Source organism: Mercenaria mercenaria, chromosome 10 (genome assembly GCF_021730395.1).
Source record: "Mercenaria mercenaria strain notata chromosome 10, MADL_Memer_1, whole genome shotgun sequence".
In the NCBI taxonomy this organism is placed as follows: Eukaryota; Metazoa; Mollusca; class Bivalvia; order Venerida; family Veneridae; genus Mercenaria; species Mercenaria mercenaria.
This window is the reverse complement of record NC_069370.1, coordinates 48,795,868-48,852,607: the sequence shown is the minus strand read 5'-3', so window position 1 is coordinate 48,852,607 and position 56,740 is coordinate 48,795,868. Positions and strand designations below refer to the sequence as shown.

The 56,740-nt window shown below is 36.2% G+C and overlaps 3 protein-coding genes across 3 annotated transcripts in view; 1 reads left to right on the top strand and 2 right to left on the bottom strand.

Annotated features, from left to right (window-relative positions):
- Window positions 1–7,390: 7,390 nt before the first annotated feature.
- On the bottom strand, window positions 7,391–19,073 carry LOC123561639 (uncharacterized). Its single transcript, XM_045354142.2, has 4 exons — window positions 18,977–19,073; window positions 17,041–17,112; window positions 13,942–14,072; window positions 7,391–8,679 (listed from the first exon to the last, which is right to left on the bottom strand). Exons 2-4 carry the CDS (start codon window positions 17,100–17,102, stop codon window positions 8,552–8,554), a joined length of 321 nt encoding a protein of 106 aa, XP_045210077.1. The 5' UTR covers window positions 17,103–17,112; window positions 18,977–19,073; the 3' UTR covers window positions 7,391–8,551.
- Window positions 19,074–19,236: 163 nt separating this feature from the next.
- LOC123561640 (uncharacterized) lies at window positions 19,237–45,782 on the top strand. The gene is made up of 14 exons (XM_045354143.2): window positions 19,237–19,312; window positions 24,440–24,564; window positions 25,709–25,751; window positions 29,827–29,863; window positions 33,657–33,723; window positions 34,143–34,238; window positions 34,926–34,988; window positions 35,463–35,941; window positions 40,714–40,747; window positions 41,847–41,958; window positions 42,566–42,623; window positions 43,237–43,308; window positions 43,692–43,811; window positions 44,186–45,782. The coding sequence occupies exons 2-14, from the start codon at window positions 24,473–24,475 to the stop codon at window positions 44,233–44,235; spliced, it is 1,323 nt and encodes a 440-aa protein (XP_045210078.2). The 5' UTR covers window positions 19,237–19,312; window positions 24,440–24,472; the 3' UTR covers window positions 44,236–45,782.
- Window positions 45,783–54,269: 8,487 nt separating this feature from the next.
- LOC123561642 (heme transporter hrg1-A-like) overlaps window positions 54,270–56,740 on the bottom strand; it is an 11,463-nt gene continuing 8,992 nt past the window's right edge. The window contains exon 3 of the mRNA XM_045354147.2: window positions 54,270–56,740. This exon is cut by the window's right edge and continues 1,945 nt beyond it. The gene's annotated coding sequence lies outside the window, so the exon portion shown is untranslated.

Below are 56,740 nucleotides of genomic sequence, written 5' to 3'. Positions count from 1 at the left end.
ATATTTTGTTGGAACTTTACTTAAAACTCTGGTTTGACACAGCAAGCTCACATGAAATTTCCACAAATGCATTTTCTTGTTCGTACAAAATGTTCTCCCTTTCTGATCAATTGTACTGAAGGTATTGAACCTATAATGACAGTCTGTAATTTCTGTGTGACTAGGTATTCTCATTAGGCAGTTTGTCTTTCTTCAGACATAAATGTATTTCAGTGGGCAAATGACTTTCTGTAAAAAAAAAAAAAAACCAACTTGAGAATGCTGAAATCACATAGGGAGAACATGTAATTTACCAGTCGTCATTATGGGTTCACAGCTTTAGTGGGAGTATTAATCATCTGTAGTGATAGCTCCAGTCTTTTCTTATTGTAAATTTTTGTGACCGAAAGGATCGTTAAGAATTATGAGATAAAGTTTAAAATGATATTGTAGTTTTGAAAGTTGTAATCATGTTGCATAGTTATCATGTTTCTATTTAATCATGTTTCATAATAGACATTATCATAATTTGTAAATGTGTTTTGAAAATTGTTCAGACAAATTGCATGTAAAGTTCTGTGGTTTTTTTTTTTCGAAGTTATTTGTAAAGTTTTAACATAGTTATTTGTGAAATTTTAATTGTATCATAATTGTCTGTGATAAGTATACTATATCCATGATGTTTAAATTTTCATCATATCTATTTAAACCATCAGCCAATTGTAAGAAATTCAGGATATTGCTCAAGTCCAAGAATTCTCCAAATAGGCAACTCATTTCAAGACATAAATTGATACTCAATCTGCCTGGCCTCCTACAATGTGTTATTTCTTTAAGGCATAGTTCTCAATGAGCCATACCCTCTTAAAAGAAATATTCAGAAATGTAACATTTCATGGGTTTCAAAATTTAATTAAAGCTTTATATTCTAGAATATAACAAGTTTAACCATTCTTGTTGTTTATGTTAAATATTTTGATCCCTTGCTTTCCAGTAATATGTTACCATAACTAAAGTATTGGGACTTCTGTATGGGGAAATGGAGCTACAGACATATCACTACCAGAAATTTACCAAAAAGACAGTGAGTATTTGGTTAAAATGGGCATAAAACCTCCCCTATACATTTGGTATTTAAGTGTGATAAAAATCAGCTGAGGGAATTTTTGTTGTATCTTTTACTCAATATTGTAAAAGCCTTGCCAATATCATTATCATTTAATCATGTTTTTAGTGTGCAGCTATTATTAAATTAAGTATTGTGATTATTCAGTAATATGTAATTGTTCACCAAAATTACTTAATATATTTGTCATGTAATATGAATGTGTACAACATGGATCATAGTTCTCTGAAAGATTGACACAAGGACAACATTACAAAAGTTCTGAGGCGGTGGCTGTCAGCTTTTAGGTTTGAATAAATACAACTGAATGATTGGCTAAGAGATTTTGGCCAGTCCTAAATGTTTTAATTGTTATAGGATGAGCATGGACGCAAAATGGCCACCTTATTCCAGTTTTATTAAACTTTATCAATGACGACGCTAAAAAATGTTAAGTTAATCACAAGAGTACTTTTGTTGGGAAATGGCCACTATTTGGTTAAAATCAAGCTTTGGCAGTCAAACCAATACAATTAACTTACTGGTAATTGGAAATACGGCAAAGGAAAACTTCTAACAATAGTTATGTTAGTTACATGGTTGATGTTTTCAGTATGAAATTATTCTGCTATTTCAAAATACAGATCTGTTTATACATAGACAATAAATGAATTCAACATAAATATTTATGATTGTTTGCAGAAAGAGAAACATATATTAGTTGTTTAAATTAGATGTTTAGTCAAATGTTTAGTGTAAAAGAAAGCCCCAGTGCAATAGGCATTCATAATAAAATAAATCTTTGAGAGACAATCTGCCTTGTTTGTGTTTTTTTTAGCAGTTTTTCTTTTGCTGTTTGGCATAACAGATAGATCCTCAACGTCTTTTACATGGCAAAGTTTTCAGTTACAGAGAACTAGTCAGAACTAGTACTGAATCCAGAAATGCTATATAGATTGACTTGCCAACATAACTGAAACACTGATGAAAAATGGTGTTAAAGCCCAAACCGTACAAGAAGCCTTTGATGGTGATACAACTTTGGTAGAGAATCATCCAAGACAGATTTATGCCAAATTATTTCAAAGACCGCCAAGATTTTTGGTGTTGGAGATGTTGTCTGAAGAGTTCTATGCCCTACCAATCACCCCTTTCAAGAGGTGGTAAATTGTTTTGCTCATTGTCAGTCTGTTGTTGATCAGTAAGAACCAAATGCTTAAAATTTCATAGGGTGATTGCATGTGGTCAGTAGGTGACCTATTAAGGGTCACTAGGTCAAGGTTACAGTGACTAAAAATGGTTTTGGCTCAATAACTAAAGAACATTTTGGCCCAATGTCCTCAAATTTCTAAGATGATTGCCTGCTGTGGCCATTTGATGACCTCTCTTGTTTTGAAAGTCAAATGTCAAACAATAAAAAAGTTACTAAAAACAAGCTATTTATAGTAACGTTAAAGGGAAGTAATTAAAAAAAAAATGATTGTAAGTTAACAAAAGGATCTGCCAAATAAATCTGTTGACATAAATGAAATTTCAGATCAGTATCTTCATTAGTTATGGAGATATACTCATTTTAATTTGAAATAAAGGGAGGTAATTTGACATAAAATCAGTCCATAGTTATCTACCCTCATTGGCTCAGTCCAACTAATGACAATAATGAAATTTCAAATAAGTCCTGTAAGTACTTACTGATATAAATCCATTTTGATTACAATCAGGGGAGTTAATCAGATTTAAAATAACTCTGGAACCTACGAATGGATCTGATTTGTCATGGAATCCAAGATTTATTGTTGTTGAAGATATTTTGGAAGTTTGTATCAAATAAAACCATAAATGAAGTCTCTATATGGCTGCAAAAGCCAAAATAGCCAATTTTGGACCTTTAAGGGGCCATAACTCTGGAACCCATGAAAGAATCTGGCCAGTTCAAGAAAGGAACCAAGATCTTGTGGTGATACAAGTTATGTGCAAGTTTGGTTAAATTCAAATCATAAATGAAGCTGCTATTGTGCAGACAAGGTCAAAATAGCTAATTCTGGCCCTTTCAGGGGCCATAACTCTGGAATCCAATATGGGATCTGGCCGGTTCGACAAAAGAACCAAGATCTTATGGTGACGCAAGTTTGATTAAATTCAAATCATAAATGAAGCTGCTATTTTGCAGACAAGGTCAAAATAGCTAATTCTGGCCCTTTCAGGGGCCATCACTCTGGAACCCATAACGGAATCTGGCCAGTTCAAGAAAGGAACCAAGATCATATGGTGATACAAGTTGTGTGCAAGTTTGGTTAAAATAAAATCATAAATGAAGCTGCTATTGTGCAGACAAGGTCAAAATAGCCAATTCTGGCCCTTTCAGGGGCCATAACTCTGGAACCCATAATGGAATCTGACCAGTTCAAGAAAGGAACCGAGATCTTATGGTGATACAAGTTGTGTGCAAGTTTGGTAAAAGTCAAATTATAAATAAAGCTGCTATTGTGCAGACAAGGTCAAAATAGCTAATTTTGGCCTTTTCAGGGGCCATAACTCTAGAACCTGTAATGGGATCTGGCCAGTTCAAGAAAGGAACCGAGATCTTATGGTGATACAAGTTGTGTGCAAGTTTGGTTAAAATAAAATCATAAATGAAACCACTATCGTGCAGACAAGAAATTGTTGACGCACGCACCCATGAGACGGACTGACGACGGTGATCACAAAAGCTCACCTTGTCACTATGTGACAGGTGAGCTAACAAAAGAATGCTGTAAAGCTTCTACATTCAACAGATGACTACTACTGATTCTGGGATCAGTTTGTCAATGGTTGAGGTCACAGTGACCTAGAGACTGAAAACGTTTCTGCTCAATGACCCATGACCCTTTGGCCTACTGCCTTCCAACTCCACACGACAGCAGATGACTCCTGAAGAGTGAAAATAGTTCCAATATAATAACTAGAGAATAAGAACACTTGTACCTACTGCATTTTAGTTTCTTAGAATTACTGTATGTTGTTAACGGATGACCCCTAATGTTTTTTATATTTAGAGGGGGTCTTTTTACTCAAACTTGATTATTGATAGAATTTCAGGTTCCTGTGGTCTATTTTAGCTCTGTCAGCCCTCATTTTCAGCCATTTGGAACTGTTCAAACTCCTTTAGACAAGGACCATCCATGCAAAGTTTCATCAACACCAAATAGCTTTAGAGATGTACAGTGGTGAGAATGAGCTTCACTGAAAAAACAAAAGCTCCACAGCGCCCCTGCAGCGCCTTGACCTTTGACCTGGTGACCTTGACCTTTGATCTGGTGACCACAAAGTCAATAGGGGCCGTATCCTCAATAAGTACTATCACCATGTGAAGTTTGAAGGTCCTGGGTGCAGTGGTTCGCGAGTAAAGTGCCTTCATGCAAAAAATTAACATTGGTCCCTGTGACCTTGACCTTTGACCTGGTGACCCCAAAGTCAGTAGGGGTTGTGTACTCAATAAGTACTATCAGCATGTGAAGTTTGAAGGTCCTGGGTGCAATGGTTCACGAGAAAGAGCCTTCATGCAAAAAGTTAACATTGGCCCCTGTGACCTTGACCTTTGACCTAGTGACCCCAAAGTCAGTAGGGGTTGTGTACTCAATAAGTACTACTAGCGTGTGAAGTTTGAAGGTCCTGGGTGCAGTGGTTCGCGAATAAAGTGCCTTCATGCAAAAAGTTAACATTGGCCCCTGTGACCTTGACCTTTGACCCCAGTCAGTAGGGACCGTGTACTCAATAAGTACTACCAGCATGTGAAGTTTGAAGGTCCTTGGTGCAGTGGTTCGCAAGTAAAGTGCCTTCATGCAAAAGGTTAACATTGGCCCCTGTGGCCTTGACTTTGACCTGGTGACCCCTAAGTCAGTAAGGGTCGTGTACTCAATAAGTACTATCAGCATGTGAAGTTTGAAGGTCCTGGGTGCAGTGGTTCGCGAGTAAAGTGCCTTCATGCAAAAAGTTAACATTGGTGTGACGAACGGATGGAAAGTTGAAAACTATGCCTCCCTTCGGGGGCATAAAAAGGGTAAATTGGCCTGAGGGGCCACCAATGCACCTTGTGGGTTTAGGGTAAAGCCCTCATGAAAGGTGTGAAGGGCATTTGCTATGTTTTTTTTTCTATTTTTCTTCTTTTTTACCTCAACCTGCAACCACTCAGCCATACACCAATCTCAACAAGAGGACCATGATGGTCCTGAATCGCTCACCTATCTCCACATGACCCAGTGTTCAACTGAGTATGACATCGTTATTTCTATTATTTGACATAGTGACCTAGTTTTTGAGCACATGTGACCTAGATATCATCAAGATAAAAAATTCTGACCAATTTTCATGAAGATCCATTGAAAAATATGGCCTCTAGAGAGGTCACAAGGTTTTTCTATTATTTGACCTAATGACCTAGTTTTTGAAGGCACGTGACCCACTTTTAAACTTGACCTAGATATCATCAAGGTGCACATTCTGACCAATTTTCATGAAGATCTCGTGAAAAATATGGCCTCTAGAGAGGTCACAAGGTTTTTCTATTTTTCGACCTACTGACCTAGTATTTGACCGCACATGACCCAGTTACGAACCTGACCTAGATATCATCAAGCTGAACATTCTCACCAATCTTCATGAAGATTCATTGAGAAAGATGGCCTCTAGAGAGGTCACAAGGTTTTTTCTATTTTTAGACCTACTGACCTAGTTTTTGACCCCACGTGACCCAGTTTCGGATCTGACTTAGATATCATCAAGATGAACATTCTGACCAATATTCATGAAGATCTCATGAAAAATATGGCCTCTAGAGAGGTCACAGGGTTTTTCTATTTTTAGATCTACTGACCTAGTTTTTAACCCCACGTGACCCAGTTTCGAACTTGACCTAGATATCTTCAAGGTAAACATTCTGACCAATTTTCATGAAGATCCATTGAAAAATATCGCCTCTAGAGAGGTCACAAGGTTTTCCTATTTTTAGACCTACTGACCTAGTTTTTGACCGCACATGACCCAGTTTCGAACTTGACCTAGATATCATCAAGATGAACATTCTGACCAATTTTCATGAAGATCCATTGAGAAATATGGCCACTAGAGAGGTCACAAGGTTTTTCTATTTTTAGATCTACTGACCTAGTTTTTGACCCCACATGACCCAGTTTCGAACTTGACCTAGATATCATCAAGGTGAACATTCTGACCAATATTCATGAAGATCTCAGGAAAAATATGGCCTCTACAGAGGTCACAAGGATTTTCTATTTTTAGATCTACTGACCTAGTTTTTAACCCCACGTGACCCAGTTTCGAACTTGACCTAGATATCATCAAGATGAACATTCTGACCAATTTTCATGAAGATGCATTGAGAAATATGGCCTCTAGAGAGGTCACAAGGTTTTTCTATTTTTAGACCTAATGACCTAGTTTTTGACCCTACGTGACCCAGTTTCGAACTTGACCTAGATATCATCAAGGTAAACATTCTGACCAATATTCATGAAGATCTCATGAAAAATATGGCCTCTAGAGAGGTCACAAGGTTTTTCTATTTTTAGACCTACTGACCTAGTTTTTGACCCCACGTGACCCAGTTTCGAACTTGACCTAGATATCATCAAGGTGAACATTCTGACCAATTTTCATGAAGATCTTGTGAAATATATGGCCTCTAGAGAGGTCACAAGGTTTTTCTATTTTTAGACCTACTGACCTAGTTTTTGACCGTGCGTGACCCAGTTTCGAACTTGACCTAGATATCATCAAGATGAACATTCTGACCAACTTTCATAAAGATCCCATGAAAAATGTGACCTCTAGAGTGGTCACAAGCAAAAGTTTACGGACGGACGCACGGACGGACGACGGACGACGGACACCGTGCGATCACAAAAGCTCACCTTGTCACTTTGTGACAGGTGAGCTAAAAATAGCTCAGGTAGTTCAAAATCTTCATAATTCGGTGGAAAATCTCTTCCCTGGATGTATTTTGAAGAAAATGATGGACAACGGACGGTGTCTCAGTTATTACAAGAGCTTACATTGAGCATCTTGTACTTTAGTTAGCAGAAAATTAATAGGTCCTGAAAAAATTAGTCCTCAAATATCTAGTGGTAACAGTTAACGCTTCATGTATTCAACCCATTGGGCAATACAGCATTGAGAACAATACAAACTTGAATATTAAATTTAAGCAAGTGTACTTGAGCTGTAAGATGTTATAATATAGTTCATCTGAAAAGATGGGAACTATTACAGATCTACAAAGTTCATTGAAATTAAAACTACAATGAATTGCGGTAACAAACATTTTAATGTGTTCTTGGTATTATCTTTTTAATGAATAACATACTCTTCCAGAATTTCAGTATAAATATTTCAGCATTAGAGGACTTAAAATAAATTTATCAAAAAAACATTTTTAGATACAATACAGATGAAAACACTCGACAAAAACATGACAACGTACTGTAAAATCATTTAATAAGTGCAGGCAAGAAATGTTGTGGTTTTAGCCAGAATGGTTGTTTTGCGAATATATGAATTTGTGGGTTTTAATTTTAGAACATGAATCAAATGGGAAGTTAACTTGTTTGTTGGCGCTGATTCAACCACAAAAATTAGTCCCCCCATGAATATCAATGATTTGACAGTATTCTGATTTTTTTCCAAAAGCTTTAGTATATGTATATTATTGAGGCCATAGTAGAAATGCACACCTTAGAAAATGCACTTCTGATAAAAATTGAAATTAAAACTGAACTTTTTATTTTATTTTTAAAAATTTTATGAACCTGATTGATGTCCCCAAGAAAAAGCTGTTTTGGCAAAAACACAGAATTTTTTACTAACAAAATTTATATGTTTTACAGTCTTTGATGATAATGATCAGACACTCCTTGTACTCCTTATACCAGTACATAAACCAGTTCTCAAGGTATAAGATATAATTCATATCCAGCTAATCATTTCCTTACTTGGTGTTCTCAACTGAAAACTGTGTATCAAACGAATTATGAAAACCTGTTCAACCTTTCACTGCTGAGTAAATAATGTGTCAAATGGTAAGTTTTTTCCTTCTTCATTTGTCGAATGGAAGTAAGGCTTTCCTACTTTTTAAAACGGTTCACAAAAATGTTTACTGTGATAAAAAACAACAACGAAACAGTTGAAACTGAAAGGCATAAAATATCACTTTTATTTTATACCTTAAAAGCTCTTTTGTTTTAAGTAATAGTTATTTCATTTCTATTTATCTATGGTCACTGGTAATTGGTCAGGTGCAACATCAAGTCCCCTGTTGTATCCCAGAAACAATTTTCCTTTGAGGACACTTTTCTTTGGGGATCACATTTTAATGTGTCTTTATCACAGTATTGATGAAAACATGATTTCCATATGCACCCATTTTCCTGGAACTGTATCTACACTTGTCTATTACACACATGTCTTATATCAAACTTTATCAGCCTCTTCCTGTAGTTTTTGTTGAAGATTTAATGACTTCTCCCTTTCTGCTTGCATCCTTTCCATTTCTGCCTCTTTGTCTATTCTTGCTATTTCATATATTATTGGTTTTCTCACTGAAAAACATGAAAAAGATGTTCACCTTTACCTGAAATATGAAGAATTGTCAGTACAGTCATTTCTACAAACAAGAGATCTGCCATGGTCCTCAGTCTCAGAGACTACCTTTATGTTAAGTAAAACAAGTGTTAGAAAACCCAATATAATATCGTAACAATTTTACCTTCACTTGCCCCTACAAATCAGCAAGAGCAACGCTGTGTACAGCAATACATGTCTGAAGCTGATAGTACAGAATAAATCCCTTTAGGGATTCAGCAGAAATGGAGTTACCTATTGTGTATCTGTCCACTTAGAATGTCAGGGACTATGACAGTCTATCTGTCCACTTAGCATGACAGGGACTATGACCTTCGAGTCACAAGCAGTCCATATTAAATATGCTTTTTAGCTTGATTGATTTTATGAGGTATGTAGTCACTTGACCCTTGGTGTCAGGCTCGGTTAATATTTTTGTTTTGGTCCAGTTTTTCTTAACAAAAACAACAACAAACTAGAAAATGCTTTTGTAAAAAAGCGCATGTCTCCCCCAATGCAAAGTCCTATAGGCAAGAAGTCAATAGGGGTCAGGAGCGAAAGTCAAAGAGACACTGATGGTTGGCTGCAATAGGGATCATCTACTTGGCATGTCAAGTCATCCCGCTAAATTTCGACACTCTTGGCCTAGTGGTTCTCAAGTCACTGTTCAGGCTCCTGTGACCTTGACCTTTGATCAAGTGACCTCAAAATAAATAGGGGTCATCTACTCTGCATGTCCAATCATCCTAATAAGTTTCAACATTGTAGGTCAAGTGGTTCTCAAGTTATTTCCAAAAAAATGATTTTACATGAATAGGCCACTGTGACCTTGACTTTTAATAGAATGACCCCAAAATCAATAGGGGTCATCTACTCTGCATGTTCAATCATCCTATGAAGTTACAACATTCTGGGTCAAGTGGTTCTCAAGTTATTGATCTGAACTGGTTATCAATGTTCAGGCCCCTGTGACCTTGACCTTTAACGGAGTGACCCCAAAAACAATAGGGGTCATTTACTCTGCATGAACAATCATCCTATGAAGTTTCAACATTCTGGATCGAGAGGTTCTCAAGTTATTGATTGGAAATGGTTTTCCATGTTCAGGCCCCTGTGGCCTTGACCGTTAACAGAGTGACCCTAAAATCGTTAGGGGTCATCTACCCTGCATGGCCAATCATCCTATGAAGTTTCATCATTCTGGGTCAAGTGGTTCTCAAGTAACTGACCGGAAATGGTTTTCAATGTTCAGGCCCCTGTGACCTTGGCCTTTCACAGAGTGAACCCAAAATCGTTAGGGGTCATCTACTCTGCATGACCAATCATCCTATTAAGTTTCAACATTCTGGGTCAAGTGGTTCTCAAGTTACTGACCGGAAAAGGTTTTCAATGTTCAGGCCCCTGTGACCTTGACCTTTAATGGAGTGACCTCAAAATCGATAGGGGTCATCTACTTTGCATGTACAATCATCCTATGGAGTTTCAACATTCTGGGTCAAGTGGTTCTCTAGTTATTGATCGGAAATGGTTTTCCATGTTCAGGCCCCTATGACCTTGACCTTTGATTGAGTGACCCCAAAATCAAGAAGGGTCATCTACTCTTTATGACCAATCATCCTATGAAGTTTCAACATTCTGGATCAAGTGGTTCTCTAGTTATTGATCGGAAATGTTTTTCAATGTTCAGGCCCCTGTGACCTTGACCTTTGACTGAGTGACCCCAAAATCGATAGGGGTCATCTACTCTTCATGACCAATCATACTATGAAGTTTCAACATTCTGGGTCAAGTGGTTCTCTAGTTATTGATCGGAAATGGTTTTCAATGTTTAGGCCCCTGTGACCTCGACCTTTGACGGAGTGACCCCAAAATCAATAGGGGTCATCTACTCTTCATGACCAATCATCCTATGAAGTTTCAACATTCTGGGTCAAGTGGTTCTCTAGTTATTGATCGGAAATGGTTTTCAATGTTCAGGCCCCTGTGACCTTGACCTTTAACGGAGTGACCCCAAAATCAATAGGGGTCATCTACTCTTCATGACCAATCATCCTATGAAGTTTCAACATTCTGGGTCAAGTGGTTCTCTAGTTATTGATCGGAAATGGTTTTCAATGTTCAGGCCCCTGTGACCTTGACCTTTAACGGAGTGACCCCAAAATCAATAGGGGTCATCTACTCTTCATGACCAATCATCCTATGAAGTTTCAACATTCTGGGTCAAGTGGTTCTCTAGTTATTGATCGGAAATGGTTTTCAATGTTTAGGCCCCTGTGACCTTGACCTTTGACGGAGTGACACCAAAAACAATAGGGGTCGTCTACTCCAGCAGCCCTACAACCCTATGAAGTTTGAAGGTTCTAGGTCAAATGGTTCTCCAGTTATTGCTCGGAAATGAAGTGTGACGTACGGACGGACAGGGCAAAAACAATATGTCTCCTGGAGGAGACATAATAAATAAAATAAGAGCTATATAGCTTAGAAACTTGCACACTTGTATATCATCATAAGCCGAGTAAGAAGACCAAGAACCATAACTCTTTCCTTGCATATTGCCTTATGTTAAGTATTTACAGATGAGGGTTGGTACCCACAGATGGTACACTGTGACCAAGACTGACCTCAAAATCAATAGGGTCATTCACTGCCTTTAGGCAACGTGCCTGCCAAGTTTGAATACAATAGGTGACAGTGTTCACAAGAAAATGTTTCACAGTTTGGGTGTTGTTGTTTTTTTTTGTGCCAACAGTCACTAGTGACCTAATTACCCTTGGCCTAGTACTGATCTCAAAATCAATACAAGTCAATGTTCATGAGTAATAGGCCCATCAAGTTTAAGGAGCCGAGGTCAAAGGAAATTTAAGTTATTGCAGGAAAACAAGCAGACAAACATTTAACCAGCCCCATCACAAAATACACCAATCTGGTCATTTAGCGAGGCAGTGACCATGAGCCTTGATTAAGAAACCTCAGTATCAAACTAGAAGATGCTTTTGAAGAAAAGTGCATATCTCCCCCAATGCATAGTAGTAATAGGCAAGAAGTCAATAGGGGACAGGAGCAAAAGTCCAAGAGACACCGATGGTAGGCTGCAATAGGATCATCTACTCAGCATGTCCAATCATCCCAAAAGGTTTAAACATTCTGGGCCTAGTGGTTCTCATGTTATGGAATGGAAATGGTCTTCCATGTTCTGGCTCCTGTGACCTTGACCTTTGATCGAGTGACTCCAAAATCAATAGGGGTCATCTACTTTGCATGTGTAATCATCTTATGAAGTTTCAACACTCTGGGCCAAGTGGTTCTTAAGTTATTGATCGGAAATGGTTTTCCATGTTCAGGCCCGTGACCTTGACCTTTGCTCAAGTGACCCAAAATCAATAAGGGTCATCCACACTGTAACTCATATTCACCCTATGAGTTTGAAGGTTTTGGGTCACATGGTTCTCAAGTTATTGATCAGAAACAATGTTCCATTTTCTGGCCGCTGTGACCTTTAACTTTAATCAAGTGACCTGAAAATCAACAGGGGTCATCTACTCTGCAAGTCCAATCATCTCATGAAGTTTTAACATTCTAGGTCAAATGTTTCTCAAATTATTGATCGGAAATTGCTTTCCTATTCATGCCCCTGTGACCTTGACTTTTGATGGAGTGATCCCAAAATTTATAGGGGTCATCTACTCTGCGTGTTTGATCATACTATGAAGTTTCAACATTCTGAGTCGAGCGGTTCTCAAATTATTGATCGGAAATGGTTTTCCATGTTCAGGCCACTGTGACCTTGACCTTTGATGGAGTGACCACCAAAACAATAGGGGCCATCTACTCCATAAGCCCTACCATCCTATAAAGTTTGAAGGTTCTATGTCATATGGTTCTCCAGTTATTGATCGGAAATGAAGTGTGATGGACAGACAGTTTGCCTGCCTGCCTGACGGATGGAAAACAAAGCAAAAACGATTATGTCTCCCCCACTGGTGGGGGAGACATAATAAGAGGCCCCACAATGAATGTGCAATTTATATTCATAATCACTGTAACTCAGACATTTGAATCAGTGTCATTACAATCAGTAGTGGTCATTCACTGCCCATGTGCATAGTGCTTGACAACTTAGGTAAGTATAGTAGCTCCAGGTGTTCTCCAGATACTAAAAGTCAGAGTGACCTTGACTCTTCACCCACTGCCAATGACCACAACAGGGGTCATACACTGCCCATAAGCATCAAACTTATCGTGTTTGATGATCAAGGTCAATGCATTCTTTAGACAGTCAACAGAAACTCAACTGTTAACAGACAGAAGGATGGAAAAGCAACACCGCTGCATAATAGTTCCATATGACCAACAGACAGAAGGATGGAAAACCAACACCGCTGCATAATAGTTCCATACGACCCCTTAGCAGGACAGTGACCATGACCTTTAACTAAGAATCAGCGGGTCCATGGTGAACATGCTTTTTCTTCTAACAGCCACTTTGACCTCTACCTTTGACATAGTGACGCCTTTAACCTTCTTCAAAATATTCTTCAGTTATTGAGGGGAAACTTTAACTGTTAACAGATGACTAGCATCATCATATAATACATCCATCTAATACTTTAAATCGGAAAAATTTTTAGCCTCTAGATCACTGTAACCTTGACCTATATCCCATAAACAATAGGTATCCACTATGCATAAATTTTGTACAAATTAGTGAATTTTGATTTTATAGATAAAATGAATGGGAATTTTATTTGTTTGCTTGGGACTGAAGTCAGATATAAAAAAAAATTAGTCTTCAATGGACTTCAGCAAACAATATACTCACACCTCTTCAAAGTGGGGGGTGGGGGGGGCATTTATAAATTTTCAGGTATTGGTTGTTTACATAAAGGGAGATAGTAACGTTTGTGCTAACAAACAGGAGGTAGCGCTGACTTTTTTCAAGGGGAATTCCCTCGTCATAAACCTTGACACATCATCATAAAAATGTCGAAATGAAACAGCTGTTAATAATTCCTGTTTTTCAATTCAACAAAATAATTTCTACTTTTTGTCTTGCAAAGTAATTCCTGCACTATATCTGATTTGAAACCAAATGAGTTTACTGGTTTTGGTGAGGGGGGGGGGGGAGGGGGGAGGGTATTTTTTTGTTAGAAAAAAAGAAAAGTACATGTAATTTCTGCAAGGGAAGTGGCTGAAATTTTTGCCACAGTTTCTACAGGAGAAACTATCCGTGGAATAGTTACCTGTAAAATGATGTACAGCATCAATAGCCATCCTTATAGTACATATTACTACTCCAGAAATCAGGACAAATACAGTGGAACGGTGGAGCTTGTCATACACTACATATTTATGTGGCATTCTAAATCGAGGCCTGAAAAAGAAACTTTTTATTATTAAATCCTTCCCATATTAACGATGCAATACTTGATAACAACATGAAATTCTTAACCAATAATTTAAGAAAAAAAAATATTTGTTAAACAACTGTATATAAATATTTATATACATATATGTACATATAATTGTGTATAAGAAGAAAAAGACATGGCCCAAATGGGCCTTAGTAGCTCATCTGAAGTCTGTGACATTTAGACCTTTCATCTGACAAAGTTAAGTGAACATCCATTAAGCAGAATTTTCACTAAGACTTATAAAAATATGTTATTAAGTAACTAGAGAACTCATGAAGGAATCTAGCCGGTTTTCGAAGGGAACCAAGATTTTATTGTGACTTAAGTTGTGTGTAAGTGTGGTTAAAATGTAAGATGTTATTTCTATCGTGTTTACAAGGTAAAAACAAGAGCTGCTTTTGAGAAAAGCGCATGTCTCCCACAACTGCCTAATCATAATTCGGTGGAAAATCTCATCCCTGGATGTATTTTGAATCATCTGAATAGTAGTATATGAGTCAACCATGCTCCAAGACCTAAACTGCCTTATCAGACTTTGAGTGCTTTGATTATCAAAATTAAGTTTCAAGGGCCATAATTCCGAAGTGCCTGGGCCGATTTGGCTAGTTATTGAACTTGGCTGAGGACTTATTAGCAAAAACATTTTTTTTCAAGTTTAGTGAAGATAAGATGAGAAATCTTCGACTTAGAGTGCGGACAAGCTTTGTGACAGACAGAAAGACACACAGACAGACACACACATAGACAGGAGTAAATCAATAAGTCTCCCACATGGGAGACATAATTAACAAATTTTTGGCTCTTTCAGGGGTCAATCAGGAACCGCAACTCCAGAACCTATGATTGGATCTGATGGATTCATCATGGAATCCAAGATCTATTGTTGATAAAGATATTTTGCAAGTTTGTATCAAATCAAACCATAAAAAAAGAGCTCGTAGAACATGAAATGCCCCCTTGATGCATTCAGTAACTGCACACTGAACAGAAATTATTTGGTCACTGGGCACTGGACGTTTGATGTACTGACCTCAAATCTATAATTATGGGTCATTTACCAGTCATAAGTGACCTCCATACCAAATGTGATCCTAGACCAAAGCATTCTCTAGTTATTTGGCAAGAAAAGTTATACTGTTTTGGGTCAATATGATCTTGATCTTTGACCTGCTGAACTCAAAATCAATAGGGGTCATCTGCTTGTCATGATCAACCTCCCTATTAAGTTTTGTGATCCTAGGCCCCAGCATTCTTGAGTTATCATCCGGAAATGGTTTAACTGTTCCAGGTCACTTTGACCTTGACTTTGACCTACTGACCTCAAAATCAATAGGGGTCATCTGTTGGTCATGATCAACCTCCCTATTAAATGTTAAAGATCCTAGGCCCAAGTGTTCTCTATTTATTGTCCTAAAACGGTTTACCTGTTATGGATTACTGTGACCTTGAGCTTTAACCTACTGACCTCAAAATCAATAGGGATCATCTGCTGGTCATGATCAACCTCCGTTTTAAGTTTCGTATACCTACGCCCAAGTGTTCTCAAATTACCATCCAGAAAATAGTTTAACTGTTCCGGGTCACTGTGACCTTGACCTTTGACCTACTGACCTCAAAGTCATCTGCTGGTCATGATCAACCTCCCTATCAACTTTCATGATCCTAGGCCAAAGCGTTCTTGAGTTACCATCCAGAAACCGTTTTAAGTGTTCAGGGTCACTATGACCTACTGACCTCAAAATCAATAGGGGTCATATGCTGGTCATGATCAATCTCCCTATCAACTGTCAAGATCCTAGTTCCAAGCTTTCTTGAGTTATCATCCGGAAACCGTTTAACTGTTCAGGTCAATGTGACCTTAACCTTTGACTGAATGACCTCAAAATCAATAGCGGTCATCTGCTGGTCCGAGCCAACCTCCTTATCAACTTTCATGATCCTAGGCCTAAACATTCTTGAGTTATCATCCGGACACCAATTGGTCTATGGACACACAGACCGACCAACCGACATCTGCAATACAATATACCCAACCTTCTTTGAAGAAGGGCATAATGAAATTTATATGGCTGCAAAAGCCAAACTAGAAGATGCTTTTGTAGAAAAGCGCATGTCTCCCCCAATGCATAGTCATATAGGCAAGAAGTCAATTGGGGACAGAAGCAAAAGTCAAAGAGGTACTGATGGTTGCCTGCAATAGGGATCATGTACTTGGCATGTTCAATCATTCCAAGTTTCAACATTCTGGGCCTAGCAGTTCTCAAGTAATAAATTGGAAACAGTTTTCCATGTTCAGGCCCCTGGTGACCTTGACCTTGATTATGTGACCCCAAAATCAGAAGGGGTCATCTATTCTGCATGTCCAATCATCCTATTAAGTTTCAACATTCTGGGTCAAGTGGTTCTCAAGTTATTGATCAGAAATGGTTTTCCATGTTCAGGCCCATGTGACCTTGACCTTTGATGGAGTGACCCCAAAAACAATAAGGGTTGTCTACTCCATAAGCCCTACCAATCTATTAAGTTTGAAGGTTCTAGGTCAAAAGTTTCTCCAGTTATTGATCAGAAATGAAGTGTGAGGGACGAACAGGGCAAAAACAATATGTCTCCCCCAGAGGCGGGGGGAGAGAGACATAAATAGCAAGTTCTGGCCCTTCAAGGGCTCATAACTCTAGAGCCCATGATGAGATCTGGCCAGTTTTCTGAAGGAACCAAGATATTATACCAATACAAGTTGTGTGCAAGTTTGATTAAAATCGATTGCAAAATGTGGTCTCTATCCGGTCAAGGAGATAATTGTTATCTTGTGATTTCTCACTTCTCCGGTCACTGAGATAATCATTACCACTATCCTGTGATTTCTCTCTCCACCCAATGAAATAATCCTTAACTTGTGATATCTCTACTCACTCAAGAGTTCTAACTTACCACTGAAATTTTGAAGTCTTTCTTCCTGTCACAACTTCTTTCCCTGTTTTAGTCTGAGGCATATTTATAACCCTGTAAAAATATATAAATATATATTCATTACACAATGGTAAGACTAAATTTATAAAGTGAAAAGAAAACCTGTTTTCATATTTCATTGGTGCCTTTAAAATACAAACAAATAAATTGTACAAGATCTTAAAGACAGTGACTAGTAAGAAAATTTTACACTTTTATATGTGGATGTAAATGAATCTTGTTTTTTTATAACAGAAATGGAAAGATTGCAACTGAATAAGTTTCATTCAATTGGGACAATGTAAAGTTCTACAAAGGATGTCACCATCATCCACACCTTATACTGCTGCAAGCAGTGTGACTGCATGGTGGTTTCCATTGCCAGTGCTATGATGGTTCTTCTTCTTCTGATGATGTATATAAATCCCACTATGGGGCATTGTCGTACAGTGTAACATGTACAAGGCTGTGTGACTCGTGCATGTATGTACAAGTGCAGGTAAAATGATAAAAAAAAAACCCCGCAGTCCTGTGACTACGCCGTGGCATCCAAACATCTTTTGAAGGCCTTGACGCTGTCAACCATGGTGGCTTGTTCAGAAAGCTGGTTCCACAGTCTGGTGACAGAAGGGAAAAAGGAATGGAGAAAGACGTCAGTGCGACAGAAGGGGAGAAGGAATCTGACAGAGTGACCCCTTGTGTTGATGGAGGCTGGATGGAAGAACCTCCCTGCAGGGATGTCGATGAGGCTGTGGGTGATACAGTAGACCATTACGAGCTTGGCGTTGGAGCGGTGATGTTCATGGGGCTGCTAGCCAATGTCAGCAATCATCTGACTGGTGCTACTTGTTGTCGGTAATTCCCCTTGATGAACTGTGCAGCGCGATGTTGAAATGCCTCCAGTTGTGTGATGTTAGACTGTGCCTTGATGTCTTGCGAGCAGGTAGTCAGGTTCCTCCTGAGGAAGGCGTGGCTGAACATTGTTTGCCTTCTTTGCAGTGGATGCGATGTGAGCATTCATGCACAGCTTTTCGTCGATGTCGACTCCCAGGTACTTGCCACCCTACACTCTCTGCAATCCACTGCCATGGATGCGGTAGGGGGTCTTGATCGTGTTACTCTTCCTGGTAATGTGCATGACCTCGCATATGCTGGGATTGAAGGACATAAGTCGTTCTCATTCCCATTGCTGGAATCTGTCTAGGTCTTCTTTTAAAGCTTTGGCATCATCTGAGGTACAAATCTTCCTATACAAGAGACTGTCATCAGCGAACAGACCTGTGTGATGTGGAAGTAGCTTGGAGTGGGAGGTCGTTCATATAGAGCAGGAAAACGAGTGTCCTATGACTGATCCTTGGGGGGACACCTGAAACCACTGGACATGGGTCAGATGAGTTGCCCTCAACTAGGACTTGTTGACAACTGTATGCCAGGAAGCTCCAGATCTGCTGCAATAAGTTGCCCCTAATACCTTGTCATGTTATTAAAAAGGCTCTGATTTGAAACTGAAAGTTGGTTTTAAATAATTTGGACACAACTGCTTTGATTAATTTTGGGCTATTTTATTTTTGTAACATGAGTAAAAGTACGTCAGTAGAGTCAGTCATTGCCATGACCTTCCTGTCAAAAGTAGATCAACAACAACATTTTATAGTATAATCTATAAAATTTCAACTAGGTGAAAAACTTTTGCACACAGGCAGCAACTTCAAGGGCAGTAATTACCAAGTCATATGTCAACGAGATGACTAGGAACTGCAAGAAACAGGCTTAGATATTCACAACCGAAATTTTTTTATCCGACAAATACACCAGTTAGAAACGTGATTTACCACAATTTCTGATCAAAGTAAAATATGAGAATGACAACAGTTTAATTTCAATTAACTCGACATTCAACCTTAATTTCAACCCTTACCGAAGGTAAATATCCCTTGTATACGACTAAATACAACTTAATCCCTTTTTGTTCTCCTTACAAAACAAATTTGACCTCAACGATATATGCGAATAAAAATAAAATTTGCAATAAAGTGGGTAGTGATCAATAATTAAAAAAATTGTATTTGTACATTTAGTTTTGATTTTCTTTTTTTCTACCTGAAATGGTTTTGCTATTCTATAGGTCAGTGCCAATTTATAACACCGACAAATAATAATTCGAAACTAAGCACCTGTTGGATCTCCAAGTTAAACAATATGGCTGACAAACAGGCATATTTTCGCCAGATTGAAAATATATTTAAATAAAAGGGTAATTATTTGTCCATCATATGCATTTTAGGCGCTATTTGGGCCAACTGAATTTTTTCAGTAGGCCTACACACTTTCAATAAATACACACTCTTCTATTCTTATGGGGGCTATTGCCCCCACACCCCACGGTATCAAGTCAAAACGTCCCCTAGTCAAAACACCCCCCATTTTGGTCAAAACGTCCCCATTCGGTTTAGAATTTGGTCAAAACACCCCTCTAATATTTTTTTGTATTATTCTTAATTATTTTTAATTCATTCATATATTTTGAAACTTATGGGTTGTATACTGATAATACACAAAATTGATTTATTAGTACCTAAAACCAATTAGTAGGTGTCATAAACCCATTAATCACCAGCAATAAGGTGTGAACATTTGTGAAGGGAAAATCTTTTCTTCTATACAATCAAAATTTGTATAGAATGAACAAAATGCTGATCAGAGTTATAACTTTATTTATAAAACATTAATAAAACATCAGAACAGTCACAACTGCATATTTACTAAGTAAAAATAACATCACACTAGTCATTCACTGTTCTTCACCAAGAAGTCAAATTCACAGCACATTACAATAGTCCATCCGTGATGTTACTAGGGAGTTTACTAGACATTTTGTTGCATCAGTTGTTGGATATTTTCATATGTACATACAACTTGATAATGCAAGCTTTAAAAATGTCAAAAGATAGAAATAAAAGAAATAATATATTTTCCATAGGCATCAATGTTAACTTCAATACCGATTATCTCCCTAGAAAATTATCAATGATGAAAAATCTCTCGGTGAAAAGTTTTTAATTTTGAATGTCTTTAAAGTGACCAAATTTTATTTAAATATTACCATTCAGTTACAAGATATGAAATATGGCTATTACACCATGTTATCCTTAATATGTATTGTGCATAGGTGACAGTCATATAAAACACATTTTGTAACATTTCAGCGTGTTTTAAAAAATGCATTTTTACCATCAGTTGTCTTAAAATAAGATTTGCAACAGTAAAACTGACTGAAGAAAACAAAAGTTGATTTAGCTTTTAGATTAGCACCTACCTATGAACCCCTGGTATCAGTCAACAATTCTGTAACCATTCTGTCAAATGACATGTACCGGTTCTGACAACTGAGGTTCGGGTTCCGACGAGAAATCAATAATTATCAAAAATCGATCAATCTTACTTGTATGGAACACTTCCCTGAGAATTGATCCCTGCTTTACACTGCGCATAGCGTACTCGGGTACCAAACTTAGATTTTTATCCAGGGTTTTTTCTAGCTAATTTGGGAACATAGCCTATACCCCCAAAATTGGGAATTTGGCGCGTAAATGTTCCAAATTGGGAAATGTTTAGTCCCATAGGATATAGTAAAGATGTATTTAAGCACTTTCTCATACACTTGTTTCACATTGTACAACCTCTTAAACATACTGCCATCACAAAATTGTCCATAATTTGGTCAGTGTTTGTGCAATTTTGATGAAATTTTTTTCAGAATGTAGATTGGGAATTTTTGCACTCATTTTGGGAAAAAAACATACTTTTTGGCATTGGAAATATAGCCGAATAACGGCTATAAAAACGGCTGAAAAAAACCCTGTTATCATAAGAAGTGATGATCCAGTGAGTATAATATAGTCGTAAGCTTATTAATTTTTGTACCCGTTTATGATACGCTCAGTACAAAGTGGGGGTTCAAGCAGCAAGCAAGTGTATGGGCAGCGGTTACCGCCAAAATTAGTAAATATACAATCCATTCATAAACAAGTCAGTCAGTGCAGTCAGGGGTTTTTTTTACCAGGAGGGGAAGGGGCCCAGGCCTGTGATTTGGGGAAAAAAAACAGCACAGTATTTGGGCAAAGTGGAATAAAAAACCTGATGTAAAGTCAATTTTTGGGGAAAACTGCATAATTTAAAAGAAATTTTCTGAGGGGAAGGGGCCTATTATGAAGGAAAAAAAAAACCTGGCAGTGCATTTCATCGCCGTCTAGTCTAAAATTCCATCCCATCCAATATATTTGCATTCAGTGCACTGCATTTTGAGACCATTTAATACAAAACTTCATTCCATATATTTAAACATGGAACGATGCATTGAAAAACTTGTTGCGATGCACTGTAATATGAAATCACCCAACAAAACATGATACCATGCAGCTCAATGTGAGACCGTTTAACACAACATGAGTATGTGCAGTGTAAAGTGAAATGATTTATTACAACTTGATGCCGTCTAATGCATATTGAAACTGCTTTGTGTAATTAAGGGTGGTGTATAAAAACTTGATGCCATGCAGTTCAATGTGAAGACGTTTAACGGAACATGAGTTTGCAGGCCTTTTTTTAGCTCATCTGATTTTTTGAAAAAAAATGATGAGTTATTGTCATCACTTGAGCGGTTGTCGGCGTCGGCGTCTGCGTCGGCGTTGCCTGGTTAAGTTTTATGTTTAGGTCAGCTTTTCTCCTAAACTATCAAAGCTATTGCTTTGAAACTTGGAATACTTGTTCACCATCATAAGCTGACCGTGTATAGCAAGAAAGATAACTCCATCTTGCTTTTTGCAAGATTTATGGCCCCTTTTGTACTTAGAAAATATCAGATTTCTTGGTTAAGTTTTATGTTTAGGTCAACTTTTCTCCTAAACTATCAAAGCTATTGCTTTGAAACTTGGAATACTTGTTTACCATCATAAGCAGACCCTGTACATCAAGAAACATAACTCCATCTTGCTTTTTGCAAGATTTATTGCCCCTTTTGGACTTAGAAAATCAGTTTTCTTGGTTAAGTTTTATGTTTAGGTCAGCTTTTATCCTAAACTATCAAAGCTATTTCTTTAAAACTTGCAACACTTGTTCACCATCATAAGTTGACCCTGTTATAGCAGAAACATACTCCGTCCTGCTTTTTGCAAGATTTATGGCCCCTTTTGGACTTAGAAAATATCAGATTTCTTGGTTAAGTTTTATGTTTAGGTCATCTTTTTCTCTTAACTATCAAAGATATTGCTTTGAAACTTGCAACACTTGTTTCACCATCATAAGCTGACCCTGTACAGCAAGCAACATAACTCCATCCTGCTTTTTGCAATAATTTATTGCCCTTTTGGACTTAGAAATCATTTTCTTGGTTGAGTATTATGTTTAAGTCAACTTTTCTCATAAACTATCAAAGCTATTGCTTTAAAACTTGCAACAGTTTTTCACCATCATAAGTGGACACTGTACATCAAGAAACATAACTCTATCCTGCTTTTTGCAAGAATGATGGCCCTTTTAAGACTTAGAAAATCATGGGTAGGACAATATTTCTATTACACAAAAAAAATCAGATGAGCGTCAGCACCCGCAAGGCGGTGCTCTTGTTTATGCTAATTTTAGGGCCGAAATTCGGCCCCATTCCCCAATCTAAAAAGTATACTTTTTTCCCCACCTTGTCCAAAAATTCCCCATGCAAAAAAAAATGAAATTAGTTTTGATTTTCAGTCCTGATTTTAACAACTTCTCAGCAAATATATTCCTCCAAACAATGATTTCGCGACGTAAATTTCCCCTCCAAAAGGGACCTGGTACTCGTCTCCAAATTTACAAAAAAAGGGCTGGTTTGTGCAGTGTAAAATGAAACAATTCATCAAAGATTGGCGCTGTCTAATGCATACTGAAACCGTGTTTTGTGATTTGGAGTGGCTTATTTTATTAATATTTAATTTATTGGAGTATGTGTAGGGACTGGGCCCATTATAAATAAGGTCAAGGTCACCAAGGTGTTATACTTAAGGTTATTTTTAAGGTTAAAGTTTTTCGGCAACCTTTGTTTTTCTGTCGTATCTTTGTTACTATTGCTTATATCTTACTGTAGCTTCATATAAACATTGTCCAGCATACAAACAAAGTATGTGCAGTGGCTGGGCTCATAATACCCAAGGTCAAGGTCACCAAGTTGTTATACTTGGAATTATTTTCATGTTAAATTTTTCGAAAGCTTCGTTTATAGACATATATCTTTGGTACTTTAAAAGATAATGACTTGAAATTAAAAAGATTTCTTTATAATCATCATCTGCATGTGTGGTTACAATTCCCATAACTCTAATTGAATTTTTGACAGAATTATGCCCCTTTCATACAGTTTTTTGGCAATCCTCATGTTTTTATTTCAATGTAAATGAGATGTGAAACCAAAGTTTGTAGTCCTGTTTGGCGCCATATAACCTATACTGTGTTAATTGGTGTGCCATGAAACCCAAATAAATAAATAAATAAACTTTCTGGATATAACTTTAGTACAATATAAAATAATGACTTGGTGTATCTTCCTTTTAAAGAAGAGGTCTCTTATTGAGACATAAATTTATTTTACTGTTAAATTGCCAAATAGTAGAGTGCGCTGTCTTATGGACAGCTCTTGTTATACTGTCCTTGGAATGAGGCCCTTTCTGGTATTTTCAGAATGGCAAGGGAAGAGTGGGGATTTGTGGGTAGGAACTTGACAAGCTGTTTCTTAACGTACACCAGAAATAGAAAAAGATTCACAAGAGAAATGGATTTTATGTTTACTTTTGATGTACACATGTACGTTGATATTGATACTAATAACCAGAAAAAAATGATTTTACAATATTATTATCACATTAACTTTGAATTCATACCAAAAGAGAAAGCTTCAAGCAAAATTTGGTTGAACTCCATCAAGAAGTTGTTGAAGGGCAATTCTTACTAAAACTTAGTGGTCCTGGCCCAAACCAACTACCCACAACTCAGGGCAGTCTTGGTCACCATTTCTAAAATTTTGAATCCCTATCATTATAGATTGTTTGTACTTCAAGAGAAAAGGGTATATGATGAAAAATCCTTTTAACACATTAGGGACCTTGCCGTTTGGTCCCAAACAGTTTCAGAGTGTTGTAAATGAAGAATTAACTGATGTAAAGTAAAGAATTTTTACCTTATGTTTCTAGTGATTAACACCAGTTTTCATTTCATTTCTCGTTTGAATTTTCAACAATTTCTCATATCAGCCATTATAATCAAAATACTTGTCCTACACAATCAATAGCCTGACTGAAGTACCCAGTCTTTCTATGTTAAGAGAAATGCTATGAGATATTTTTTTCTATTTTAGAGTCTGTTTAAGAGAGAAAAGCTTCACTGAGATATGGCTCAAGCACGTAGAACAAACTCCAGAAATTCTTTGTTAACAGAGAATGGGAGCAACAGATCAAACAGTAACAAAGCAGGCAGTAGAAGGTACTTGTACTTGTATATTTATACAACACGGCTTCTATCAGACAAGTGAGAGTAATAACCAAGAGTGAGACAAATTTTATTATTATGCCTCCTTACATGTGACGGGATGTATTGAATTTTGTCTTATCTGTCTGTCACATTTAACTTTATGTGGGCTACACCTCTAAAACTTATACGAAGATTCAATTCTAGTGCTTGTTTCATATCATCATATGTTATCATTATTTTCTGGTCAGATACACTTGGTGAAGATATGATCTCCTATTTCTAAACGAATATCTGTCCAGATCTTCTGTACTACCAGTGGGATTTGAGTGAAATGAAAAGGGAATGTAAATCTTTCCCATACTACTTTCCAACAGAACTTAGGTATAAGGCTCAGTATCAAGCCAAGTCTCTGATATTATCAGTATTTTCCAGTTGTCTTTTGTCACAAAATTAAACTTCTTACTTGTAATACTAGACGTTGTATTGTTAAACAATTAAGTGTGCCCATCTCCCAATGCATGTCTTTGAACTATGATCAGATACTTAGAATTCTTTAGTATTCATGGGGTAATAATTTTTATGGGTTTGTCGTTGTGTCGGCCAACAAAGTTCAGAAAATTTATAATTCCTATTTATTTTCTATTGACAAATTAATATTCTCTTAAAAAAGCCAATTTGGACAAACCAACAGAATTTCATGCGCATGAAATTAAATGATTTCACAATATTGCATTTTCATCCATCCTTCAGTTAAAATAAAGTGGGTATGTGGATATTTTTATGTGCTTTTGTGAACACAGTCTCTAGTTTATAATCTGTAACAAGTGTTACTGGGAAATTAACAATGTTACATTTATTTCCTAATTTGTCATACTGCACTTTGTTAGTGACTGCAAATATAGTATATAAGCCTGGCAAACACATAAATGTTTAAAAAGTGAACCTTTAGAAAAAAATTTGTGAAGTTCTAAACTTATGCAGTAAATAGTATCTTAAAAATAGTTTTGTATGATATTTGAAAGCAAGTGTTTGAGACTTTTGTGGTGAAAGGGTTTTTGTTTTGAAAAAAATCTACAGTAAGTATGTAAATGAAATCCTGATATGATATTCATATGAAATGAAAAATATTAACACATATCTACGTCCATTTTTTCAGGTCAACACCTTCAGAGAAAGAAAATTTCAACTTAAAAAAACAGGTATGTTACATTTCTGAACCAGTGATTTGTAATGTATAATGTTTTATATAAAGTAAAATACAAAAACGTAGATTTTTTATGGTCAGATCAAAACAATAAAAAGTTCTTTGATACTACTTTGATTACCAGACTGAGTATCTTTTTTAGCTTGACTTTTCGAAGAAAATGTAGAGCTACCCTTACAGAAGAAAAAGGCCTGCTGCGTACTCTTGCTGTGTACATACAGCGTATATGATGCGTACATGATGTGTACTAAAATCAAGGGCTTTAAATAGTACGCAGGATATACACCGCACATACACCGATAGTACGTTTGTAGTACACTTTTGACATGCAAATGAGCTCTGCCGCGTACTACTTGCTGCGTACATGCTGTGGACTACATAGTACACAGGATGTACGCTGGAGGAATTTAGTATGCGGGAAATAGTACGCAGCATGTACGCGGCACATACACTTTTCACATGCAAATGAGCCTGCGGTGTACTACCCCTGCGGCGTACATGCTGTGTACTCCTGTTGCGTACATGCTGTGTACTCCTGCGGCGTACATGCTGTGTACTCCTGGCCCGAGTCCTGCGGCGTACATGCTGTGTACTCCTACTGTATACATGCTGTGTACTCTTGTGGCGAAACTGCTGTGATAATGTAAATTCCTTACCCCACCAACTTTTGTATGCAAATGCTGATCATTTGGACAGAAAAAAAACAGAAAAAAGATAAGTGACATGCATCAATAAGTATTTACCCTTACCAAAATAATGTAGATTGATGTTATCAAATAAATTAGTATGCTTTTCTTCATCCACTTTTCAATGAAATAAATCAATGTTTGTAGCATGTAATTTGGTAAACATTTGAAGAAAATGGCGTAACTGCATCAAGGGGAAACAACTTTAATGCAACTAAATATAAGTGTTATGATTTATTATAGACTATGTGTGCGTAGTATGTATTTATTTTGATTAAAATCCATCTGAGAACAATCTAGGACTGGAATTATATAAGCATTTATACACTTTTACGTCCGTAAAAAGTAGCGCACCAAAAAATTTTGGATTGATTTTTTCCAATGGGGCGAGCGCAATTAGCCAAAAACATTCTGAAAATATACGAGCGGCAAATCCGATGAACAACTTTTTAATCTGGTGAGGCCTTAATGAGTTAACATAATGAGCATTAAAGCCTTTATAAAACATGATAGAATGGTGTTTTGCTTAAGAGTATTCAAATAACAGTGAGAGCTATTAATTCTTCTCATTCGGGCGCTGTTGAGGCATTATCTTGGTAATTATTTCATGTATTACAAAATGTAATGCAACGAAGTTCAAATAAGGCTTTTCAATTATCCAAGTTAGAAAGCTCCAGGATTAATTCAAAATGAAAAAGAATATATTTTTACACTGCATGCAAGGTGCAGCTCAGAAATCACTAAGATGTAAGCTTCACAAATGAACATTGCAAATAGTAAATGGCAAATTTTCATTGTTTAGAATACCGGTAATCTGAACTATTCTATGCTATTAAGATAAAAAGTTACTCGGAAATCAAGTTCTTGCTTCCAAAAAAAAAAAAAAATGTACAAATCCTTCCTGCATGAAGTGTACTTCAGACTTTTACCTAAAAAAATTTGAAGTATAAACACCAAAAGAAAATGAACAAGTCCCTCCCGCGTAAATGAAGTTTACTTCAGACTTTAACTTATAAAAAAAAAACTGAGTATAAATGCCAAAAGAAATTGTACAAGTCTTTCCCGCGTATATGAAGTGTACTGCACAAATTTCAAAGTATCTGCGGTGTACATGCAGTGTACTATTTTCTTGTACAAGTCCCTCCTGCGTACATGCAGTGTACTCCTTAAATTTTCAGAGTCTGTGCTGCGTACTTGAAGTGTACTAGTGACCTCCTGCGTACATGCTGTGTACTCGTCGAAATAGTACGCGGCATGTACGCGGCATGCGGTGTATGTAAAATGTACTCCTCTGGCGTACTACTGTGTTCGCGGCATATACACAGCAAATACGCAGCATGTACGCCACAGAGGCTTGCTTCTGTAAGGGTATTGCACTCGCATCGGCGTCGGCGTTGGTTAAAGTTTTTGATAAAGTCAAATATCTCTGTTACTATCAAAGCTATTGACTTGAAACTTAAAATATGTATTTACTATCAAAGTCTACACCATGAGAAACAATCCCCATAACTCTGATTTGAATTTTGACAGAATTATGCCCCTTTTTAACTTAGAATTTTTGGTTAAAGTTTTTGATAAAGTCAAATATCTCTGTTACTGTCAAAGCTTTTGACTTGAAACTTAAAATATCTATTTACCACCGAAGTCTACACCAGGAGAAACAACCCCCATAACTCTGTTTGAAATTTGACAGAATTATGCCCCTTTTTAACTTAGAATTTATTGTTAGCTCGACTATTCAAAGAATAGTCTAGCTATTCTACTCACCCTGGCGTCGGCGTCGGCGTCACACCTTGGTTAAGTTTTTGCATGCAAGTACATACAGCTATCATTTAAAGGCATATAGCTTTGAAACTTATTTATTCTTTTTCTAGGTCAATTACCAACCTCACTGGGTCAAGTTCCATAACTCTAACATGTATTTTGAGCAAATAATGCCCCCTTTTGGACTTAGAAAATTCTGGTTAAAGTTTTACATGCAAGTTACTATCTCCAAAACTAATGCAGATATTGAATTGAAACTTCACTTGTGTCTTCGGGGTTATAAAACTAGTTGATAGCACCAAGTCCCATAACTCTGACATGTATTTTGGGCAAATTATGCCCCCTTTTGGACTTAGAAAATCCTGGTTAAAGTTTTGCGTGCAAGTACATACAGCTATTACCAAAAGGCATATAGCTTTGAAACTTATTTATTCTTTTTCTAGGTCAATTACCAACCTCACTAGGTCAAGTTCCATAACTCTTAATATGTATTTTGAGCAAATTATGCCCCCTTTTGGACTTAGAAAATTCTGGTTAAAGTTTTACATGCAAGTTACTATCCCCAAAACTAATGCAGATATTGAATTGAAACTTAACATGTTTCTTCGGGGTTATAAAACTAGTTGATAGCATCAAGTCCCATAACTCTGGTATGTATTTTGGTCAAATTATGTCCCCTTTCGAACTTAAAACTCTTTTGATATTTAACATTTTGGGTAATAATTTCCTGCTTCTGTGACAATATTTCGAATAGTCGAGCTTGGCTGTCTTACGGACAGCTCTTGTTAAAATTTTTGATAAAGTCAAATGTCTCTGTTACTATTAAAGCTTTTGACTTGAAACTCAAAATAGTTATTTACTATGAAAGTCTACACCAGGAGACACAATTCCTATAACTCTGATTTGAATTTTGACAGAATTATGCCCCTTTTTAACTTAGAATTTTAAAAAAAAAATTTTGATTAAGTCAAATATCTCTGTTACTATTAAAGCTTTTGACTTGAAACTCAAAATAGTTATTTTCTATCAAAGTCTACAACAGGAGACACAACTCCCATAACTCTGATTGAATTTTGACAGAATTATGTCCCTTTTTAACTTGGAATTTTTTTTACTGGCAAAGCTCTAATTCAGAGTCAAGCACTGAGAAAAGTCGAGCGCACTGTCTTACGGACAGCTCTTGTTATAACTCAGTTTGCTTTTTGACTAACATTGCCTGTTTTTATTTTATTTCACACTGTGTTTTGGACAGAATGACATATTTTTTTCTAAAATGTAGTAAATATATTGGAGATACTTTGAAGTCATTTATTTTTGTGGGCTTAAAATTTTGAGGTTTTGCTCATAATGGCTTATTTTGTACGGGTATGGATAGGGATACAGATTAGTGGATTTTAGAGTTTGTCGATAGTCTGATACAGAATCTTGAAACAATGAAAGGCCTATTAGGAAATGTTTTGGTTACAAAAATAAGAAAGGGTATTATCAGTATTTTGGCATGCATTTAATAAAAGCAATGTTTTCTTCATGGCACATATTATTTTGATACTTTAAATGTGAGGTAAGATTTTTATTTTGAATAAATGAAAGTTTGAACAGCTTGTTTGTTACATGTTTCAGAGCAGTTCATCTACCTTGAAGATTTTGGGACAAGATGGTAAGATTTCTTGGAAAATGACCAATGTATTCCTTTTTAGCTCGACTATTTGAAGAATAGGGGAGCTATCCTACTCGCCCCGTCATCGACGTGAGCGTCACACAAATGTTAAAGTTTGCATACCACCCCAAATATTTTCAAAGTCCATTGAGATATTGCTTTCATATTTTGCATACTTGTTTACCATCATGACCCCAGTCTGTAAAAAGGAGGAGGCAACTCTATCAAGCATTTTGTCTGAATTATGGCCCCTTTTCGACTTAGAATAAATGTTAAAGTTTGCGTACCACCCTAAATATTTTCAAAGTCCATTGAGATATTGCTTTCATATTTTGCATACTTGTTTACCATCATGACCCCAGTCTGTAAAAAGGAGGAGGCAACTCTATCAAGCATTTTGACTGAATTATGGCCCCTTTTCGACTTAGAATATGCTTATTGTAATGTTAAAGTTTTACTCATTGCTTATATTATACTATCAAGCACTGCCCTTACAGAAGAAAAAGGCCTGCTGCGTACTCTTGCTGTGTACATACAGCGTATATGATGCGTACATGATGTGTACTAAAATCAAGGGCTTTAAATAGTACGCAGGATATACACCGCACATACACCGATAGTACGTTTGTAGTACACTTTTGACATGCAAATGAGCTCTGCCGCGTACTACTTGCTGCGTACATGCTGTGGACTACATAGTACACAGGATGTACGCTGGAGGAATTTAGTATGCGGGAAATAGTACGCAGCATGTACGCTTTTCACATGCAAATGAGCCTGCGGTGTACTACCCCTGCGGCGTACATGCTGTGTACTCCTGTGCGTACATGCTGTGTACTCCTGCGGCGTACATGCTGTGTACTCTGGCCGAGTCCTGCGGCGTACATGCTGTGTACTCCTACTGTATACATGCTGTGTACTCTTGTGGCGAAACTGCTGTGATAATGTAAATTCCTTACCCCACCAACTTTGTATGCAAATGCTGATCATTTGGACAGAAAAAAAACAGAAAAAAGATAAGTGACATGCATCAATAAGTATTTACCCTTACCAAAATAATGTAGATTGATGTTATCAAATAAATTAGTATGCTTTTCTTCATCCACTTTTCAATGAAATAAATCAATGTTTGTAGCATGTAATTTGGTAAACATTTGAAGAAAATGGCGTAACTGCATCAAGGGGAAACAACTTTAATGCAACTAAATATAAGTGTTATGATTTATTATAGACTATGTGTGCGTAGTATGTATTTATTTTGATTAAAAATCCATCTGAGAACAATCTAGGACTGGAATTATATAAGCATTTATACACTTTTACGTCCGTAAAAAGTAGCGCACCAAAAAATTTTGGATTGATTTTTTCCATGGGGCGAGCGCAATTAGCCAAAACATTCTGAAAATATACGAGCGGCAAATCGATGAACAACTTTTTAATCTGGTGAGGCCTTAATGAGTTAACATAATGAGCATTAAAGCCTTTATAAAACATGATAGAATGGTGTTTTGCTTAAGAGTATTCAAATAACAGTGAGAGCTATTAATTCTCTCATTCGGGCGCTGTTGAGGCATTATCTTGGTAATTATTTCATGTATTACAAATGTAATGCAACGAAGTTCAAATAAGGCTTTTCAATTATCCAAGTTAGAAAGCTCCAGGATTAATTCAAAATGAAAAAGAATATATTTTTACACTGCATGCAAGGTGCAGCTCAGAAATCACTAGATGTAAGCTTCACAAATGAACATTGCAAATAGTAAATGGCAAATTTTCATTGTTTAGAATACCGGTAATCTGAACTATTCTATGCTATTAAGATAAAAAGTTACTCGGAAATCAAGTTCTTGCTTCCAAAAAAAAAAAAAAATGTACAAATCCTTCCTGCATGAAGTGTACTTCAGACTTTTACCTAAAAAAATTTGAAGTATAAACACCAAAAGAAAATGAACAAGTCCCTCCCGCGTAAATGAAGTTTACTTCAGACTTTAACTTATAAAAAAAAAACTGAGTATAAATGCCAAAAGAAATTGTACAAGTCTTTCCCGCGTATATGAAGTGTACTGCACAAATTTCAAAGTATCTGCGGTGTACATGCAGTGTACTATTTTCTTGTACAAGTCCCTCCTGCGTACATGCAGTGTACTCCTTAAATTTTCAGAGTCTGTGCTGCGTACTTGAAGTGTACTAGTGACCTCCTGCGTACATGCTGTGTACTCGTCGAAATAGTACGCGGCATGCGGTGTATGTAAAATGTACTCCTCTGGCGTACTACTGTGTTCGCGGCATATACACAGCAAATACGCAGCATGTACGCCACAGAGGCTTGCTTCTGTAAGGGTGAGAATAGTCGAGCGCGCTGTCCACTGACAGCTCTTGTTTAATAATATCTTTTAAGTACTTTGATGGTTGAACCATTTTTCAACAATTTTCTACATTGTGTGCCTGTTTGCATTACCAATTACAAACTGTATCTCTATTTCCTAGGAACTGTGTAATGGTAGGATTTCTGGTGCATATACTAAAACATCCTTGTGTCTTCTTATAACTGTAGAGTTATGTAGTGAGCCTCCTAAATGTTGACTATGAGAAAGAAGTGAAAAAATGTTATAAATAGCATACAATAAATGTTGAAGATATTGTTATTATAAAACACCATTTCTAAAGCAATGTTGCTATTTGGGGCATGATAGTATTCTTCTGTCCTTATAAAGACATTGGCATATTCCTGATATAGGCATTACCATTATTCCTTACCGGTATATATACATTACAATATTCCTTATATGAGTATTACCATATTCCTTACATAGACATTACCGTATTTCATAGGTGAGCATTACCTTATACCTTATGTTGGAATTACTGTATTCCTTACATAGACATTACCGTATTTCATACGTGAGCATTACCTTATACCTTATGTTGGAATTACTGTATTCCTTACATAGACATTACCGTATTTCATACGTGAGCATTACCTTATACTTTATGTTGGAATTACTGTATTCCTTACATAGACATTACCGTATTTCATATGTGAGCATTACCTTATACCTTGTTGGAATTACTGTATTCCTTACATAGACATAACCGTATTTCATACGTGAGCATTACCTTATACCTTATGTTGGAATTACTGTATTCCTTACATAGACATAACCGTATTCCATACGTGATCATTACCTTATACCTTATGTTGGAATTACTGTATTCCTTACATAGACATTACCGTATTTCATACGTGAGCATTTCCTTATACCTTATGTTGGAATTACTGTATTCCTTATTTAGACATTACCGTATTTCATACGTGGGCATTACCTTATACCTTATGTTGGAATTACTGTATTCCTTACATAGACATTACCGTATTTCATACGTGGGCATTACCTTATACCTTATGTTGGAATTACTGTATTCCTTACATAGACATTACCGTATTTCATAGGTGAGCATTACCTTATACCTTATGTTGGAATTACTGTATTCCTTAAATAGACATTACAGTATTTCATACGTGAGCATTACCTTATACCTTATGTTGGAATTACTGTATTTCTTACATAGACATTACCGTATTCATAGGTGAGCATTACCTTATACCTTATGTTGGAATTACCATATTCCTTATGTAGGCATTACCATACGTAGTAATAAAAAGCTACATGCTGCATGATAATCATATTTAGCAGGTCAAAGTGTAATTGAAATCTAAATTAAAGTGTGTAAAAAAATAACTGAAGGGACTACAATCCTTTAGTGCTTTATAGTTAAAATACTGTTATTTCAGATGAAGTGTCAGAAGATGTTCTCTGGAATGGTTTGCAATCAGACAGGAACACACCTACTTCTAGTCGGTAAGGACCATTCACTCATATAGATTTATGCAGGTGAACCCAGTGTCTATATTTATAAAGTAAGTTTTGAAATCTACCAATGGCAAGTCTGCTTTCTGAGAGCAGTCTCCATTTTCAGTTCTTTAATCTGGGATCCAGTTTCATCTATATATAGAAAAAAGGCTTTTACTATAAGGAGAAGTAACAATAAAATCAGAATGGTTAAAATGACTATTAGTGCCTTGCATAGAGATAATGTTGATACATATGATATTGATATATGAAAATAGTGTTTATATATTGAGAAAAACATTACATAGAGGGTTGTTAAGATAGAGAACAAACATGATCTCCGGGCATGCAGCTGAATGTTAATCACAGTAAATGTTATGCATTGATGCTTATATACTTTATACTTTAAGAAAATTGCATAATTTCAGATCAAGTGTAGGTTCTCGTCCTGGCTCAACATCTCGAAGAACTCCTACACCCTCCAAACAGATCTCATTACAGGCTGTCAGGCGTAAAGAAGACAAGTATGTACACAGAAATACAGTAAAACTTTGTTTGCTTGAACTTGGATAATTTATACACCACCCTACGCTCAAACTCATCATCAGGTCCGGGCAAAATATCTGTATGTTTATTTTTCAATGGCTCGAACTACCGAAAACTCAAATTTTGCTTGTCCTGTCAAGTTTGAGCGAACCAAGTTCAACTTAGTACAATATTTACAAAAACTTCAAAAAATATATATGTTAAAGATGTGATTGACCAACTTGTGATTACATTATGTCTTGACTGACTGCCATAAATGATCAGAAATACATTAGAAAAATTACTTAGTGGATTTAATAGGTTTCACTTAAATTACGACTACACTTGATTCTTACCATGTGATGTTGCATGGCTGTGTTGTCCTTGAAACCTCCAACAAGATGCTTGCTTGCAGATGCTCACTCGAAGAAACCATAAGAGGTTTTGATGCCAGTTTCAGTAAACAAAATATCAGATTCCTCTCAAATCCATTAAATACTTATCAATTTTGACAAACTGCAAGAAATTTTAAAGCTTAAATAGTTTACCATTAATTTACAGATGCCAATCTTAGCAATGCCCTAGTGTTCTTGGGGGCCAGTATAATCCTATGAAAGGCTAGGAAGACCTATGTTTCTGAAAAAAAATTAGTTTTTATATAATTGTTCATGTACTCTTATTTGCAGGATAGAACCTTTGGAGTCTATAGACTGGAATGAGATTGATAAACCTACCAGACCTGATGAGAGGTAGGCAGTCTTTAATTTCTGTTATATAATTATACATGTATTACAGTATATATTTGTAAATGCAAATCAGTTTGTTAATACTTTGTCTATCTGCGGAAGAAATTGTCATTTAATAAATTTAGTAAGTCTTCATGCTGCTGAAGTCTTCACTATATCAGCAGTGATGCAAATTTGTTCCAGGTAATGTCTGTATCACTGATTTTGATTCAGAATGATTAATTAGTACATCATCTAGTAGATGTTGATTACGTTGATTACGTACATATTTTTTCAAGTTGTGTTATTTGTACTGTTATTGTAATGACATTCTGTTTATTCTCAATTATAACTCATTAAGTACTCAAAATGTACAACTAATGTTTATGAAAGCTTTGCAAGAACGAGGTTCAACTGCAAACCTATGTACCTGTACAAAGATTTTTTTCTGAATTACGGTACTCTGCTATGCTTTACAATCTATGGATGTTATTACAGACTTCCACCGTTACCTATGCCTGATAGTGATTCTGACTCACTGTCACCTAGGGACACACCTATGTCTGCGGAAGAACAACTCGCCCTGGTGGAACAGCGTACCAGACAGATGACATCTGCACTCAGTACATGCCGTATGGACGAACAAGAGAAAAATCTCTCACGGCAACTAGATCAAATTGAAACTGCACGCGAGGAAAGGGAAAGAAAACTGAAAGAAAAATTAGAAAGCCATAGAAGAACTCCTGATCATAGGTTAACTGTAGAGGATGGACAATTCACATATAGAAACGATCATTTCAGAGATTTGTCAAAACGTGATCATAGAGATAAAATAGATAGTGATTTCATATTGGCTGGGATGGGAACCAGTAATGATAATGTATTAAAAGCTGGTTCCCAGCCCCAAAAACGAAAAGGAGAAAATGTGATTGGCAGACATGCAATGGATAAAAACCAGGAAACAGCTGTTGGTGCAGGTTGGTGATAACTATTCTTCAGATTGAAAATTGAAATGGGAGATAGTTACAGTTGTTGTTCTTTTTACCACACCCGCTTTTGAGCACAAACGAAGTTCTCAGGGTGAGCCACTGTGATTGCTCACAGTCCAGCATCCTTCCGTCTGTCGGAACTTTTTTAGCTTGACTATACGAAGTATATGGAGAGCTATCCTACTCACCCTGGCGTCGGCGTCTTTCCACGTCCCCACCTTGGTTAAAGTTTTGATGCACTTTCTCTTTTTTCTCCTCTCTGTAATTACATGATGGATTTGCTTCAAACTTAAAATAGTTATTCCTCATCATCACCCACATCATCTGGCTTAAGGGCCATAACTCTCACACCAATATTTCCTGAATTATCCCCCCTTTTTACTTAGAATTTCAGGTTAAAGTTTTGGTGCACTTTCACTCTATCTCAGTTATTACTAAATAGATTTGATTCAAATTTAAGATAGTTATTCTACATCATCACCCACATCATATGACACAAGGTCCATAACTCTGGCACCAATTTTCCATGAATTATCCCCCCTTTTTACCTTAAATTTCAGGTTAAAGTTTTGGTGCACTTTCACTCTATCTCAGTTATGACTAAATGGATTTGATTCAAACTTAAAATACTTGTTCCACATCATCACCCACATCATATGACACAAGGTCCATAACTCTGGCACCAATTTTTCATGAATTATGCCCCCTTTTTACTTAGAATTTCAGGTTAAAGTTTTTGTGCACTTTCACTCTATCTCTGTTATTACTAAATGGATTTGATATAAACTTAAAACAATTGTTCGACATCATCAGTCTCATCATATGACACAAGGGTCATAACTCTGGGACCAATATTTCATGAATTATGACCCCTTTTTACATAAAATTTTAGGTTAAAGTTTTGGTGCACTTTCACTCTATCTCAGTTATAACTAAATGGATTTGATTCAAACTTAAAGTACTTGTTCCACATCATCACCCACATCATATGACACAAGGTCCATAACTCTGGCACCAATTTTTCATGAGTTATGCCCCCTTTTTACTTAGAATTTCAGGTTAAAGTTTTGGTGCACTTTCACTCTATGTCTGTTATTACTAAATGGATTTGATTCAAACTTAAAACAATTGTTCGACATCATCAGTCTCATCATATGACACAAGGGTCATAACTCTGGCACCAATATTTCATGAATTATGACCCCTTTTTACATAAAATTTTAGGTTAAAGTTTTGATGCACTTTCACTCTTTCTGTAATTACCAAAGGATTTGATTCAAACTTAAAACAGTTGTAGCACATCATCACCCACATGATATGACACAAGGGCCATAACTTTTGCACCAATATTTCCAGAATTATGCCCCCTTTTTACTTAGAATTTCAAGTTAATGTTTGTGCATCTTCACTTTATCTGTTATTGCTTAATAAATTTGATTCAGACTTAAAATAGTTCTTCCCATTGTCGTCCTCATCATATGACACAAGGTCCATAATTCTGGCACAGATATTAAGTAGTGACCTTTGTCCCATTTCCACTTAGAATTTCAGTTTAATTTTGATGCTTTTTCACTATATCTCTGTTGTTACTAAATGGATTTTATTCAAACTTAAAACGGTGGTTCCACATGGTCACTAACATCATATGACACAATGTCCATGATGCTGGCACCAAAATGCTATGAGTTATACCCCCTTTTTACTAGAATTTCAGGCTCAAGTTGTGATGCACTTCTGTTCTATCTCACTTATATGATTAAAACTTCAAATAGTTGCTTCACATTATTAGCCACATGATATTACACAATGTCATGGTGCAATACTTTTGCAGAAATTTCCATGAATTATGCCCCTTTTATACTTATTTAATGTTTTGATACACTTCTCTATCCCTGTTATTACTAAATGCATATGACGCAGACCTAAGCCATTGTCCAGTATCTTCCTCCATATCAGAGTAATTAAATACTTCAGTGACAGCTACAGCACCCTCACATGTGCCCAGTTTCACTATCCAGCATTGAAATAGTCGAACGCGTTGTCTCCTGTGACAGCTGTTGTTCAAACAACATCTCGGAAACCGATTTTAAAATAATTTCACACAAATGGTCCTTGTGTGACTCTCTACCAAGATTGTTCAGATTATTCTGATTCGCCAAAAAACATGGCCATCAGAGGGTGTGGTCACTTTTCCCTATATGTATATAGTGAAAACTTTAAAAATCTTTTTGTGTGAAACTGCTGGCCTGATTTTTAAAAAAATCACACAAATGGTCCTTGTGTGACCTTCTACCAAGATTGTTCAAATAATTTCAATTTGTCAAAAGATATGGCCACCAGAAGGCATGGTCACTTTTCCCTGTATGTATGTAGTGTTTGATATGAAGTTAATATGTAGTGGGAAAAATCTTCTTGTATGATATTGTCATTTCACATCATTTCCCCAACTTCTTACCCCACCTCCCAACCGCCCCTAATGCACACATACACAGTACCTGCCCATATTTATTTAGTAAAAACTTTAAAAATATTCTTGTCAGAAAATACTGGCACTATTTCAATATAATTGCACTGACATTTTCCTTGCATAGCCGTCTACCAAAACTGTTCAAGCAAGCATTGTAACTCAGGTGAGCAATCAACTGTCACAGGTGAAATATTCTATTATGTCTCCCACCACACAGTGGTGTGGGAGACATATTGATTTACTCCTGTCTGTGTGTCTGTCTCTTTGTCTGTCTTTCACCAAGCTTGTCCGCACTCTTAAGTCGAACATTTCTCATCCGATCTTCTCCAAACTTGAACAAAATGTGTTTGACCATAAGACCTTGGCCAAGTTTGATAACTAGCCAAATCGGCCCAGGCTCTTCGGAATTATGGCCCTTGACAATAATTAATGAATCACCTAAACTCATAAAAATGCTGAAGTATTCATTCTCAAACATGCAGCAAAAACCATTCATCCTGTCCACACTCTAAGTCAAACATTTCTCATCCGATCTTCACCAAACTTGAACAAAATGTGTTTGACCATAAGTCCTCGGCCAGGTTCGAAAGCTAGCCAAATCGGCCCAGGCACTTCGGAATTATGGCCCTTGAATTACCGAAAATCGGCCTTTTTATTCTTCAAAGGTATATTTGTAGAGAGTAAACAGTATAAAAAGACTGACTTACTATTTAGATGATTAGGCAGTTGTGGGAGACATGCGCATTTCTCAAAAGCAGCTCTAGTTTCTGTTGTTTTGGAAATAAAAGACACAAAATAATTAATTTAGTCATGAGGTATTTTTTACGTCTTCATGGCCCTCTTTCTTTAAGGGGAAATTATATTTTTTTGTTGGAACAGAATCCTGACCGAAAAAACTGCCAAGTGTTTTTTAGCTCACCTGAGCCAAAGGCTCATGGTGAGCTTTTGTGACCGCTCAATATCCGTTACAGAATTACACCAAACTTCACAGGAATGATCCTTGGGTGGCCCCCTTTCAAAATTGTTCAAAGAATTGAATTCCATGATGAACTGGTTGCCATGGCAACTGAAAGGAAAAATCTTCTTGTCCAAAACTGCAAGGCATAGAGCCTTGATATTTGGCATGTGACATCATCTAATAATCCTCTATTCAAATTGTGCCCCTGGGGTGAAAAGCGGCCCCACCCAGGGGGTCCCAAGTTTTACATAGACTTATATAGGAAAAAACTTTAAAATTCTTCTTGTCTGATACCAAAAGATCTAGGCCTTTGATATTTGGTATGTAGCATTGCCTTGTGGTCCTCTACCAAGATTATTCAAATTATTACCCTGGGGTGAAAAGAGACACTGCCCTGGGGGTTTCTCAAGTTTTACATATACTTATATAGGAAAAAACTTTAAAAATCTTCTAGTCTGAAACTGCAGGGCATAGGCTTTTGATATTTGGTATATCGCATTGCCTAGTGTTCCTCTACCAAAATTGTTCAAATTATTTCCCCTGGGGTGAAAAGAGGCCCTGCCCTGGGGGTCCCAAATTTAACATAGACTTATATAGGGAAAAAAAATCTTCTTGTCTGAAAGTTCAAGGCCTAGGCCTTTGATATTTGATATGTAGCATTGCCTAGTGGATTGTTCAGATTATGCCCCTAGGATGAAAGGAGGCCCCGTCCTGGGGGTCACTTGTTATTTGAGTTTTATAGGGAAAAAATCCTAAAAAATTATCAGCTCATATTTCCTAAACTGTTTAATTATAATTACCAGATGACCCCAAGTGATTAGGGGTCACCTGACTGTGACCTTGACCTACTGACCTACTTTCTTGTTTTTAAAGATACAGCCTTGAAATTTGGATGACATGTAGTACATGTCATGTACACAGTTTTGCACACCGATCTTAAAACTGACTTTCAGTGACCTTGACTGTGACCTACTGACCTACTTTCTTAATATTTTAGCATCAGTTTGACATTTGAATCATGTAGCTCATATTACTCAGGTGAGCGATCCAGGGTCATCATGACCCTCTTGTTGAAGTATTGTTGAGGAAAGGTGTAAAACAAAAACCCAATTCATTTGTGTAAATGCTGTAGTATTTTTTCCAGATTATGAAACTGTATTTGAAGACCAGTCACAGGATGCAACCTTGCCATTGGTTAATTCAAAAAGTTTTCTTTGTAACAGCCATTCAGATGCTAGGGTTTTGAGACTGGTTCTCAAACTCAGCTTTATTACATTTAGAACTGACATTATCAGGCTTCTACTTTTTACATCTTAAAAATTAATTCTGTTTCAGGAACACAAGATGAAAAGACGGGACAAAATGAAAGGTATATATGATTAAAGGATTTTTGAAAGAATTTTTTTTTAAAGAGAATTGTTAACCCTTATCATGCTGAACATGACTGATTCTGCCTTTGCGACCAGTGTAGATCATGATCAGCCTGCACATCTGTGCAGTCTGATCAAGATCTGCACTGTTCGCCATTCAGTCAGTATATTTTAGGTAAGCACCCCTTTTAACAGTCAATGATACTGTCCAAACTGAAAGATGGACAAGTTCAATATACAAATTTAGCAGGGTAAGATTTTTACACCTGTTAATATTGACATTATAAATGAAAGTCATATGTAGAGTTAAAGTTTTTTTTCATATAAAAAATTCAGACTTGTACAGATTTTTTTGGCAGATTGTGTAGGGAAATGAAAACTGGAAATGAACTTCATTATGGGAACTGTTTGACTGATGTTGGCATTAGATCTCTGTAAGAACAATGGGAAGAACAAACGGGAGGGCATATTGTCAAATATGTAAAAGAACCCATGAAAACATGGAATGCAACGAAGCAAAATATTAGCAGACTTAGTTTGATAGGCTCTAATCATAACACATAATGAGATATCAACATTCTTAATGCCCCTACCAGTCATTTAAGATTGAAAGTCTGTTAATGGACTCTATGATCCTGAAATACCAGAAATAATAATTACACTGAGGCTAAATATGGGACAAACTTTTAACCCTTACCCTGCTAAATTTCTAAAATGTACTTGTCTGTCATTCAATTTGGGCAATACCATTTACTATTAGAAGGGGTGTTTACTAAAAATTTACTGACTGAATAGCAAACAGTGCAGACCATGATCAGACTGCACGGATGTGCAGGCTGGTCTTGGTCTGCACTGATCGCAAAGGCAGAATCACTTGCCGCCAGCAGGCTAAAGGTTAAAGATCCCTCATGACACAACACGATTGTTTTAGAATGTCAGTCTGTCTTAGAAGATTTTCTTACTTGTTTTTCAACCACCATGCATGCATATATTGAAAAAATTTTTGGTGAGAAGGTTTGTAATGAACATATGGAGATTTTACTTTGGTTTTGGGTTATAAACTGTACTGAAATGAATACTGTACATCTGATATTTCAGTGATAAGAAAGATGAAGCGTCGGCAGAAACGTCAAGTGAAGAGGAAAGTGATGATGAGGAAGAAGATCTCATTGGAGAGAAAGGAAAAGCACCAAATGCTCTTCTTATGGAGGTATGAACAAATTTAGCCAGTATGGATAGCTCAAAAGGTCATTGTTCTCTACCTCTTATTTATGTAAAGAAGTTGTCAGCAACTTGCAGTAAACAGGTCTCCATCTCTGATTCATGTGGGGAAGAACTGGTTTCCATCTCTGATTCATATAGAGTAGTTGTCACTTACCTATGGAGAACAGTCTCTAGTAGGAAATGTCTTCACCTTGTGTTCATGGGGGATGTTGTCAGTGACATGTAGTGGACAGGTCTGTACCTGTGATTCATGTGGGAATGTTATCAATTACTTGCAAAGAACAGCTAGGCCTTCACGTAGGGAAATTGTCAGGTACTTGCAATCAAACAGGTTGATGCTAGTAAGGAATGTAGGAACCCCTGATCATTTTGACTTAAAAATATGAATACAGTACATGTATAAAGAGACTTGAAGTAGAGCCATACATGGTGTTACAAATTAGAAACAGGTGCTGGGAGTAAAACACCTGAATAGGCAGTTTTAATGTGATTATGATAAAGAATAAAAGTAAAGAAAGTGGAACCAGTAATTATTTGATTATTTAATTTTTAAAGATTAACTACTCAAGTTGTAAGACTTTCTTCTTCTTCAGTTTTTGACATGTATGATGGAAGAAGATTATGAAAATTCAGAGAAACTATGTAAAATGAGTAAGTAATTATGGATATACCTGTTGAAACTATGTAAACTGAGTGAATAAACTGCTGAGTACTGTTTGAAAGTGTGTAAAATGAGTAAGTAATTTTTGATATACCTGTAGGTACTGTGTAAAATGAGTAAGTAAATTATAGAATACCAGTGCAGCATTGGTGATTATATGAAACTGGTATGTACAAAAGAGGTTGTATATAAGCTCTAAAAATCAAAAACAGCAGTTTAATTCCTCTAATGATGACAGTTTGTCTGGTCAGTATTATAATTATGATTATATATATATAAATTGTAACATGCTATTTAAATGTAGTATATTGCAATTTCAACATATTGTATGTGTATTTCAATGATATTGTGTTTATTGTGTTAATTTATTCTTCCCAGTCTGATACATGTTGGTCAGTTGCCAACTACTTGTAGGGAACAAATCGGTACTAGTACAGAAAATATGAAGACTAGTTATATTAATCGACTACTGATACATTACTGAAATACTGTTGAAAAAATGGAGTTAAACCAGAAAAATCCAGTCATCATCATCCAAACAGGGAAATGATAAATATAAATCCTGTGATATATAATACACATTAATTATTTTTTCTGTTTCAGTTTTGATATATGAGCCAGAGAACCAAGAGGCCTTGAGTTTTTTTCCCTTGATCCAGGAGAAACTGAGACAAGGTATAACTTCTGTTTTGGTAATAGTAATTTATTCTAGCTCAGTTGTGGCATTTGTTAGTGTCAGTACTATCAATTTAAAAAATGTAAATGCATTTGTAATAAAAAGGTTATTAAAATTTTATTGAGAAATGTACACCTGTTTTTCTGCAGAGTAATATTGTACTGGAAAGCTGGTGTATCTCTTTTACATAACTTATGCTTATTTGTTGATATACAAATCTGATATGATGTGAATAAGCATGTGTTCTGATAATGTTCGTCCCTGGCCTGTCGTATAAACCCTAAGGCTATAGGTCAAGGGCCAATATGACAGAGAGAGGATCTATAACAGGTCTATGGTGTCTATAGTAATAATGTAATAAAAACATACAAATAATTTACAGAGGAGGAAGAAGAAGAGATGATGATGATGAGGATTCTAGTGATGAAAGTGATGATTCTGGTGAAGAAGAAGACAGTGATGAAGATGATGATGAAGATGATGATGATGATGATGAAAAGAGGTAAATTTGTAGTTATAATCTGAAATTAAAAACAGCAGGTCAATATTCAATTTTTCACACATTCTCTTTTATCAGAAAGTATCATTTTAGTGTAACTGCCATTCATTATTTCTGTGTAAAATGCACCAGCTGCTGACTGTATGAAGCATAATCAATACAGTGAACAAAGTATGAAAAATTAAAGAATCAGCTTGCTAACATCACTGTAATTTTATTTTAGAAGAACTCTGTTAAACTGAAGAAAAAATATTATGATCTGAAACCATTTGCAGAAATTTCTTAATGTAACATTTTAATAAACTGAAAAATTAGGGCATTGAAAATTATTTTTGTGAAAGTTATATAAACATTTTTGTATAAAATAACAATTTCAGCTCCGACGGTTCAGACAGTGAGCCAGTTACCCATGCAGATTCTGGTATAGCTTCCGCCAACTCGGATTGAAAGCACCTGATCACTTAGACTGAGGTTTAAACGTTTACAGTGTTGGATTCAGGCAAAGCTTCTATCAACTTGGGTTGAGTCATCTATCTTTACTTTTGTGCAGACTGAGAACTCAAGAAGAAAGTTTTTGACCAAGTTATGACCCATTTGTCAACTTGTTGGGAATATTACCTCTTTTTTTAATTTAGCTGAAAAAGTGTTAAGTTCCTGATCAGCAAACTTTACACTTAGCAGCTAATTTAGTGAGTGATTATCCAAGACACAACAACTACACCTGTACTTTGTGTACTAAACCCCTACAGTTACCTACAGTTTCTGTCCAATTCAAGTGGAACTTTGTACATTTTTTGTATTCATTATCAGCATGAAGTGTTGTTAGGAATTTCATGTCAGATTGTTTTTGCAGATAGCCTCTTTTTCAACTTTATAATATTATTTTATCAATCATTTTCAGTATTATTTTATCAAGCATTATGTCAGTAATGTTTTGAAATATATTGGTGAATAAAATATTACAGTATCAGTTTCAGACAGTGGGATTTTCATTTTATAATTTTCAGTAAGGGAACTACATTTGAATGCAAAAGAATGTGAATTAGGAATAATCAAATATCCTTTCTAAATATAATTCAATAAAAAAAAACAGAAACATGTAAATACCTAGAAAACATAAAGTTTTGCTCCATTTGTTCAAACTCTTGAGGAATTATTAAACTTTTTTCCCACTATTAACAATTTCATTTGATTAGTTTTTGTGTGCCATTGCCTGAAGCTTGTGACATTGCGCAAGTAAAACTGGTATAATTTGATAGACACTAAATAAAAGGAAAATTTGCTTGTTTTACGTGTAAGACCAAAATATCTTTCACATGTAAACACCAGATTTAAGATTTTCACTTGTGACTGCACTATTCATCAAAATATTGCATCGGACATTCACTTAGTAAAAGGTGTTTCGATCTTGATCTGAAACAAACAAGCATATTCTATGTTCACAATTTTTTTATCATGCAGACTTTCAAAAATTAGTTATGTATTATACCTACAGTGTGATACAGTAAAGTTTTTTCTTATTCCTTTATACATTCTGTAAAAGCAATGCATTTGTTCAATGAAAGTTTATACTGTTACTATGATTTTACCTCTACTACATTCCTACCAGGAGCTTTCAATAGCTTAGCTTTAGATTGTATTCTTACTTATTTCCCATCTGTTTATTATAGTTTGGGTAATATTGGCAATAATTGTATCTTTGTCAACATTCATGCATAATGCCATTCACATATTCAAATTATATCGGACAATTACTGGGCATGTTGTACTTAAAACACACAGATGTTTTGCAGAGTCTTACCACATCAGATAAGGCTGATAGTCATGAAATCACTACATAAAGCTTGTGGGAAAATTACCCTATCTAATGTACTTATACACTGTAAGAAATAAAGCATGAAAATTTTTTGAAGAGATTTTGTTCTCTGTCATTTAACAAATATAAAATAAAAATCATTGACATATTAAATAAAATTGTTTTCTTCTAAAATTGTGATTTTTAGCTCGACTATTCAAAGAATAAGTAGAGCTATCCTACTCACCACAGCGTCGGCGTCAGCGTCACACCTTGGTTAAGTTTTTCGTACCAGTACCACTGATTTGACAAGTCTTTGGCATTATGTACTTAAAACACACAGATGTTTGCAGAGTCTTTACCACAATCAGATACGCTGAATAGTCCTGAAACTACTACATAAAGCTTGTGGGAAATTACCCTACTAAGTACTTATACACTGTAAGAAATAAGCATGACCAATTTTTTGAAGGATTTTGTTTCTCTGTCATTTAACAAAATATAAAATAAAACTATTGACAATTAATAACATTGTTTTCTTCTAAAATGTGATTTTTAGCTCGACTAATCAAAGAATTAATAAGCTACCTACTCACTCACGCGTCGCGTCAGCGTCACACCTTGGTTAAGTTTTTTCGTAACCAGTCACATTTTGACAAAGTCTTTTGGATAAAGCTTTGAAACTTTCAACACTTGTATTACCATCATCATGGCCAGTTATAGGCAAGGCAATAACTCCACTCAAGGATTTTGGCAATTATGGCCCCTTTTGACTTAGAATCATTGTAAGTTTTTCGTACCAGTTCCATATTTTGACAAAAGTCTTTAAGATTAAAGCTTTGAAAACTTTCAACACTTGTTTATCATCACCATGGCCAGTATATGCAAAGTTACATAACTCCATCAGGATTTGGCTGAAATTATGCACTTCGACTTAGAAATCTTGGTTAAGTTTTTGACATATATTTTAGACACAGTCGTTTTGAGATAAAGCTTTGAAACTTTCAACACTTGTTACCATCACCATGGCCAGTTATAGGCAAGAGTACGTAACTCCACAGGGATTTTGGCTGAATATATGCCCCTTTCGACTTAGAAATCTTGGTTAAGTTTTTCGTACCAGTTCATATAAGACACAGTCATTTGAGATAAAGCTTTGAAACTTTCAACACTTGTTTACCATCACCATGTCCAGTTATAGGCAAGAGCACATAACTCCATCGAGGATTTTGGCTGAATTATGGCCCTTTTTGACTTAGAAATCTGGGTTAATATTTCGTACCAGTTCATATTTTGACAAAGTCTTTTGAGATAAAGCTTTGAAACTTTCAACACCTGTTTACCATCACCATGTCCAGTTATAGGCAAGAGTTCATAACTCCGTCAAAGATTTTGGCTGAATTATGGCCCTTTTTGACTTAGAAATCTTGGTTAAGTTTTTTGTACCAGTTCATATTTTTTGTAAAGTGTTTGACATATGGCTTTTAAACTTTTATCACTTGTTTAGTATAATAGTCTCTATCTGTAGGAAAGAGAACATAACTCTGTCATCTATTTTGGCTGAATTATGGCCCTTTTTGGACTTTGAAATTGGTTCTGTTTTCATACAAGTCCATGTTTTGTCAAAACTATTTGACATGGCTTTTAAACTTTGAACACTTGTTTATCATTATGATTTCCATCTGTAGGCAAGAGTACATAACTATTTTGGCTGAATTATGGCCCTTTTTGGACTTTGAAATTGGCTCATACATTGCCATTTAGTGCAAGACTTATCGAAATCAAAGTAATACAGGAACATTGTTTGTCTAATCTATCTATTTCTTTTGTCTGAATATCCGTGGAAATATTTTGACCCCATTCTTCAATCAATTCTTCGAATAGTCGAGCGCGCTGTCATCAGACAGCTCTTGTTTTAGATAATGTTTTATTGGAGTTATAATTATGGCATTACAAATCATTAGAAGAGACTGCTTTTTAGCGATCTTGTTTATAACTGTTGCAGTATTTGCTAATATGCTTTAATTGAACTGCTGGTTACAGACACTGAAAATTGTATCAAAATGTATTGCTATATTTTTTTAATGTTTTTGAACTAAATTGAACAATTGTTTTGCATCCATGTTGTTTTTATGTGAACTTTGATGTCGGTGATCTGCTGAATCAAAACAAACTTGATAATATATTTTGTGATAGATTTATTTACAAAATAGATCAGCACCAGGGATTTTCAGCTGGTAATTTTTTATTATTTAGTTATGCCCCCCTTCGAAGAAGGAGGGGTATATTGTTTTGCAGATGTCAAGTCTGTTGGTCGGTATGTAGACCAATCCGTTTCCGGATGATAACTCAAGATTGCTTGGGCCTAGGATCATGAAAGTTGATAGGGAAGTTGGTCATAACCAGCAGATGACCCCTATCGGTCTTGAGATCAGTAGGTCAAAGGTCAAGGTCACAGTGACCCGGAACAATTAAACGGTTTCCGGATGATAACTCTAGAAAGCTTGGGCCTAGGATCATGAAAGTTGATAGGGAGGTTAATCATGACCAGCAGATGACCCCTATTGATTTTGAGATCAGTAGGTTAAAGGTCAAGGTCACAGTGACCCAGAACAGTTAAATGATTTCCGGATGATAACTCAAGAACACTTGGACCTATGATCATGAAAGTTGATAGGGAGGTTTATCATGCCAGCAGATGACCCCTGTTGATTTTAAGATCAGTAGGGTCAAGGTCACAGTGCCCTGAAACAGTTAAACCGTTTCTGGACGATAACTTAAGAACACTTGGGCCTAGGATCACAAAACTTAATAGGGAAGTTGATCATGATCAGCAGATGACCCCTATTGATTTTGAGGGCAGTAGGTCAAAGGTCAAAGTCACAGTGACCCGGAACAGTTAAATGGTTTCCAGACGATAACTCGAGAACTCTTGGGCCTAGGATCATGAAAATTGATAGGGAGGTTGGTCATGACCAGCAGATGACACCTATTGAATTTTAGACCAGAGGTCAAGGTCACAGTGACCCAGAACAGTTAAACTGTTTCCAGATGATAACTTGAGAATGCTTGGGCCTAGGGTCGTGAAAGTTGATAGGTAGGTTAATCATGACCAGCAGATGACCCCTATTGATTTTGAGGTCAATAGGTCAAAGGTCAAGGTCACATTGACTCAGAACAGTAAAACTTTTGTGTACAGTGACCAAATAATTTCTGTTCCTTGTGCAGTTACTGAATGCATCAAGGGGGGCATTTCGTGTTCTACGAGCTCTTGTTTACTTAGAAATCGTCAATATTCATGGGGGACTAATTTTTGTGGATTTTGCAGTTGAATCAACCCATAGAATTTAATCCTAACAAAAAAGTAAAATTCCCGTTCATTTCATGTCCGAAAGTCGAAATCCACTCTCTAAGTCAAACAATTTTCATCCGATCTTCACTGAACTTGCTGACAATGTTTGTGAGCATAACATCTCGGCCTGGTTAGATAACCCAAATCGCCCCAGGCACTCTTGGATTATGGCCCTTGCATTATTTAGACTGGCATATTTTGTGGCACTCTTGTTTACCATGTTGTTCCGTCCATTTTGACATCAAAACTTTGTATATTTAAGACTTTTAAATATTTGATTTTTGAAATTAACACTATGTATAATCTATCCGTCCACCGTTTATCCTTATGCAGATTGCTAGCAGTATTGTGATAAAATATTTGTTTTACCAACTGTTTATATTGGGAGAACTATGTGAAGGACAAAAACTGATATACTGGTAATTATAGAAAATGCAGTGTCTTTGCTATTTCTTGAATATTTCATAAAGCACAATAACACCCCTGTGAATTCAATTCAGTATTTGTGGCTTTTCAATTAAGTAAAAATTATTACTCCACAGGAAATAGTTCTGTAATTTTCTATAAATGAGATTATTTCTTGTACTGTAATTTCACTTTGTCGCCAAAAGACAGTTAAATTCACACATATGTAACAAACAAATTAATGTTTAAATAACAGGATGTCAGTGTTGTCAGTATTAAATTATTTATTACAAAACAAAGTGTTTATTTATGGTTTTCTTGATTATTTTCTGTCATTTCTAGTTCTCTCATTTTACAGTCTTGAAGGGGCATACCTCTAAATTTATATCATAATAAAAATATTTAAATAGGAAAGCAGCATACTTCATGTTTTTTTGGTTTAGCACAGTTTTATTAGCAGTATTCAGTTACATAATGGCAGGAAGTTGATCTAACAATTCTGTACCAGTACTAAACAAGTTCTTCACAAGTAATTGTCAATTTCTCCACATGAATCAGAAGCAGAGAATAATAGATCTTCCATCTGTTTATCACAGAGAACACGTCTTGCCCTGGGGATGAAACTCGTGACCAAATGATCCATAAACCTTCACTCTCCCTACCTACATGTAGTTAAGCAGACAGGCTTAACATTCTAAAAATCATACAAACAGTGAGTTTTTAAGTTGATATTTTACATGTATGGTAAAGATTAAAATTACTCAGATTTCTTCTTTTTTATCATATTTCTATTGCTTGACTAATGCAAGAGATTGCCACAGAAAATTCAAGTCTTTGTAAAATAAATTACTCTTTGTATTACTTTTCATTTTACTTTTTATTAAAAAATTTCTAACAACTGAAATTACTTATGGATGGACATAAAACTGGAGGCATGCTCCTTTCTATATATTTTTAGAAGTTGTGCTATTCAAATAATATTCTGCACAAACATTCCATTCTGTTGCTATATTTAGCATGAAATTTATTGTCTTTTTTTTTTATGTGTTCATTAAATGAAGATGTTGCTATTTTTGGTAATAAAGTAATTTACACGAAGAAAATGACTTTTCTTGTATTGGTGACTTGCACTCTACAAATTCCTACCTGTAAACCTATCTGTTTAGCTCACCTGAGCAAAAGGTGCACATGGTGAGCTTTTAGTATCACTGGATGTTCGACGTCCACTAAATCTTAAGGCTAATATCAACGAAACTTCAATTTTCCTTGTTTAGTTACCTTTAAGATTCCTTCAAATCTGGATTCTGGTTACCATGGCAACCCAAAAAACCCCACTTTAAACATCTTTTCCTCCTAAACCACTAGCCAAATTATAGATTGATTTCAAAGAATTAAGGATTCCTTGGGTGACCCTCTACCAAATCCCTTCAAATAATTTTGTTTCATTTATATCATGGCCACCAGGGGGCAGGGCTAACTCTCCCTTTCTGGCTACATGGAAAACGTTGAAAATCTCTGAATCCACCGGTTCTATTTCAGAATGATTTGACAACAATTTTTCGTCTTTTCGTAACCCTCTATTAGATATCTTCATATCAGTCTGTTCATTTATAATCATGGCCTTCAGGGGGCAGGCTTTTCTCTATATGACTTTATGGAAGAGCTTGAAAAACTTCTTTCAAACCTCTGGCCTAATTGTAAAAATGACTTCGGAACAATGTTCGAAGTGACCCTCTGCCCAATTCCTTCATATCATTCTCTTCCAATAACAAGAGCTCCCCCAAACGGGGCAATAAACGCCCAAAGGGTTATATCAGAGGAGGAGGGAAGCAAAATTTAAAGAAAAGGCATATTTAAAGATTTTTTTGTTGTTGGGGCATGTGAGGTGGTGGGAGGGGAGAGGGAGAAGGGTGTGTGTGTGTGCGCAGTGCTGGTGACAGGACACGGGATACTAAAGAGCAAGAAACTAAATGAAAAAAGAAATTGGGTGGGGCGGGGTGGGGGAGGGAAACAATACTAAAGGGCAAGAAGCTAAATTAAATAAATAAAAAAAAAAATTTTTTTTGGGGGGGGGGGGGGGGTGGGGGGGCCCGGGGTGCAATGTAGATTGGGGGTGGGGGTGGGGTGACAGAATTCTATAGGGCAGGGTTGCAATGTATAGATTGTGGCAGTCTGCATCAACACCTGTCTATATTCCAAGTCAATACCTTTAATAGTTTTCAAGTTATGCTCTGGACATGACATACGATGGAGAGATTTGACCTTGCTATGACCTTGACCTTTGACCTACCTCCCTGGTTCATGCACGCTGCACATTGTCCCATCACCACCTACCTACACCCCTAGTTTGAAGTCAATACCTTGAATGGTTAAATAATAAGTTATGCTCCGGACACAAAATAAAACTAGAGCTGCTTTTGAGAAAAGCGCGTGTCTCCCACAACTGCCTGATCATCTGAAAAGTAGTGTATGAGTCAACCATGCACCAAGACCTCAACTGCCTTATCAGACTTTTAGTGCTTTGATAATCAAAAACAAGTTTCAATGGCCATAATTCTGAAGTGCCTTAGCCGATTTGGCTAGTTATTGAACTTGATCGAGGACTTATTGGCAAGCACATTTTGTTCAAGTTTGGTGAAGATCAGATGAGAAATGTTCAACTTAGAGTGCGGACAAGCTTTGTGACAGACAGATAGACACACACACAGGAGTAAATCAATATGTCTTCCACACTGCTGTGTGGTGTGAGACATGATGAACAAGCTTGATCTTTGAGCTAAATTTGTGACCTTGACCTTTGACCATGTTCATCTGCTCTGCACATTGTCTTGTCGCCACCTACCTACAAGCTATTTAGTTCTGCTCCGGACACAAAATATAAGGCCAATTTTGAACGGGTTCAAGTGCTCTGCACATCTTCTCATTGCCATCTACTTATATGCCAAGTTTAAAGTTAATACCTTTAATGGTTATAAAGTTATGTTCCTGACACTAATAATTACGGACAGATGCACGTGCCATCACATAACATGTCCCGTTTTTAGCTCATCTGATTTTTTGAAAAAAAAATGATGAGTTATTGTCATCACTTGAGCGGTTGTCGGCGTCGGCGTCTGCGTCGGCGTTGCCTGGTTAAGTTTTATGTTTAGGTCAGCTTTTCTCCTAAACTATCAAAGCTATTGCTTTGAAACTTGGGATACTTGTTCACCATCATAAGCTGACCCTGTATAGCAAGAAACATAACTCCATCTTGCTTTTTGCAAGATTTATGGCCCCTTTTGTACTTAGAAAATATCAGATTTCTTGGTTAAGTTTTATGTTTAGGTCAACTTTTCTCCTAAACTATCAAAGCTATTGCTTTGAAACTTGGAATACTTGTTCACCATCATAAGCAGACCCTGTACATCAAGAAACATAACTCCATCTTGCTTTTTGCAAGATTTATTGCCCCTTTTGGACTTAGAAAATCAGTTTTCTTGGTTAAGTTTTATGTTTAGGTCAGCTTTTATCCTAAACTATCAAAGCTATTGCTTTAAAACTTGCAACACTTGTTCACCATCATAAGTTGACCCTGTACAGCAAGAAACATAACTCCATCCTGCTTTTTGCAAGATTTATGGCCCCTTTTGGACTTAGAAAATATCAGATTTCTTGGTTAAGTTTTATGTTTAGGTCAACTTTTTCTCTTAAACTATCAAAGCTATTGCTTTGAAACTTGCAACACTTGTTCACCATCATAAGCTGACCCTGTACAGCAAGCAACATAACTCCATCTTGCTTTTTGCAATAATTATTGCCCCTTTTGGACTTAGAAAATCATTTTCTTGGTTGAGTATAACGTTTAAGTCAACTTTTCTTATAAACTATCAAAGCTATTGCTTTAAAACTTGCAACAGTTTTTCACCATCATAAGTGGACACTGAACATCAAGAAACATAACTCTATCCTGCTTTTTGCAAGAATGATGGCCCTTTTTAGACTTAGAAAATCATGGGTAGGACAATATTTCTATTACACAAAAAAAATCAGATGAGCGTCAGCACCCGCAAGGCGGTGCTCTTGTTTTTCAAAAATCATGGCCACCAGGGAACAGGGCTAGTTTCTAAAATAATTTCACAAAGATGTTCCTTGGGCAATCCTTCACCAAATTCCTCATGTCGTCCATCTACCAAAACTGTTCAAGCAAGCTGTGAAACTAAGGTGAGGTTTTGATGTGGGAGAAAGACACCAGGTGCCTCTTTGTGTATTACGACATTGAAGGCACGGACAAGCACTTCAGAAGAACCACCGGCCCTCTATAAGCCAGCTGAATGGCTTCCTCCCAGCAGGGATATAATAGTAAACAGATATACATTATTCCATCTCACATGAAGAATGCTATACTCTAAGCAAGGTTTCAAAGGTGAGGACAAGTGATTCAAAGTCAAAAACTGTAACCATGGTAGTGGCTTGAGCTCTACTCTGCCCATTAACAAGTATACATGTATTTGTAAATATAACTCGTATACATTGAATGACTTGCTGATTAATAGTCAAAACTATCACCCGTAATCTAAAGGTCTGAAGGTCAATAGTTTTGACTATTGACCGCAAGTCATTCAGTAAGTGTTTTATTACATGACATCAGAAATTAATTTTCACATTTTTTATTTTTTTTATTTTATAGCCCTACAAACCATTGTTGAGTATTGGCCAGTCAAATGTTTTGTAATGAAGTGATACTGATCCAGCCCCTGAAGTTAATGATGTTTAAATACACAGAGATAGGATATATACGACCACCATATTGCGTATCAATAGTCTGATGGCCAAATGTATATTAACTGGATGGGAAAATGAAAAAAATCCTCTGCTTGTAACCTTCACATATTGGAAACTGAAGAGATTTGCAAAAATCATACACAACAATTTTATTGAAAGTAAATTTATTTTTAACAGTGAGCTTTTATGTATATATCACAAACAGTTTGGCTATGCAGAGTCATCATAAATAACACATCAATATAAAACATTATCATTTACAACAAATGCGCCCATTGTCCTACATAAAATCCTGAGTAAATATCTGCTCATGCAGATAAACAAAGCCTTGAAATGAGTAAAGCATCAAAGACACTTAAAACGATGAGCAATATCAACATTCTCCATGTATTTCTTACAAATATTTATACTTGGTCTGTTCATCAGTTTCAAGTCTTTCATTTTGCTGTCATTGTTAAACTAGCACAGACTGTAATAACCTTTTCATGACTGTGCACTTGCAGCAGCATCTGGCTCATGGAGAATTCAGCATTATAAATTCACTATAACAGTTATAGCAAATTTGCTGTTCTTAGGTTTAAGTTTCTAATTTTAAACAATGATGAACAAAGGCCCAGTTGTTTGCTTCTTTTCTCACATCAGGAATACATCCTATATCAAAGTATTGTAAAATCCTTAATATTCGTGGGGGACTAATTTTCATGGTTGCATCAATCCACAAAATTTAATCCCAACAAAAAAGTGAAATTCCCATTCATTTTATTTTCAAAAGTTTGAATCCACGAATTCATATCCCAACGAAATTGCCATTCTGACCAAAACCACGAAATTTCATGTCCACAAAATTAAATGATTTTACATATTGTTTTACATATTCACAATTTCTAGAGTATATATCATGTTTGATCAACCTGTAATGCATTCACAAAATTAAGAACAATAATGCACAGACAGAGACTGTGATATAAAAAAAAAAATGAATATGGTCAAAATAAGACAAAAATAACATGAAAAACAGAACAAAAATATTAATAAAAAATTTACTGTGTACATGATCTTTATCTTTTTTTATTTGAGAATTTATACATAATAATAACATTTTATTAACTTTTAATTCCAATACATAGCTTAACTAGAAACTGATTACATAAATAACTAGCACTGTGTCCATAGGACACAGACACCCCCACATACTGTGCCATCCAACAATCAAAGAGTCAAAACTGCAGTAAAAATACTCACAGAAAACATTCCTTGCTTTATAGTCATCAGCACATAAAGCTTGTTCATCTATGAAAGTTTGAAGCAAATCAGGCAAATAGTGTGGGAGTTGGACACACACAACTTTTCTCTATATTCCATATAGCAAAAACTATTGAAGGGCCATAACTGCAGTAAAATATTAACAGAAAAAATTCCTTCCTTATGGTCATCTGCACATCTAACTTGTTCATCTATGAAAGTTTGAAGCAAATCAGGCTAATAGTGTGAGAGGAGTTGGACACACACAATTTTGGGACATACGTATGGACGTGTGGGCGCACATACGTACGGACAGCAACAACGCTATATGCCCCCCACATAAATGTGAGGGGGCAGAACAACGAAACAATAGCTGTCTAATGACAGCTTTTTGGATTATTTGAAGCCCTTCTATCTAATACTAGCTTATAACTAAAACTTTTAATAAGCAAAATTTTGTAAGTTGAAAAAGGGACAGAATTTTGCCAAAATGTAAGCCAGAGTTATGAAACATGCCATGTGAGGTCATCCCATGATGCCAGAGATGTGTAGAGAATCTGAACACATTTGGTCAAGCAATTCCTGAGAATCTTACATGCAAAACTTTCACAAAATTTATTTGTTAAGAAGGGGCATCATTTTTATAAAACAAAAGCTAGAGTTATATTACTTGCCATATGAGGTCACCTTATGATGCTGAAGACCTACATGTGTGAAGTTTGAAAGCATTTGGCCTAGCAGTTTTAGAGAAACCTGCTTACTTTTTTGACATGGACGTGGATGCCAGTGAAAGATTGACAACAAAATCTCTACTATTTGAAAAATTTCAAAAAGTCAAGCTAAAAAGGATAAATTATCATTACATCAAAAATGCATTTACATCATACATGTACAAGATGTTTTTTGTCATGATGTGGCTCATATATAAACATAAAACATTATTACAAACAAGTACTATTTGTAAAACACAAACACATCCCCCCCATCAATTTCTAGTCTTGAGTAAATTTCACCTACTGACCCCAAAAACAAAAGCAGTTATGGTTAGGAAACTATTTTCAGTCTCGAAGTTCTGTGACCTTCATCTGTGCTCTGCTGACACCTACATGGGTCTCCATGATCAAGTAAAAAGACGCCATCATCTTATGGCGCCTGAACACTGTTAGCCCAAGGCTTTCACTGTTACTGATTGAAAACTGTGTTCTGTCTCAAGGTCACTGTTAACATTACCTTTGACCTACTGACCTTCAAAACAATAGGGTGGGATCTACTATCCACAAGATATCATCCCAATGTGAAATTTGGCTGTTGTAGGGCACTGATGAACAAGACCTGTCTAATGACAGCACACTTGATTATCTAAAGACCTTCCACCTA

Excerpts from the sequence above, each read along its gene's own strand:
- LOC123561640 (XM_045354143.2), top strand. The coding sequence starts at position 24,473 with ATGGCTCAAGCACGTAGAACAAACTCCAGAAATTCTTTGTTAACAGAG. Across the intron at positions 43,309-43,691 it reads CCAGGAGAAACTGAGACAAG|AGGAGGAAGAAGAAGAGATG; the intron begins GTATAACTTCTG and ends AATAATTTACAG. Across the intron at positions 43,812-44,185 it reads GATGATGATGATGAAAAGAG|CTCCGACGGTTCAGACAGTG; the intron begins GTAAATTTGTAG and ends TAACAATTTCAG.
- LOC123561639 (XM_045354142.2), bottom strand. The coding sequence starts at position 17,102 with ATGCCTCAGACTAAAACAGGGAAAGAAGTTGTGACAGGAAGAAAGACT. Across the intron at positions 14,073-17,040 it reads AAGACTTCAAAATTTCAGTG|GCCTCGATTTAGAATGCCAC; the intron begins GTAAGTTAGAAC and ends TTTCTTTTTCAG. Across the intron at positions 8,680-13,941 it reads TGCTGTACATCATTTTACAG|TGAGAAAACCAATAATATAT; the intron begins GTAACTATTCCA and ends CATGTTTTTCAG.